Source organism: Mustela putorius, unplaced genomic scaffold (assembly GCF_011764305.1).
Source record: "Mustela putorius furo isolate JIRA1106 unplaced genomic scaffold, ASM1176430v1.1 tig00000580_pilon_pilon_pilon, whole genome shotgun sequence".
In the NCBI taxonomy this organism is placed as follows: Eukaryota; Metazoa; Chordata; class Mammalia; order Carnivora; family Mustelidae; genus Mustela; species Mustela putorius.
Window position 1 is genome coordinate 8828867 of NW_025421423.1, and position 60948 is coordinate 8889814.

The 60948-nt window shown below is 36.5% G+C and overlaps 2 protein-coding genes across 2 annotated transcripts; one reads left to right on the plus strand and one right to left on the minus strand.

Moving 5' to 3' along the window:
* The first annotated feature begins 37076 nt into the window (after positions 1-37076).
* Positions 37077-38075, plus strand: LOC101672582 (olfactory receptor 13F1-like). Its single transcript, XM_004747892.2, is given in 1 exon segment — positions 37077-38075. A coding segment is annotated over 1 exon segment (999 nt).
* Positions 38076-43373: 5298 nt separating this feature from the next.
* LOC101672869 (olfactory receptor 13C4) lies at positions 43374-60622 on the minus strand. Its single transcript, XM_013053693.2, has 4 exons — positions 59705-60622; positions 53105-53223; positions 51925-52008; positions 43374-43437 (listed from the first exon to the last, which is right to left on the minus strand). Exons 1-4 carry the CDS (start codon positions 60620-60622, stop codon positions 43374-43376), a joined length of 1185 nt encoding a protein of 394 aa, XP_012909147.2.
* Between the last annotated feature and the right edge of the window lie 326 nt (positions 60623-60948).

A 60948-nucleotide genomic window follows, 5' to 3' on the forward strand; every position in this document is an offset into this window, starting at 1 on the left:
TGGATGCTTAATAGATATTGTTAACCCCAGGTTAATCATCTTAATACAAGATTATTGAAACCATTAATTAATTTTTAACTTTTTGAGGAAACTCTACACTGTTTTCCAAAGTAGCTGCACCAACTTGTGTTCCCACCAAGCTTGTAAGAGGGTTCCCCTTCTTCACAATGTCTCCAACATTTGTTATTTCTTGTCTTGTCAATTTGTGCCATTCTAACTGGTGTCAGGTGGTATCTCAATGGGGTTTTGATTTGAATTTCCCTGATGGCTAATGATGGTGAACATTTTTTCATGTGTCTGTTAGCCATTTGTATATCTTCTTTGGAGAAGTGTCTGTTCCCATTTTTTGAATTGGTTATTTTTTTGGGGGGGTGTTAAGTTTGAGAAGTTCTTTATAGATCTTGGATATCAGGCCTTTATCTGTAGTGTCATTTGCAAAATGAACTACCCTTTGACCCAGCAATTCCACTACTAGGCATTTACCCCAAGGATACAGATGTACTGAAAAGAAGGGTCATATGTACTCCAATGTTCATAGAAGCAATATTCACAATAGCCAAACTGTGGAAGGAGCCAAGATGCCTTTCAATAAATGAATGTATAAAGAAGATGTTGTCCATATATACAATGGAATATTACTCAGTCATCAGAAAGGATGAATATCCAACTTTTGCATCAACATGGGTGGAACTGGAGATTATGCTAAGTGAAATAAGTCAAGTAGAGAAAATCAATTATCATATGGTGGAACAAATAAGTGAAACCATATTTGGAATAACATGGAGAACATTAGGAGAAGGAAAGGAAAAATGAAGGGGGAGAAATCAGAGGAAGAGATGAATCATGAGAGATTGTGGACTCTGGGAAACAAACTGAGGGTTTTAGAGAGGAGGGGTTTTGGGAGGATGGGTTAGGCCAGTGACAGGTATTAAGGAGGGCATGTACTGCATGGAGCACTGCATATTATACACAAACAATGAATCATGGAACATTACATCAAAAACTAATGATGTACTGTATGATGACTAACATAATAAAAACAATTTTTAAACATTAATTAAGAGACAGACATATATTTTTCTTCCCATTGATTCAAGTTTTGTGTTCTTAAAACACTTACCAGGTCATTTTTCAATTATAAAACACTAAGAAGACAATAATCAAGATCTGTGCCTATCAAATTCCCAAGACTCCTTCTCCATGGTTCTTGCTACTCTTGTGCCTCAGAGGTACAGGGGAGTATTTTTTTCCCTATTACAAGAACATCAGTCACACCTCCCTTAGTTTTATTTAGAAATCCTGCATGCTTACAGAGAATAGTTATTTTACGCAAACATTTGCAGTGAAGTATTTCTGCAGATCAAATACTGATTTTGTGTGCATTTATTTACTCACAGTCAACTCATATTAAGTCTGCAATTTAAAAATAGAGCTACCCCATAACCCAGCAATTGCAGTACCAGGTATGAGTTATTTACCCCAAAGACAGAGATATAGTGAAAAGAAGGGAAACATGCACCCCAATGTTCATAGCAGCAATGTCCACAATAGCCAAACTGTGGCAGGAGCCAAGATGCTCTTCAATAGATGAATAGATGAATAGATGAAGAAATGTGGTCCATACATACAATGGGATATTACTCAGCCATCAGGAAAGATATTGCATCAACATGGATGGAACTGGAGGGGATTGTGCTAAGTGAAATACATCAAGCAGAGAAAGACAATTATTGTATAGTTTCACTCATATGTGGAACATAAGGAATAGCACAACAAGACCATAGTGGAAGGGAGGGAAACTGAATAAGGGAAGAAATCAGAGAGGGAGATGAACCATGAGAGACTTTGGACTCTGGGCACCAAGCTAAGGGTTACAGAAGAGAGGCAGTGTGGGGAGATGAGGTAACCAGGTGATGGGTATTAAGGAGGGCAGATGTGGTGATGAGCACTGGGTATTATGCATAACTACAGAATCTTTGAACACTATATCAAAAAAAATTAAAAATAAAAACTTACATGTAAATATAAACAAAATCATCATTTAAAACTTTAAAAAAGCAGCTTATGTTTCAATCTTGGAAAAATAAAGATGCAATTTTCTCAATATATAAATAAATAAAGATTATGAGGCATACAAAGAAGAAGAAGAAGGAAGGAAGGAAGGAGAAAGGAGGAGAAGGAGAAGAAGGAGGAGGAGGAGGGGAGGGGGAGGAGGAAAGAAGCAAGAAGCAAGGAGAAAGGCAGAAGAAGAAGAAGAAGAAGAGGAGGAGGAGGAGGAGGGGTGGGGGAGGGGGAGGAGGAGGAGGAGGAAGAGGAGGAGAAGTAGTAGTTGCTACAGCCAAGGTCAAAGAGGTTGCTGCCTGTGTTCTTCTCTAGGCTTTTGATGGTTTCCTGTCTCACATTTAGGTCTTTGATCCATTTTGAATTTATTTTTGTGTATAATGTAATAAGAGGATCTAGTTTCATTCTTCTGCATGTTGCTGTCCAGTTTTCACAATAGAATTTGTTAAAAGAAACTGTCTTTTCTCCATTAGATAGTCTTTCATGCTTTGTCCAAGATTAGTTGACCATATAGTTGTGGGTTCATTTCTGGGTTTTCTATTTTGTTCCATTAATCTGTATCTATTTTTGTGCCAGTACCATACCGTCTTGATGACTACAGTTTTGTAATATAGCTTAAAGTCTGGAATTGGGATACTTCCTGCTTCACTTTTTCAGGATTGCTTTGGCTATTTGAGGTCTTTTGTGGTTATGTACAAATTTTAGGATTATTTGCTCTAGCTCTTGAACAACACTGGTGGTATTTTGATAGGGATTGCATTAAATGTGTAGATTTCTTTGGGAAGTATAGATATTTTAACAATATTTGTTCTTCCAATCCTTGAGCATGGAATGTTTTTCCATTTCTTTGTGTCTTCTTCAATTTCTTTCATAAATGTTCTATGATCAGGAACAAGATAGGAACATCTACTCTCACCACTACTATTTAACATAGCACTGGAGGTCTTACTCAGCCATCAGACAACAAAAAGAAATAAATGGCAGTCAAACAGGCAAGGAAGAAGTCAAACTTGCACTATGTGCAGATGACATGGTACTCTATGTTGAAAACCCGAAAACCCCAAAAATTGCTACAACCAATACATGAATTCAACAAAGTTGCAGGATATAAAATCAATGCATCTCTCGATCTGTTGCATCTCTCTATGCATCAATGAAGCAATAGAAGAATAAATCAAAGAACTAAACCTATTTACAACTTCATCCAAAACCATAAAGTACCTAGAATAAACTAACCAAAGAGATAAAAGATCTGTACTTTGGAAACTACAGACAAGACGTTTATACTTTGCCTCTTTCCATCTTTTGCACTTCTTTCATGACTATTACTCTAGGTATACTTAATTACTTTATATGGTATTAATTTAATATATCCAGAAATATTTAAAGTGATATATTTAAATACTTTTGGTTGTCCCAGCTGTTTCATGTCCTTGATCTTTTTTACCTGATCACTTCTGATTAAAATATGCTCTAACAGACATTCCCAAGTTAATGCAGCTATATAGTCATTTTTCACAATTTAGCTTAAGTATAATTTGTTGTGAGAAGTTCCTCACTTCAATTTGGGTTAGAGCTCCCAATCCCTACTGTCATCCTCTACCTGTGAATGTCTCTATCTTAAAGCCCTCTGTTGTATTTTTCCTCTTTGCTTGTGTGTCTCTACAATTCAAATGTGAGTAAATTAAAGACAGTTTCAATTGTTTGATTCATCCTTTTATTGCCAACAGTAACTACTTAGTGGATTATACTTAATGGGGTCTGCAAAAAGCATTTATCAAGTGAACACACACACACATAACCAACATTAAATCTTAAAAAAAAAAAAAACCTCATTGCTATGTAATGTGTTCTAATAAAACTTCCATTTCCCAAAATTCATCCAGTAGAAGGGAAAACCAGAGTGGTGCTTTACTCTTTTAAAACCAGAGTCTTTTCCCTATTCCCTGGTAAATAAGGTGACAAAAGCTATGGAGTACCTATTCTTAGATTTTGATCTGCATCAGAATCATCTAATTTCTCCCTCAGAAAATCTCAACATTAGGGTTAGCATTTGGTTTTGGGCATCTGCATTTTAACAGCTGATCCTGATTCATATAAAAATCTGAAAACCAACATGGGGGTTTAAGTGGGTAGGAGAAGAATAAATGAAACAAGATGGGATTGGGAGGGAGACAAACCATAAGTGACTCTTAATCTCACAAAACAAACTGAGGGTTGCTGGGGGGAGGGGGGTTGGGAGAAGGGGGTGGGATTATGGACATTGGGGAGGGTATGTGCTTTGGTGAGTGCTGTGAAGTGTGTAAACCTGGTGATTCACAGACCTGTACCCCTGGGGATAAAAATATATGTTTATAAAAAATAAAAAATAAAATAAATAAATAAAATAAAGATTCAAAAAAAAAATCTGAAAACCAGAAATGTGAAGGGTACCTTGAATATTTTCTATTTGTTTTACAATGTTTAAGAGGTCTTAAAGAAAAATAAAATCCTCCATTTTTTACTAGCACATTTATTCTATCCTTTGGGACTATCCTCTTTTCTACTCTCTTTGTCTTTGAAATCAATAAATTCTTACTTGCTGCTCTTAAAAATCTTCCCCCTTAATACCTCTCTCCATCCATTTTAATTAAACCCCAGATCCTATGTCTTTGAAGACTGCTCATGTCTTATATTAGACTGAGCCATTCCCGCAGTGACATCAACTATGGATCAAAACATCTCTCAGTTATCCTCTGGGACCCCAGTGCTTACTTTCAGAGGCAATAGCATATATGGCATTCCTCAAGAAGCTTTCAGAATAAGTTGAGAGTTTAAAGCATCTAAATGGAAAAGGATCTAGGGATTTGGAGCTTTTTTCTATCTAATATATAATATCTTAAATGGCATGTTTTCCCCCAAGCAAGATCTTCATTAAGTTATAAAATTCACACACAGTAATGTAAAGTTCTTGGTCTGATACGACAATATAATGCCCTAAGGGTAAGTACTTTCAGAAATAAAAGTCAGTCGTATTTTACTTTGACTGTCTGTGTAGACTTAAAAGATGATTAAAAGAAACTTCAATAAGTTTTTGTATTTTAACTTTTGTGGCAGTGAATGATTTGGGATTTTACTATCACTCTTCTTACAATACTTCAGAGCACTTATAAATCTATTATTCAGAAAAATAGTTCTCATATTTCTCTCAGAAGCACTGATACCTATTCTTTACCACAGGAGGGAAAAAATGGATAAAAAAAGGAATGAAAAGTTAACTACTCTTATTGTCAAAGTATATCTAGATGAGGTCTATGTTTTTGCTATGAATTTGCACAGTTTGTTAAAGTATAAATGCCAAGTACCAGTACCAACTATTTAAAATAGTGCAGATGATTCCTTAAAGCCAATAATAGTTCATATCTTGTTCATATTAACATGAACTTCGGATAGAAGTCCACATCATACTTTGTAAGAAAAGGGAAACCTGGGGCACTTGGGTGGCTCAGTGGGTTAAAGCCTCTGCCTTCGGCCCAGGTCATGATCCCAGGGTCCTAGGATCGAGCCCCGCATCAGGCTCTCTGCTCAGCGGGGAGCCTGCTTCCTCCTCTCTCTCTTCCTGCCTCTCTGCCTGCTTGTGATCTCTGTCTCTGTGTCAAATAAACAAATAAAATCTTAAAAAAAAAAAACACATCATTCCCTCCATAAGAACAGTGAATACTCTCCTCAGATAGCTACCCAGTATCATAAGGTAATCTATTGTTTTATTCAGATGAATCACTGAAGGAGAGCAATAGGAATTGTTGTGAAGATGTGATACAGTTGTGAAAATGTGATACAGTAATATGTGTAAAAGATAAATCATAGTGCCTGGGACACAGAAGGCATTCTGAAAATTCCACTGCACGCCAAACTAACGCTTCCTCATTGACTTCTCTGGAAAAAACTTAGGCTCTCCAACCATAAGGAATGTCTTGCCCGAGTTAATAGACATTGAGATTCTCCATGTCAATTTTATTGAGAAGTAGAGAAATATGCAATTAGTATATGCCAGAAAACCCAGGAACTGTTTTTTTTTTTTGACATTACCTAAATGATCATGGTACTCTTTTCTTTTTGTAGTCAGAGTTACTTTGCAATAAAAATATAAATAAAAAGATCTCAAAATCTTAATAATTTGGGCATTTTGTTATCTGATTTTCAAGTACAGGAAATAAGGTTACAACAGATGTTTTCTTTTTTAATTTTACTTACTTATTTGAGTGAGAGAGTGAGAGAGAGAGCATGAGCAGGGGTGGGGAGGGATAGAGGGAGAGGGAGAAGCAGACACCCCACTAGTAAGGAAGCCCAGTGTGGAACTCAGGACTCCAAGATCATGACCTGAGCCAAAGACAGATGCTTAATTGACTGAGCCACACAGGTGCCCTGGGTTAAAATAAATATTAAATAATGTTTAAGTTTGGAAGGAAATTTAGTTCTCTGGCAGTCCCTACTTAAAGCTCAATGTTCACAAAAATACAATTTTGTGGTTTTTGGTAGTCACTAATAAATAATTCTGTAGTTCTTTTTTGAGAAACCAATGTATCTAGTTCATTCGGAATAAGATCCAAATTGCCAAAGAATTCCATGAGATACACATAATTCCTATTTTAAGATATGTAAGCTGCAACCTTGAGAAGTTAATTTTCAAAGGGTACAAAGCGAGTACTACCAATGATGTGCTGCTTGTGCCTGGGTTTCCCGGAAAACAAACAGGCTGAAAAACTGATAATAAGGTCCCAATAAAAGGAGCTCATGCAGGGTCAGCATCTCAGGTGTCAGGCTTCCTCCCCCAAAGAACTACAATATTGCATAGGTCCCAAGGTCTTCAGATATTGGAGTGTGAACATCCCAGACAACTACAAATAGCTAGCACCCAAAATCCAATTGGCCAGTTTATTCCTCTCTTGATAAGACAACTTTCTCGTGTTTACCCTTTAAGTAAAAAGACCCACAATCTCATCAATGGAAGCCATACTACATAATGGTGATAGGCTGACAGACCATGCAATTTTGTCTCGTGAGATTTTCTTTTCTCCAACAAATCCTTTTCCTTATATCCTACCATAAACTGAGGTGGAATTCATCCTGACCCTTTGCCTGACAAGGAGCCACCCTAAACAAACCCACTCAGTACCATACTGCCTTGTTACCTTAAATGGTGAAGTTGTTAGGAGAAGTTGTTTTAAACTTTTTTTCAGTAGAAGAAAGAACTCCTAGGTTGATTATGAGCAAAAAAAAAAAAAAAAAAAAAATGCCCCATTTTCTCAGAAGCATGGCCATAATAACTGTGCTTGGTGTAACACCATTAAAATATTCCACTCTTCTTTCCTCTACCTCCTCTATTCTCTCCTGCAAAATAAAACTTCTGTACACACACACTAATATTGATTACTTCTTCGTCTATCTTAATCCATTACCAATAAATTATTTTAAGTTTTAAAGCAATTTTAAAGATGATCCCATTGACTCTAAAGAATCAAAAGAATTTTCTGTTGTTCAATCTCTCATCTTGTTGCTTCTTTGTACTTAAAATTACCTAAAATCACGATTCTGTGCCTGCCTACGCTGCTCAGATCTTTATGGCTTATATACTTCCAGAACTTGGAAACGAACTAATATCTCAGTCTTTATTATTTTTTTAAAGATTATTTATTTATTTATTTGACAGAGAGAGACACAATGAGAGAGGGAACAGAAGCAGAGGGAGTAGGAGAGGGAGAAGCAGGCTTCCGGCTGAGCAGGGAGCCTGTTGCCAGGCTCGATCCCAGGACCCTGGAATCATGACCTGAGCTGAACGCAGATGCTTAATGACTGGGCCACCCAGGTGCTCCTCAGCCTTTATTTTATTTTACTGAACAAATATTTATTGATAATGTACAATATACACCATGGCAATATTTTTCTAGATTGGTCTCCTGAGGCAAGGGAAATAAAAGCAAAACATAAACATTTGGGACTACATAAAAATAAAAATCTTCTGCACAGCAAAGGAAACCATCAACAAAACTAAAAGACAACCTACTGAATGGGAGAAGGTATTTGCAAATGACATAGTTAAGAAAGGGTTAATAACTAAAATATACAAAGAACTGATACAACTCAATACCCCAAAAACAAAGAATCCAATTGAAACATGGGCAGAATATATGAATAGACATTTCTCCAAAGAAGACATACAGATGGCCAACAGACATACGGAAAGATGCTCAATACCACTCATCATGAAAGACATACAAATCAAAAATATACCACCTCACATTGATCAGAATGGCTACAATCAACAACACAAGAAACAGGTATTTATGGGGATGTGGAGAAAGAGGAACCCTCTTACACTGTTGGTGGGAATGTAAACTAGTGCAACCATTGTGGAAAACAGTATGGAGGTTCCTCAAGAAAGGTTCCTCAAGGTTCTTAAAAGTAGAACCATCCTATGACCCAGGAATCACACTACTGTGTATTTATACCAAAAATACAAAAAACACTAATCAAAGAGATATAGGCACCTTATGTTTATTGCAGTATTATTTACTATAGTCAAACTTGGAAGCAGCCCAATTGTCCATCAATAGATTCATGGATAAAGAAGGGTATAGGGGCACCTGAGTGGCTCAGTGGTTTAAGCCTCTACATTAGGCTCAGGTCATGTTCTCAGGGTCCTGGGATCGAGCCCTGCATCTGGCTCTCTGCTCAGTTGGGACCCTGCTTCCCCCGCCCCCGTCTGCCTGCCTCTTTGCCTGCTTGTGATCTCTGTCAAATAAATAAACAAAATCTTAAAAAAAAAAAAAAGAAGTGGTATATATACACAATGGAATATTACTCAGCCAAAAAAAGAATGAAATCTTGTCATTTACAAAAACATGGATAGAGTTAGAGTATAATGCTGAGTGAAATAAGTCAGTCAGAAAAAGACAAATACCATATGATTTCACTCATATCTGGAATTTAAGAAACAAAACAAATGAACAAAGAAAAAACAAGAGGGAGAGAGAGAGAGAAACCAAGAGACCGGCTTGACTATAGACAACAAACTTATGGTTACCAGAGGGGAGGTGGGTGGGGGATGACGGAAATAGGGGATGCGGATTAAAGGGTACATTTACCATAATGAAAAAAATAAAATAAAATGGAAAAAAATTACCAGGAAAAAAAAAGGACAGTGTACAATATACACCAACCCTGTGATAGACGCTGGGCATGTATTTAAAAATAAAACTAACACAGTCCTTTCCCTTTTGGAGGTTACATTCTACTGGAAGAGAAATAATAAGCAATGAAATATTTATAAAATATTGAAATGAAAAATTTTCTATTAAAAAATAGAGAGAGATAATAGAGAATAATAAAAGTGAAACAAAACATTCCAGCCTCTTGGTATCCCCATCTCTCTTAGTTTTAGAGAACTCTAATTAGCCCTTTCCCCAATCTGTCACTTTATACCGTACCTTTACCTCTAGCTCTGCTCCTTCTCCTCAAGCTGTCTCACTCCCTCTCCTAAAAGATTCCAAAATGTGCTTTATATTAATTCACCCAGTTAATTTTAATATAATTAAAGTTATTTTCAAGAAATTAAATACTATCGGATACTGCCAACAATTCACAAAAGACAGGAATTTGATCTGTGAAACATCATGGTACAATCACTGGACCTCCAAGCTTGTAGTGCTCTAAAAATTCACATGCACCATTCCATCTGGATGGAGAACTATCAGCCAAACAGGGCCAGATTTACACATTCTTTTTAGAACTGATACTGAAAAAAGTCATTTCAAACATTTAAACTCAGCATTACTTTTTAAAGTTGAAGTAGGAAATGGGCAAGTATAATTGAAGTGCACTAATGACTTTCAGTGTAGCTTTAACCTACATTAATCAGAAGTGTTCTCATTGTTTGCAGATGGACTTTATAGAAATGGCTTTGCAAGGTTTTGCTTACCCATTCTGGCAGTTGGAAGCACTGTAATTTATTTGCAAAGCATCCTTTATGCAAACTATATCCATTCCCCAAATGTTCCCTTGAATTAAATAAGGCAAGAGTATAGACAGAATAAATTAAAGAAAATCATAGCATGCAAATATTACAGAAGGAATTAATTAAACTCACATGGCGTTTGGCCAGAGAAAGAGAAGGAGAAACTAATAAGTATATTCAAGTACAGGAAAAATAACTTCGGATCTTATTTGGAGGAAATGGAATTTTGAAAGTGATAGTGAAAAGCTGACACAGGCATTATTATTAAGAGGTCAACAGACCATTTTACCAAAACAGGAATAAAAAGAATTTCAAATTATATGTAACTTCAATAATAGATAAGTCTACACTTAGATATAGAAGAGGACCTCCTTCTAAGAAATTATCACAAATTGCCTTCAACTAAGATGTAATTGGAGTATATCTTATAAGAAGAATTTTAATAAAGTAAGTTTTAGGTATCTAAGATATATTCAATTTCACTTCAGAAGTGTAACCACAACAATGAAGTAAAATTTAAAGAAATAGTTCATTGTACCTACATGAACTTCCTGGGTAAAAAAAAAATGATTATGCATTCCTCTAAAACAATGTCACAATTTCTACTATGAGGATAATTAAGGAATTGGGTCTGTGGGATTATTATATCTTCTGGTTGACCGGGTTTGAGATGATCCTTTATACATCAAGCCTATGTCAAAATTTCTTTTAAATGTAATTACTAAATAAATTCATGATCTAGTGGAGGAGATGTTCAAGTAAATAGCTATTTATACTACAATGTGATAAGAGGTAGAAGAGAGTTGGGCAAGTTGTTTGAGAGCAGAGGAGGAATTCCTAACTTAGGCTGGGGGATTCAGAGAAGATTGTGTAACCCATATCACACTTGAAATGGATCTTAAAAGGTGACCAATAATATAAAGTTGACAAGGACATTTAAGACTTAAGAGAGAGCATGTCCAGAGACACAGAGGTGCGAAGTACTCCCCCAACTGTTTCCCAATATTTGGCAATGTTTGAGCATGAGGAGAAATGAGGAAAGAGCAGAATGAAACTGGAAGATATGTAGTGGCCAGATGTGGAGTGGCCTTGCTTCAGGGAGACAGGACAAGCTCTTTGGGCTAGACGAGAGCCCGGGATGGAGCAGGCTGGGTCGGGTCTGTGGTAAACTAGACAGCAGGGATTCTTTCCCAAAGGAGGCATCCCCTAACTAGTTCCGGACGTACACTGCTTTGTGTGACTGTATTATCTTGCATAAAATATTGGTGTGTTAAATTGAGGAAGCTAATTTGAATTTATAGAAATGAGAGTAGAGGCCAAAACAAACACTCCCATGGAAAAATTCCAGCTGAGTGAGCTTCCACTTTCTGGCTTCTGCTATAATGTATATAAGAATAATATATAAATTGAATTGATCTAAGCCAGATTGTATATAATCTTCTAAATCTAGAAGCTGAATTATAATTCTATATGAATGTTATCAATATATTATCTTACAGTTTCTTTTCTCTTAAGGAATATGTTTGGGTTATATGAGAGTTCCAATGAAATCTGTATAACTGTATTTTTAAAAAATTGTATCCTACAGCACAAGTCTTCCCACATGTAATATCTTGCAGACTGTAATACAATGTGATCACAAAGTAATGTGATTACAAACTAATCAGAATCTCACATACTATTAAAAATTTAGATTCCTAGCACTAACTCAAACCAATAATATCAGAATCCCATAACTCCGGAATCTGCCTTTCAGCAAGCTCTCCAGATTTTTCTGATGCGATGGCCTCATAACCACAGGTGGACACTCCCTATCTAAAGAATGCTCAGCACAAGTGAAAAGCTCCATCCTTTTTCCACTGCATGTACTGAACATGACCTGAAGTAGATGTTAATCAAAGTCTACGAAGCTGAGATCATCAGACTTTAAAATTAGAACCTACTTGATGATGGAGGACCTAATTCTGTCTCATTGAGTTTCCTCTTTTAGACTAGAAGTAACTTACTGACAAAAACCAGTAAGTAACAGAGTCAAGCACTTCAGCCTGTCGAGCATCAGCATGTAAGCATCTGGCTTACAGGTTACCTACTTTAACCTCTAGGCAATGTGCTTCTAATTACAAGAACAAAAACCTAGCACATTGCATTTCTCACCGCTCTCTGCATTTTTTAGAAAGATTTTATTTATTCATTCATTCATTCATTCATTTAATTTAGAAAGAGTGCACTAGCTGGGGGGCATGAGGGAGGAGCCTTGGAGAAAAAAATCTCAAGCAGACCCTATGCTGAGCACAGAGCCTGATATGAGGCTCAATCTCATGATCCTGAGATCATGACCTGAGCTAAAACCAAGAGTCAGTAGCTCAACCAGCTGTGCCACCCAGGTGCCCCACTCATTCTATGCTCTTACAGAACACTTTCACAAGTTCATGCCCTCATAAAACCTGAGTCCACTGCCTAAAAAAGCCTTTTCCCTTATGCAATTCTTCAAATGTCCATCTTTCCTTTAAGACTTGGCCCAAATGGTACTCCTCACTGGTAAAGTTCTCGGGTGATTCATTGCTCCTACCTCTGGTTCCCACAGTAATTTGTTCAGATGGTTATAACAACACATTTTATTACAATTACATTTATTTTACTATCTCTTTTATTCGACCTTGGGCTACTGAGAACAATCAGCCTAAACAGGAATTTTTTAAGGTTTTTTAAATTCAAATTCCAGTTAGGTAACATACAGTGTAATTTAGTTTCAGGTGTACAATATAGTGACTCAATACTTGTATACAACACCCAGTGCTCATCACAACAAGTACCCTCCTTAATCCCCATCCCCTATTTCACTCATCCCACCACTCACCTCCCCTCTGGAGTTAAGAATCTGTTTCTTGGTTCAGCTCCCTCTTTTTCTTTTCCCTTTGCTCATTTGTTTTGTTTCTTAAATTCCACAAATGAGTGAAATCATACAGTATTTGTCTTTCTCTGACTGACTTATTTCACTTAGCGTTATACTTCTAGCTCCATCCATGTTGCAAATGACAATGTTTCATTTTTTATGGCTGAGTAATATTCCAGTAAATAGTAAATGTACTATTCATAGACATCAGGTAAATGGACTCAACTTTCAATGTATTTGTGAAAAGACTGCCAGTGTAGAGGACACCAGACATATTAAGCCACAGACGATCAACCTAGCCTAACCTAGACTAACCAACATAGCCTAACTAAAAGATTATTTAGTTAAATGGAGGTCTATTAAGAAATTCTAAATCAATTCAATTACTCAATATTAAATTTTGTATACCATTGTCTTAATTGGTGAAATCTATTCCACTGCAATGTCTAGGTTATTTGCTATGTAGTTTCCTTTACCAGAAAGTTGTTGTACTAGTAAAGGACAGGATCTCTATGAGAACTCATCTAATAAACCAGAGAAAGACAGTAGGCAATACCATAAACTGCACAAATCTTGGAGTCAGATTAAGTCTACATTCAAACCATAAATATACTATTGTGTGACTTTTAGTAAATTACTTTATTTTCCTGAGGCTCAAATACTTCACCTGTCAAATGGAAATTGTTTCACAGGACAAAGAGCTAGTTTGATAATTAAGTGTATGAGAAAGTAGACATCTTATTGGCTAACTCAAAATAATCACTACAAATTTTTTACTGCTGTTGTTGTTTTGACAGTTGCACCAGGAAGTCCTCCCACTATGAAGCCTGGAAGAGCTGAGGCATGAAAACAGGAGGTTAGCTAAATGAGCCCAGCTTTGCACAGACAATCTTAGCAGAAGAATTAACTGGCATGCTAGGATGTGTAGTATCAAAACATTTCTCATAAACTAAAAACATTCATAAGGAGACCTTACCTCGTCCACACATTTTCAAGTTGGCAGGTCTGCTTTCAAGATAAAAAAAAAAATCTATTTCTGAGGAGATCTGGATGTTTAAAGTCATACACTAATCAATGGATGCTCGTGATTAGAACATGGTGACTTTGAAAGAGCACAGACTGGAGAAAAGGAGAAGCAGTGGGCCCAAGCAGGGTCTCTCTCAGAGCCTGTCAGCTTATAGAACCCGGAGGCCAGCCCTTGATTTTTCCCCCTTTTAAAAAAAAAAAAAAAAAACAGCTTTAATGAGATAATAATTGATATACAAGAAACTGCACATATTTAAAGTATACAACTTGATGAGTTCTGACATACATATATACCTGTGAAACTATCATCACAATCCAGGCCATAACTATATCCGTCACCTCCAAAAATTTCATGCCTTACAGTCCCAGAAATTTAAATGTGTGTGTCAAGAGTTAACTGGTCTCTTAGGGACGGTTCATAACCACCAAATTCTCAAGAGATAGATGATAAAGCAGACACTAGCAGATTTGTTAATTTACTACAGAATTAATTTACTACAGAAATGCTTCCAACAAACTCAGAGTGCACTTTCCCCAGTATTAGAAACAAGATACCTAGTAGATATTTAGTAGTTCGGAAATCGATGGGTCATCAGAAGGTTGCTCAGGAACAAAGAATCAAAGCAAATGAATTAGATGCTTTTGAGGACTATTTCAACAAAGATATAAAAAAGCTAATAGTCTCTCTTCGTCCCCCAATCCTCTTCACTTTTCTAGTGGTCAGACTCTGCCTTTTAGGTTAAAGGGTTTTTATTTTGACAAAATTTCTCCTTTTCTAGACTGGGGTAGATAAGACTCCTCTTTTGTCTCTAGGGATGTATATACTACAGATGATTCAGTGACAACTTTCTTCTGTTATAGCTTTGTCACTTTAGTAAGGCTTGGGCGATGTCCAAAATTCATTTATCTTTGCACTTGTTTGTAAACTCAATGGTTTTGTCTGTATATGATTAAAGTTTTGGATCTTGTGTGCTGAGTACCATGAGATACCCTCACAGAGGATGATTTTATCCACCTAGAGGCACTGAGGTCACCTTGCCATGGCTCCTACAGAAATGGCAACACCAATACTTACTGGTCCCACTAAGACACTAAAACATTTACATTTTATATTGCAAAAGAACTAGCAACTTTGACTCTGTAATATGACTTCATATTGAATGCTGTAGTCATTTCTCAAGGATATGTGATGCTATGGGTAGTCCTTGCTTCACCTTTGGTAGATGATTTACAGAAATATTTCAATGTGTTTTCAGCAAGTTAAACATGTCAGCACATGTCAAAACACTTAAATTATAATGAGAATCTATGACCCTACCACAAACATGATGTCAATATCAAAAGACTTCTTGCTGTAATTAACGTCCTCCACGAATTGAGTCTCTTTGAAATGACTTTTTACCAAGCTCTCAAACAAGTTAACTACTGCACATATTTCCTAATTGAAATATTCCTGGTATGAATTTTTATGGGAATAAAGAATTAAAAGGCTAGTAATTATTTGATCTTTTTCACAGTGGAAGAATTTTGTTTCTAATAAGAGCTTAATAAAAAAGTCTCTTTGTCTCTTTTATCAGATAATTAGAGAATTTAATTTTGTATCAACATGGTAAGAAAAAATATACTATTTTTGAATACTGAATAAAGTTCAGGAAAAAAGTTGTATCATAAGTCTGGATATTTAGTACATAGTAGGAACTCAAGTAATGCTGAGAGCTGTAACTCTGCCATCATGAGTAAAGTTTTGAAAAATTATAAAATAATTTTCATGGATTTTGATTTGGGATTGCTTTTTGGACATTTACACTTCAGTGTGAAATGAAATGGTTACTAAGCACTGGTTATGCAGGGAAACACCATGCATGAGTCAGGAGCACTGTGTTAGGCATCATGGTGAATTAATAAGAAGTGAGAGTTGCACTTTTTCACTCGGCATCAGGGAAATACAAATCAAAACCACAATGAGATATCACCTCACACCAGTCAGAATGGCTAAAAATAACAAGTCAAGAAATGACAGATGCTGGCAAGGATGCAGAGAAAAGGGAACCCTCCTACACTGTTGGTGGGAATGCAAGCTGGTGCAACCATTCTAGAAAACAGCATGGAGTTTCCTCAAAATGTTGAAAATAGAACTACCCTATGACCTAGCAATTGCACTACTGGGTATCTACCCTAAAGATACAAACGTAGTGATCCGAAGGGTATAAACCCGAATGTTTATAGCAGCCATGTCCACAATAGCCAAACTATGGAAGAACCTAGATGTCCATCAAGAGATGAATGGATCAAGAAGATGTGGTATATATACACAATGGAATACTATGCAGCCATCAAAAGAAATGAAATCTTGCCATTTGTGACGATGTGGATGGAACTAGAGGGTATCATGCTTAGCGAAATAAGTCAAGCAGAGAAAGACAACTATCATATGATCTCCCTGATATGAGGAAGTGGAGATGCAACATGGGGGGGTTAAGGGGGTAAGAGAAGAATAAATGAAACAAGATGGGATTGGGAGGGAAACAAACCATAAGCAACTCTTAATCTAACAAAACAAACTGAGGGTTGCTGGGGGGAGGTGTGTTGGGAGAAGGGGGATGGGGTTATGGACATTGGGGAGGATATGTGCTATGGTGAGTGCTGTGAAGTGTGTAAACCTGGCGATTCACAGACCTGTACCCCTGGGTATAAAAATATATGTTTATAAAAAATAAAGAATTAAAAAAGAAAAGAAGTGAGAGTTGCAGAGCATTTAAATTTATTCCAGGATATACAATCTTCCAGGATTGTTGATTTATAAATTTGAAATTTTAATTTGATTTTATTTGATTTTGTAGACCACACTTTAATTATGTTTGTCAATTTTTAATTATTTATTCTTGAAAGTAATAAAATCTATAATAATATCTGGACTTGTTGTCTTCTTTGACTTGCCAAAAAATAATTTGTCAGATAAACTGTTGATCTTTTAAACAGTTTTTAATAGGGCCTCCAATTCCAAAACTACTGGATTAACTGTTTTTAGTCAGTTTGGTCATATAGTCAATGCACGTGTATTTATGTTGTACTCAAAGCTGGAAACACTATAAGCACAACCAATGACCTGCCATCTTGATTCAGTGTGACTCCCTGAAGGCTTAGACTAGGTCTTAGATTAGTATGTGAACCTCCATGTTTGGCTGGGTCCTACTAAAAGGGCTCCTATTGCTATTTTTAGGAATACAAGTTGCCTAGCATTTCTCCACCCAGCTCTTCATTGAGTTATCTTAGGACTGTGGGTGTCACATGGACTATACTGACAGAGTGCCTAAAAAAAAAAAACAGTTTTCTCTACAGAAGAATAATTGATCTGGCATACAAACTAAAAAGATTTTCTTCTGGAGAAATACGACTCTAATGCATGAATAAATTATATAATCATAATCAGGAATACATTGTTTTATATATTAAAAGGCTATTGGATAAAGCAAAATTGAGAGCTTCAAAAATAAACTTAAGCCAGTGAAAGAAGAGTTAAGTATTTAAGTAACGTTATTTGAGAATGCTGATGAATTGGAGAATTAATGAGCATATTAAGGTTAATAGAGGACATTTAAGAGTTGTCCTTTATTTGGGAAGAGGACACTAATCATGATGATAATCATACTCAGCAGATAGGAGGTGTTCTCCAGGTGTTCTGGCCACCCTTACTTGCCTGACCAGAAAATGTGGCCAACAGAATGGTCAAAAAGGATTAAAAGAAGAGACCATGGTAAGAGTACAATTTCCCACAAGCTGGCATGACATCCCCATCAACCACATGCAGAGTTTCTGACACTTGTTCTGGATTTTGGTGCTGGTCTAACAGTGGACACTCAGATTGTTTTTAATGCTGCTATAATGCACATATGTGTATTTGGGTTGTTTAGGGAGTTCAAATGTATGGGGTGATTCTTTTGAGGACAGAGATCATGCCTCATCCAGCTCAAAGTTCTGTTTGCTGAAAGCTGAGCCTTCATATAGAAAGTATTCTTCAAAAGTGTTTTTGGATGTATGAATGAACAAAATGTTTTTCTAACTATACATAATGTAAATAAAGCATCTTGCAAAGACAAATCTGAATCAGCACCGAAGTACACTTACAATACAACCATGGTTGACTCAGGCACTCACTAAAGAAAAGTTTCTCATTAACATCCTGTTTATGAGCATTCTTCCTCATGGTCAGTTTGGCTGCTGTGGGCCACATTATTCCCCAGTGGGCTTCACCTTGGATAGCAAATAGAATAACATTATAAGGAGCACATTGCCTTGCCTAAGAGGTAAGCAAAGGGCCTTAGAATATCTGCTATAGGAACATAGCTATTCATAACTTAATAAGGCATTATGTCATTTTTTGTTTAAAACATGAAATATAAGTCCTAATTTTTGATGAATTATAAACTTTTCCTATCCTTTCCTACTTTGGTGCCCCTCCTTTTTCCCACTGATTCAGTATTTGGCAGCCAGCTCTGAGATCAAAGCTCAACATCATTGTGTGAAAAAATAGTAATGAAGAAGAGAAGACAGAAGGAAGGAAGGAAGAGGAAAAGAAAGATAACTTTCTTTCATTGCTTTGTAGCATGCTTTTTTGATCCTATGATACATTTTATGCATTTCTATACAGGGGCCATGTTGGCCATCTCTTGGCATTTAAGAGCCCTCTCCTTCAAAGGGAATCAATGAGAAAATACTTATATCCTCACGGGAAATAGTTTTAAACTCTTCTGTTATGAATGCAACTGTGTTCCCTAAATATTCAAATGCTGAAGTTCCTGTTCCTCAGAACATGACCTTATTTGGAAATAGGGTCATGGCGGATGTAATTAATTAAGATGAGGTCATATTGGAGTAAGGTGTGCCCCAATCCAGAGTGTCTGGTGTCCTTATAAAGAGGGGAAATCTGCTGGGATTCAGCTGTAGCAGAACTGGATTGGAATGTCCAGAATGGCTTTGCTCAAATGCCTGGTTCTTCCCATCTGGCAGCTCCAGCAGAGGAGTCAGACTTCTTCCAAAGGGGCTTAGGGCTCCAATAGCAAGTGTTCCAAGAGCAGAGAAGTGGAAGCAGATATGCTTTTTAGAGGCCTGGGCTCAAAAACTGGCATAGCACCACATCTTTAATATTTTATCAGTCAGAACAAGCATATAACCTGCTCAGAACTCAAAGGGAGGCAACGTTTTGACAGGAGAAGTGTCAAAGAATCTTCAGCCTTCTTAATGTGCTACATGCATCTTATCAAAAATCATTTCCATATATACTTTTGAAAGTCATTATGTTAATTACAATTAACTGAAAGTTTTGATTTTTCCAAATCTTTTTTTCCAGGCAAGGATTCATTAATTAAGAGATCCAACATCTTTCAAGGCCCCTGCTTGTCCCCTTCAGTCAGCATTTATGTGTCTCATTATATCCAATGTGTGCATTTATTTTTTATAATTATATTCATAAATGAATTCATGATGCTTCAATAATCCTTAAAGCACCTTGTCTTCTACATCTTTTATAGTTTCTCTCAGAGGGGGAAAAAGGGGGAAATTTGGATACAGAAATGAACACATGAAGAATGCCATGCTAAGATAAGGCAAGGTGATATTTCTCAAGCCAAGGAATACCAAAAATAGATAGCCAGCTAACTATCTGGCTAATTGTCAGAAACATCATAGCCCTCAGAAGGAATCAAGTCAGCTAACACTTCAATCTTAAACTTGTAGCCTCCAGACCTGTGAGACAGTACATATCTGTTGTTTAAGCCACCCCATTTGTGATACTTTGTTACAGCAGCCCTAGCAAACACCTTCTTTGAAGTTATTGATTAGAAAGGATGGTGTTTGTATCTTTAGGGTAAATACCCAGTAGTGCAATTGCTGGGTCATAGGGCAGTGATCCAAAGGGGCACGTGCACCCGAATGTTTATAGCAGCAATGTCCACAATAGCCAAACTATGGAAAGAACCTAGATGTCCATCACAGATGAATGGATCAAGAAGATGTGGTATATATACACAATGGAATACTATGCAGCCATCAAAAGAAATGAAATCTTGCCATTTGCGACAACATGGATGGAACTAGAGCGTATCATGCTTAGCGAAATAAGTCAAGCAGAGAAAGACAACTATCATATGATCTCCCTGATATGAGGAAGTGGTGATGCAACATGGGGGCTTAAGTGGGTAGAAGAAGAATCAATGAAACAAGATGGGATTGGGAGGAAGACAAACCATAAGTGACTCTTAATCTCACAAAACAAACTGAGGGTTGCTGGGGGGAGGGGGTTTGGGAGAAGGGGGTGGGATTATGGACATTGGGGAGGGTATGTGCTTTGGTGAGTGCTGTGAAGTGTGTAAACCTGGTGATTCACAGACCTGTACCCCTGAGGATAAAAATATATGTTTATAAAAAATAAAAAATTAAAAAAAAAAAAGAGAACGGATGGTGTTTGTTTTGTCAAGACAGGCCATGACCACACTCCCCCGGCCCCTCACTGAAATCATACTATGGAACCTCAGAACCTTGCGTTCTGCTTTGGCTGAAGCTTGAGAAGTCTCTTACCATTGAAGCCGACACTATCTTATCTTGCTCTCTTGTGATTACAGAATCCAGAAGCAGGAGTGGCAGTAGAACACAGGTGCTCCTCATAGAGCTTTCCTATTGTTTAAGCAAAGGTGAGGCAAGACAGCTGTTGACTGATACATTACAGAGATTAATGTAAAGAGATATTGATGAGTTCAAGGGCAGGAAAGAATCATTTTCCTTATATCTAGTCCCTGTAGCCTCTAGCTCAATGCTGAGCACAGAACTATTATTTAGTACTTAATCTTTGATAAATGATACCATCAGCTCTCTTCAACAGTTTATTTTTGTTTTGGAATCTTATGAATAAGAAAATAGAATTAAAACAACTTGTTTTCACTACATGTAGATATCAATAAAAATAGGTACAAAAAACCGTGAATTTTTCTTTCTGAGAGCTAGTGGGGGGGGGGGGGGCTCAAAGACAGACAAGCTAGTCTCTGTCGCCATCTAGGGAAAATAGAGGATTATAACAGTGTAAGAGCTGAAATTCAAACTCCGTCCTTCTGAAGGAATAAGTGTGGTGCATAAACAATGAATTTTGGAACACTGAAAAAATAAAATAAAAATTTTAAAAAACTATACTTAGAAAAATGCAAGAATATAAGGTTCACACCTAGAGCTGCTTCGTGTATGCCAGGTATGGCCAGTGTGTACTTTCACTGTTTGTTACCTTGTGCCAGTTTGCAGGAGCATGACCGCTGTGATTAACTATTTATTCACTTAACAAGTCTCTACGCACCCATTACTATATTCCAGGCACTTTAATCGTAATAAAAGGTGGTATAAAACACCTTATCTACAAAATAGTCAATCATGTGATTAAGGAAGTCTGACTTAAGTGTGTTTCAATTAATTTATTTTGCTCTTGCTATGCTATCAAAAATAATGAAAATCCCACCCATTTGTGGTGATGCTGTTCACTAATAGTTCTCCCTCTGACCTTCTGGATCTATTATTGCTTGCTTTCATCTCCCTGGACTTTCTAACCTCTTGGCTTTGCCCCCATGTTCCTGGTTAGGCTGAAAGCTACCTTTTGTTTGATGATTTGTTTGGCCACACTGCTTTGATTTTACTCCTCAGAAATTTTTCTTTTTAAAAGATTTTATTTATTTATTTGACAGACAGAGAACACAAGTAGGCAGAGAGGCAGGCAGAGAGAGGAAGGAAAGCAGGCTCCCTGATGAGCAGAAAGCCCAACGTGGGGCTCCATCCCTGGGATCATGACCTGAGCTGAAGGCAGCGGCTTAACCCACTGAGCCACCCAGGTGCTCCCCTTTTCTTTCTTTTTTTTTTTTTAAAGATTTTATTTGATTTAGACAGAAACAGAGACAGAGAGAGAGTGTGCAGGAGCCAGGGGAGGGGCAGAGGGAGACAGAGAGAGAATCATAAGCAGACTCCATGCTGAGCATGGAGACTGATGTGTGGCTCAATCTTCTGACCCTGAGATCATGACCTGAGCTGAAATTAAGAGTCAGATACTTCACTGACTGAGACACCCAGGCACTCCTCAGAAATTTTTCTTAAACGTGATTTTTTTTTAACTCTAGCTTCTATGCCAGCCTTAGAGAATCCTGACAAACCAAAAATTATACTGGGATGCAAACATGACACCCATCAAAACCCTGGGCCTTGAGGTACCTGACCACTGGGGATGAGACAATGTAATGCCTTCTTTACTCTCTGTTTAGGAAATGCAGTGCAAACCAGTGTACATCCGACTGTCAACAATGACCTCTACACCTGCCTAAAGCATCTGCTTTGCCTGTGACCCACCTGAAGAAAGGAGCTGGAAAGCTATCAGGCAGGCATGCTCCTTGCCACCAAGAAAGAAAACTCATTAGTCCTTGGGGAGCAGATCAGTATGGATTTTGGTGGACAATTTACTTCACAGGACCCCCATATTTTCCCTACATCCAAGTGCAAGCCTTAATAAGACACTGAGTATGTTCTTGAAAAATTGTAAAACTACCAGGTGCCAAGTGACCATACCTTCTGTTATGGGCTGAATTATGCCTCCCCATACTTTTAAGTTGATGTCCTAACTTCCAGGACCTCAGAATGTAACCATATTTGGAGGTAGGTTTTTAAAGAGATAATCAAATTAAAATGAGTTTATTATGGTGGGGCCCTAATCCAATATAACTGGTGTCCTTATAAGGAGAATAATTTTGGACACACAGAGAAGCAGCAGACAGGTGCATTCAGAGAGACAACCACACGAACACACAAAAACACCATCTTCAAACCAAGGAGAGATACCTCAGGGGAAGTCTCCTCAGTGGAGAAACCAATTCTACCAGCATCTTGATCTTGGACTTCCAGTCTCTGGCACTGGGAAAAAATAAATTTCTGTTGATTAAGCCACTTGGTCTTTGATATTTTGTTATGGTGGGCTGACAAATTAATTCCTTCTCTTATGCAATAGCCCCAAACTTAGTTCAATGCTCTTTCCTCTCCAGAAAGTTTTACTCCATAGAGTCTTTAAATTGAATAGCTGTTCTACTTAGAAGATGAGGTTGTCTTTACCTGGATGTTAACTCTTCTTTGAGAAGGCATAAGGATATTTCAGGCAGACTTGGGCCCAGTAAGCAATAAATGATTGCCTTCTTTAGGAGAGATTAGTAAAGTGTCAAAGAAATTCTCTCAGCCCCAAATATTTGTCACATCACTTCCCTCATAATTTAACCATGCACATGGATTCTCCTTAGATCTCTGAAAGGGGCTGTCCAGTACCCCCTCCAGTGCTCTTTATCATTTTATTATGAACTCAGCTGAGAGCTCATTTTACCCTTCTCCCAATTTTCTAAGGTTATGTTCAACAGGATGTTCTAACTCCCTGAACCAAGTTATACTGTAAAGTGAACACTGGATGTTTTATCTCAGGATTCAAATTTGTCCCCTTAACTTCATTGTCAGAGTTTTTGTTTTTGTTTTTGTTTTAATTTTTTATAAACATCTATTTTTATCCCCAGGGGTACAGATCTGTGGATCACCAGGTTTACACACTTCACAGCACTCACCAAAGCACATTTTCAGAGTTTTAACTTCAGCCTTGTTTCAAATTCCTTCTCCCCAATATCACCAAAGTGATTTTTCTTAAAAAATTAGAAATATATTCATATTGCTTCTCTACCAGTAAAAAAAATCCTTCTACAGTACCTAAAACATGGGTTATGAAGCTTCTACATTAGCATAGATTACTTTGTGTGACAATTTCAGTTTTATCACCTGCAACTCCCTCTTTTGCACTTAATGATCAGATCACACCAAATCTACTTACCTTTTCCTGAATGCAAATGACATTTTACAACTCCAGGTTTAAATATATGTCATTCTCCTCGCCTGGAAGGCTTTTCTCTCACATGTGCATCTGGCCACCCTTAATAACTTCCCAAATTCAGCTCTAGTATGAACTCTCCAGAAAGTCCCTTGTAACCCATCCCCAGACCATAGCAAATGTTACTCACTCACTCCCATGTCTCACAAATTACTCTATCTTTATACCCCATTTCCCTAATTAGACTGAAAAGATGCTAAGAGAAGGGCTTATACCTTTATCATCTTCTGTTCACTAGCACCCAGCACAGTAATTGACAATTGGTAAGTGTTAATGACATGACTTATTCAAGATCAGCACAGAGCAGGATAAGCATGCTCTATAGGTGTTTGCATGTTTGCTTGTTTGTTTGTTTTCACGGGGGGAGGGTAGTTAGGGATGAGAGTATTAAAAATGTTGTATTTGCAATACCTGGAACATCTAGGTAGGAGGTACTCCTCAGTCCAAAAGCTTTTGTGCCCACATGTTGGTGAGGATGCGAGAAAGTTGGAACCCTTGTACAGTATTGGTGAGAATATAAAATGGTACAGTCATTTAGGAAAATATTAATAAGTATTCTCAGAAAATTAAAATAGAACTATGATGTGATCTAGCAATCCCACTTCTGAGTATATATCTGAAAGAATTTAAAAAGATCTTGAAGCAATATCTGTACACTTCTGTTTAATGCAGCATTATTACCACAGCCAAGAGGAGGAAACTACCCAAATGCTCACCAACAACTGAAAGTATAAAAGAAATATGGTCAATACATACAAGGGAATACTATGCAGCATTAAAAGAGAGGGAAATCCTGTCACATATCACAACAGTAATGAACCTCAGGATATTATGCTTAATAAAATAAGCCAGTCACAAAAAGACAACTATTGAATGGTTTTCATTTATATGAAGAAATCAAAATCATAAAAACAGGACATAATTTGTTGCCAGGGGGATGGGGTGGTGGTAAGGGGGAGATTAGTGAAGAGTGAGTACAGAGTTCCAGTTTTGCAAGATGAAAAGTTCTAGAGATCTATAGTGCAATAATGTGACTATGCATAACATAACTGAACTGTACACTTGAAATGGTTAAGATGATAAATTTAACCAATTTTGCCATGATTAAAAATAAAAAGATGATCTATATCAATCTTCTCCATTTAGAGACACACACAAAAAGAGGCTGAATGTGGGGATATAGCCAAGGCAAAACAGCAGGATAAAGTCAGTTAAAAGGCAGAATGTTCTTCTCCTGAGATCAAGAACAAGGCAAGAATGTCCACTACCAGCACTTCCATATAACATTGTACTAGGTGTCCTGGGCAGTGGAATAAGGCAAGAAAAATAAATAAAAGATGTTACAATTGGAAAGAAGGAAACCGTCTTTATTCACAGCGTATGTATGTACACAACTGCAGAAAATTCCAAGGAATCCACAAAATAACTAATAAGATTACTATGAGAATTTTCCTAAGCTATCAGGATGTGTCAAATCATACAAACCAGCTGCACTCCTATTTACCAATAAAAAATCGGAAAATATATTTTTAAACATCATTTGAAGTAGCTTAAAAATTAAAATAATGGAAAATTAATAGAAGATGTGTAAGACTTTTATACTAAAAGTTACAAAGCACTGTGGAAACAAATTAAGGAAGACCTATTACAGAGATACCTGTGTCATGAATTGAAAGAATCAATATTACTCTTCCCAAACTGATTTACAGATTAATGCCATTCCATTCAAAATGTAGGCAGAGATTTTAGAGAAACTGCCAAGATGATTCTAAAACTGATATGAACCTAGAATAATAAAGGCCTAGAATAGCCCAAATAATTTTTTAAAAGAATGAAGTTGGAAGATTATACTACTTTCTTGTTAAACTTATTATGAATCTATAATAATCAAGCCACTTGGTATTGACATAAAGTAAAACAAATCAATGGAACAGGACAGAGATGTACAGAAAGAAAGCCACACATACATGACCAATGGAATTTCAAAAAAGATGCTAAGGTAATTCAATGGGGAAAGGATAGTTTTTTTTTTCCATAAATAGTTCTCTATATATCACAGCATACACAACAATGGATTTGAAATAGATCATAGACCTAAACATGTGCCCATGAGACACAATATCATTTTTACCATTGAGAAGGCAAAGATTAAATAGAATCCAAAAATATCACCATCTAAAAGAAACATTCAAACTCTTGTTTCCTTATATTTTGATGTTAGCTTCCACGGATGTCCTTTACAATGTGTTGGAAGTATCCTATTGTTCTTTTTAGGTGCTATTTTTAATTTTTTCCCCAGCTATATTATATAGGTACAATTGACAAGTAAAATGTATGTATTTATGGTATACAAGGTAATGTTTTGAAATGCATATACATTGTGAAATGATGACTACAATCATGCTTATTAACATGTACATCACCTGATACAGTTATCATTTTTGTGTGTGCATACACGGAGTGCACATTGAAGATTGACTCTCTTAGCCAATTTCAAGTATAAAACATGGCATTATTAACTATACTCACCATGCTTTATATTAGATCTCTAGAACTTATTCATCCTGCATAACTGAAGCTTTGTGTCATTTCCTCATTTCCTCATATCCTCTAACCTAGAAATCCTGCTTGGCACCATCCCACTCTATGATTCCATGAGTTCAACTTTTTGATTCCACACAAGTGAGACAATGTAGTATTTAATCTTGTCTGGTTTATTTCACCTAGATAATATCCTTGAGATTCATCCTAATTGTAGCATGTGACAAGACATCTTTTTCTTTTACGGCTGAATAATATTCAGTTGTATGAATATACCATAATTTCTTTATCTATTCATCTGTTGATAGAAACTTAGGTGGATTCCATCCTTTCCCACTGTGAATAATGCTATAATAAACATGGGAGTGAAAATATCTCTTTGAGATATGGACTTCATTTCTGGGATTGCTGGATCATATGGTAGTACTATTTTAAGTTTTTTGAGGAACCCCCCCATACTATTTCCCATAATGGCTGTACTAATTTGCATTCCCACTAACAGTGCAAAAGCATTCCTTTTCCTCCACATCTTCACCATACTTGTCTTTTGTTATGTTTTTTTATAATAACCATTCTAACAGATTAAGGTGATAGCTCAATATGGCTTTTTAAAGTTCTTAATTTAAATTCCAGCTATTTGACATATAGTGTAATAGTAGCTTCAGGTGTACAATATAGCGATCAACACTTCCATATAATACCCAGTGCTCATCACTACAAGTGATAACCTATTTAAAGATCACCTATTTAGTGATCACCATCACCTACTTAATCCACCCCTACCACCCACCTCCCCTCTGGTAACCACCAGTTTGTTCTCTTTAGCAATGATACACATTTCTCTGATGATTAATGATGTTGAACATTTTTTTCATATGCCTGTTGGCTATTTGTATGTCTTTATTGAAAAAAATGCCTATCAGGTCCTTTGCCCAATTTTTAAAATTATTATTATTATTATTTTATTTTATTGTTTTGCTTTAAACACTTACAATGGCTTAAACTTAAAATAGTGGTAAAAATGTAAGGTAATATATGTTTTTCTCCTTTTTATAGGTTCTTTTTTTTTCTTTTGCCTTTTTATTTCAGTGTAACAGTATTCATTGTTTTTTGCACCACACCCAGTGCTCCGTGCAATACGTGCCCTCCTTAATACCCACCACCTGGCTCCTACCCCTGCACCCCTTCAAAACACTTAGGTTGTTTTTCAGAGTCCATAGTCTCTCATGGTTCACCTCCCCTTCCAATTTCCCTCAACTCCCTTCTCCTCTCCATCTCCCCATCCTCCATGTTATTTGTCATGCTCCACAAATAAGTGAAACCATATGATACTTGACTCTCTCTGCTTGACTTATTTCACTCAGCATAATCTCTTCCAGTCTTGCCCATGTTGCTACAAAAGTTGGATATTCATCCTTTCTGATGGAGGCATAATACTCCATAATGTATATGGACCACATCTTCCTTATCCATTTGTCCATTGCAGGGCATCTTTGTTCTTTCCACAGTGTGGCGACCATGGCCATTGTTTCCTTTGCCCATTTTTTTTTAATTTTTTATTTTTTATAAACATATATTTTTATCCCCAGGGGTACAGGTCTGTGAATCACCAGGTTTACACACTTCACAGCACTCACCAAAGCACATACTCTCCCCAATGTCCATAATCCCACCCCCATCTCCCAAACCCCCTCCCCCCAGCAACCCTCAGTTTGTTTTGTGAGATTAAGAGTCACTTATGGTTTGTCTCCCTCCCAATCCCATCTTGTTTCATTGATTCTTCTCCTACCCACTTAAGCCCCCATGTTGCATCACCACTTCCTCATATCAGGGAGATCATATGATAGTTGTCTTTCTCTGCTTGACTTATTTCGCTAAGCATGATACGCTCTAGTTCCATCCACATTGTCGCAAATGGCAAGATTTCATTTCTTTTGATGGCTGCATAGTATTCCATTGTGTATATATATACCACATCTTCTTGATCCATTCATCTGCTGATGGACATCTAGGTTCTTTCCATAGTTTGGCTATTGTGGACATTGCTGCTATAAACATTCGGGTGCACGTGCCCCTTCGGATCACTACATTTATATCTTTAGGGTAAATACCCAATAGTGCAATTGCTGGGTCATAGGGCAGTTCTATTTTCAACATTTTGAGGAACCTCCATGCTGTTTTCCAGAGTGGCTGCACCAGCTTGTATTCCCACCAACAGTGTAGGAGGGTTCCCCTTTCTCCGCATCCTCGCCAGCATCTGTCATTTCCTGACTTGTTGATTTTAGCCATTCTGACTGGTGTGAGGTGATATCTCATTGTGGTTTTGATTTGTATTTCCCTGATGCCGAGTGATATGGAGCACTTTTTCATGTGTCTGTTGGCCATCTGGATGTCTTCTTTGCAGAAATGTCTGTTCATGTCCTCTGCCCATTTCTTGATTGGATTATTTGTTCTTTGGGTGTTGAGTTTGCTAAGTTCTTTATAGATTCTGGACACTAGTCCTTTATCTGATTTGTCGTTTGCAAATATCTTCTCCCATTCTGTCAGTTGTCTTTTGATTTTAGTAACTGTTTCCTTTGCTGTGCAAAAGCTTTTGATCTTGATAAAATCCCAATAGTTCATTTTTGCCCTTGCTTTTCTTGCCTTCGGAGATGTTCCTGGGAAAATGTTGCTGTGGCTGAGGTCGAAGAGGTTGCTGCCTGTGTTCTCCTCAAGGATTTTGATGGATTCCTTTCTCACATTGAGGTCCTTCATCCATTTTGAGTCTATTTTCGTGTGTGGTGTAAGGAAATGGTCCAATTTCATTTTTCTGCATGTGGCTGTCCAATTTTCCCAGCACCATTTATTGAAGAGGCTGTCTTTTTTCCATTGGACATTCTTTCCTGCTTTGTCGAAGATTAGTTGACTGTAGAGTTGAGGGTCTATTTCTGGGCTCTCTATTCTGTTCCATTGATCTATGTGTCTGTTTTTGTGCCAGTACCATGCTGTCTTGATGATGACAGCTTTGTAATAGAGCTTGTAGTCCGGAATTGTGATGCCACCAACGTTGGCTTTCTTTTTCAATATCCCTTTGGCTATTTGAGGTCTTTTCTGGTTCCATATATATTTTAGACTTATTTGTTCCATTTCTTTGAAAAAGATGGATGGTACTTTGATAGGAATTGCATTAAATGTGTAGATTGCTTTAGGTAGCATAGACATTTTCACAGTATTTATTCTTCCAATCCAGGAGCATGGAACATTTTTCCATTTCTTTGTGTCTTCCTCAATTTCTTTCATGAGTACTTTATAGTTTTCTGAGTATAGATTCTGTGCCTCTTTGGTTAGGTTTATTCCTAGGTATCTTATGGTTTGGGGTGCAATTGTAAATGGGATTGACTCCTTAATTTCTCTTTCTTCTGTCTTGTTGTTGGTGTAGAGAAATGCATGATTTCTGTGCATTGATTTTATATCCTGACACTTTACTGAATTCCTGTATAAGTTCTAGCAGTTATGGAGTGGAGTCTTTTGGGTTTTCCACATATAGTATCATATCATCTGCGAAGAGTGATAATTTGACTTCTTCTTTGCCGATTTGGATGCCTTTAATTTCCTTTTGTTGTCTGATTGCTGAGGCTAGGACCTCTAGTACGATGTTGAATAGCAGTGGTGATAATGGACATCCCTGCCGTGTTCCTGACCTTAGTGGAAAAGCTTTCAGTTTTTCTCCATTGAGAATGATATTTGCGGTGGGTTTTTCATAGTTGGCTTTGATGATATTGAGGTATGTGCCCTCTATCCATACACTTTGAAGAGTTTTGATCAGGAAGGGATGCTGTACTTTGTCAAATGCTTTTTCAGCATCTATTGAGAGTATCATATGGTCCTTGTTCTTTTTTTTATTGATGTGTTGTATCACATTGACTGATTTGCGGATGTTGAACCAACCTTGCAGCCCTGGAATAAATCCCACTTGGTCGTGGTGAATAATCCTTTTAATGTACTGTTGAATCCTATTGGCTAGTATTTTGTTGAGTATTTTCGCATCTGTGTTCATCAAGGATATTGGTCTATAGCTCTCTTTTTTGATGGGATCCTTGTCTGGTTTTGGGATCAAGGTGATGCTGGCCTCATAAAATGAGTTTGGAAGTTTTCCTTCCATTGCTATTTTTTGGAACAGTTTCAGGAGAATAGGAATTAGTTCTTCTTTAAATGTTTGGTAGAATTCCCCCGGGAAACCGTCTGGCCCTGGGCTTTTGTTTGTTTGGAGATTTTTAATGACTGTTTCAATCTCCTTACTGGTTATGGGTCTGTGCAGGCTTTCTATTTCTTCCTGGTTCAGTTGTGGTAGTTTATATGTTTCTAGGAATGCAGCCATTTCTTCCAGATTGTCAAATTTATTGGCGTAGAGTTGCTCATAGTATGTTCTTATAATAGTTTGTATTTCTTTGGTGTTAGTTGAGATCTCTCCTCTTTCATTCATGATTTTATTTATTTGGGTCCTTTCTCTTTTCTTTTTGATAAGTCGGGCCAGGGGGTTATCAATTTTATTAATTCTTTCAAAGAACCAGCTCCTAGTTTCTTTGATTTGTTCTATTGTTTTTTTGGTTTCTATTTCATTGATTTCTGCTCTGATCCTTATGATTTCTCTTCTCCTGCTGGGCTTAGGGTTTCTTTCTTGTTCTTTCTCCAGCTCCTTTAGGTGTCGGGTTTCCTTTGCCCATTTTTAAATTGGGTATTTTTTTCCTGAGTTGTTTGAGTTCCTAATATATTTTGGATATTAACTCCATATTATGTGTACAGTTCACAAGTATCTTCTCCCATTCCATAGGTTTAAATCTCCCTCAGTTGATTGTGTTTGCTCTGCAGAAACTTTTTAGTTTGATGTAATCCCATTTTTCCATTTTTGCTTTTGTTGCTTGTGCTTTTGGAGTCACAATAAAAAATCATTGTCAAGACCCAACATTTTTTTTAAATTTTTTATTTTTTATAAACATATATTTTTATCCCCAGGGGTACAGGTCTGTGAATCGCCAGGTTTACACACTTCACAGCACTCACCAGAGCACATACCCTCCCCAATGTCCATAACCCCACCCCCCTTCTCCCAACCCCCCTGCCCCCAGCAACCCTCAGTTTGTTTTGTGAGATTAAGAGTCACTTATGGTTTTTCTCCCTCCCAATCCCATCTTGTTTCATTTATTCTTCTCCTACCCACTTAAGCCCCCCTGTTGCATCACCACTTCCTCAAGACCCAACATTTTTTAAGTCGTATATTTAATACATCTTTAAGCCATCTTTAATCCCTTTTAGGTGATTTAGGTATATGGTCTGAGGTAAGGGTCCAATTTCATTCTTCTGCATGTGGATATACAATTTTATGAACACAATTTATTTTTTTATGTTCAATTAGCTGAGAACTTCCCTAATCTGTGAGAGAAAGAAAACAAGCATTCATGTCCAAGAGGCAGAGAGGACCTGTCCCCAAATCAATAAAAATAGATTGATGCCCCAATATATAATAGTGAAATTTGCAAATATTATAGTCAAAGAAACTATCCTGAGAGTAGATAGGGAGAGGAGGTTCCTTAGATATGGAGGGAGGAACTTCAGAATAACATCAGATCTATGCACAGAAACCTGGCAAGCCAGAAAGGGCTGGCAAGCCATATTCAGGGTACTAAATGAGAAGAACATGCAGCCAAGAATATTTTATCCAGTGAATACCATTTATTAAAAAGACTATCCTTTCTCCATTTTATCATCTTGGCACCTTTGTTAAAGATCAATTAACTGTACTTGCATGAATTTATTTCTGGTTTCGCTTCTGCTCCCATTGGTCTATAGGTCTGCTTTTATGCCAACACCATGGTGGTTTTTTTTTTTTTTCTAAAATTTTATTTATTTGACAGACAAAGATCACAAGTAGGCAGAGTGCCAGGACAGAGAGAGAGAAGGAAGCAGGCTCCCTGGCTGAGCGGAGAGCCCCATGTGGGGCTCCATCCCAGGAGCCCGGGATCATGACCTGAGCCGAAGGCAGAGGCCTTAACCCAGTGAGCCACCCAGGCGCCCCAAAACCATGATGTTTTAATTGCTACAGCTTTGTAGTATATTTTTAATTTATGGAATATAATGTTTCTAGCTTTGCTCTTTCTCAAGATTGGTTTGGCTATTTGAGATCTTTTGTGGTTCCATCGAAATTTTAGGATTTTTTTTTCTATTTCTATGAAAAATGCCATTGGGATTTTAATAGGGATTTCACTGAACCTATAGATTGCTTTGGGTGGTATGGACACTTGAACAATACTAATTCTTCCAATCCATGAGTGTGGATATCTTTTCATTTATCTGCATCTTCTTCAATTTCTCTAATCAATCTCTTTAATTTTTAGTGTACATATATTTCACCTCCTTGGTTAAATTTATTCCTATTTTATTATTTTTAAAGCTATTATAAGTGGGATTGTTTTATTCATATCACTTTCTGGTAGTTCATTATTATGTATAGAAATGCAACAGACTTTTGTACATTGATTTTGTATCCTGCTTTACTGATTGTGTTTATCAGTTCTAACAGTCTTTTGGAGTCTTAAGGGTTTTCTATATATAAGAAAATGTCATCTGCAAACACAGACAATTTTCATTCTTCCTTTATGGTTTGGGTGTCTTATACTTCTTTTTTCTTATCTAACTGCTCTTGCTATGACCTCCAGTACTATATTGAATAGAAATGGCAAGAGTGGGCACCCTTGTCTTGTTCCTGGTCATTGAGGAAAAGCTTTCAGGCTTTCACTATTGAATATGAAGTTAGCTGTGGACTTGTCACATGTGGCCTTTGTTATATTGAAGTACACACTTTATAGTTTCTTGAGAATTTTTATCATGAAATGGTATTCAATTTTTATCACTTTTTTTTTTTCTGCATCTGTTGTGATAATCATTGGGAGCTGGCCTATAGATTGGGACTACAGCTGCCTGCCCGACACTGAGGTAGACATGGAAGCTAGGTTCACAAGAGCAGGCATTCAGCCTGGGGCCTCAGGGCCTGACCTAGTACTGTGGTGGCCAGGAGTATTGTTCTGGGGACTGAGCTTGGAGCCCTAGGACATAAGTGCCAGCCTGGGTGGGCTGTGCTGGGGTTCACAGTAAAGTTGGATACTACTTCATTCTTTCTCCCCCTAGAGTGTCTTCATGCATTGCACTGTTCAGGCTTGAGGAAAGGATGACATGGGTGATGTGAACATGTTGTTCTTACCCTCTTCAATGTGTCTTTCCTTATTTCCGGGCTGGGTTTCAGTGGAGATCTGGAAATATTTTCCAGTCCATAATCTCTAATCTGAAATCCTTAGCTCTTGTAAAGTTATTTTCATTTGTGGATAGTTGTTCAAGCTTATGTTTCTGTGAGAGAACAAGCTCTTAAAACTACTATTCCACCATCTTGCTGATGTTCTTGTAGAAGTATCTTTTTATTGCTAGCTTGCTGAGGGTATTTTATTTTATCATAAATAGGGTTTGAATTTTTCCATGGAGGTTCAGATTTTTTTTTTCTTCTCAGTGTGCTTTGAGGTATCTCCAAAGCCGAAGTGTGGTTTGGTGTTTTATACATAGCGGGGCAGTCAGATCAGCAACCTTCCTCAGTCTTAGTCACTGCTTCCCTCTAAATCTTTGTGGGGAAGCCCTAAAATGCAGTTCTCTTCTAGGCATGATGAGGCCAGCCTAAATTATTTATTTACAGCCTCATAAGCGTTGGCCTACAGAAATCGAACAAGTAAGCTGGGAATTGTATTGGATAAAGGAATTCAGAGGGAAATGGGACTCTGGGGCCAGATGTCAGCCTCTTCTTTCTTTTGCTTCAGCCACTTGTATTATGGCTGCAGTGAATCCTGTCTAAATGAGAGGAGAAAGGCAAGAACATTGCTGTAGTCAAACAAGGAAGGAGACAGTGAGGAGGGTAAGTAAATACAAGAAAGGAAGAGGATTCAAGAAACAAACAGAAAACTGTAAAAGAGAGAAAATCTAAAATTTTTAAGTACCTACTATATATTAGATACTATGTAAGTTGCTTTACATAAAATATCTCTACTCCTCATAACAACCCTGATAAAGAAATACTATCATTGCTCTTTTACAAATAAGCTGAATCTCAATAAGGACCACCAACTTGCCCTAGATGACAAAAAGGAAATGGTGAAGTGGGATGTATTTGTAGCACAAAAACCTTACTTCACCTTTCCTGTGTACCAAGTTGTCCTGCAGTTAAAGATCAGAGTCATCCAGAGCCTTCAAGGTTACATCCCTGTGGGGGCAGAGTAAAGAGAAAACCTCAAGGCTACATTCTGTTTGTAATAAACCAAACAGTGAGGGGGGATTTCTGTTGTGGTGTTTTTTTTTTTTTTCCAATCTTGGAAATAGTTCAAATTTATAAACTTCTCTGAGAATGAAAACATATGCGATGTGATATAAGTAGTTTAGTAAGAGTCATGATTACAATCTGTTACTAAAAAATAAGGCATCCAATCATAATTGCACAGTGATGAAACTGGCAGCAAGTCTTCTCCACACCACCATGCACTATTCACCATTTGTCTCTCACTCAGAAAACAGAAAACTGTGAACAGAGATTAGAAAAGCTGTTCAAATAAATAGAGTAGTCACTGGATTTCTGAAGGATCTTGATGCCTTTATATAGTGAAGCTATCTTCTCAAAATGGTTCTACCTTGAAAGGAGTGTTCTTTAAACAAGTTGGCCCTTCATGTTGCATGAAGAACATTTAATCTCATCTTTGGCTTTTTTTATTATGTAAAATTATTAATTTTATGTTAGTCATCATACAGTACATCATTAGTTTTATATGTAGTGTTCCATGATTCATTGTTTGTATATAACACCCAGTGCCCCATGCAATCTGTGCGCTCCTTAATACCCACTACAGGGTAGCCCATTCCCCCACCTCCCAAACCTTCAGTTTGTTTGCTTATGGCTCAGAAGAATAAACATTGTAAAATGTCTCTGCTGCCCAGAGAAATCTATATGTTCAACACCATCCCTATCAAAATACTAACAGCATATTTCAAAATACTGGAACAAACAGCCCTAAAATATGTATAGAACCAGAAAAGGCCCTAATTGCCAAGGAAATGTTGAAAAAGATAAACAAAGCTGGGGGCATCATGTTGCCGGATTTCAAGCTACATTACAAAACTGTGATCACCAAAACAGTATGGTACTGGCACAAAAACAGACACATAGGTCAATGGAACAGAATAGAGACCCCAAATATGGACCTTCAACTCTACAGTCAACTAATCTTCGACAAATCAGGAAAAAATACTCAATGAAAAAAGGAGAGTCTCTTCAATAAATGGTGCTGGGAAAATTGGATAGCTCCATACAAAAGAATGAAACTCGACCATCCTCTTGCGCTATACACAAAGATAAACTCTAAATGGATAAAAGATCCCATCTTATCTTTGAGCTATGATGAGCAATGGAAGAATTATTTAAGCATTCCTTCTTCCATCTTCGGTGGACTCCACATCAAGTGTAACTTCATATTATCCATATTATGAAATCCTACTTCAGTCTAAAGGAGAAACCGCCAACAATATTTATTCCCATTAACTTTATTTAAATTAGCCAGCTTGATTGATTCTACAAGACAATCAGAAATAGAGCAAAGTTCACCTTCCCAAAGAGAGTGTAGACAGGAACACATTCATTTCTTGTTTGAATAACACTGCAATTAGAACAGACAAGCTACTGACTATAATTGGATCTATGGGACATTATCCCTGGGGTTTCAGAATTTTAATACTGCACAAATAGATTTCTAATTTTAATTTGTTGTATGAATTGGAAACTTCTCACAAACAACAAAAAACTTAAATTGCCTTACAGTGCCAATAGCTGGTTCTTTGGCGGATGGTTCTGGAACACAAACACCAGGGCAACTCCAGCTTTATAAAAGAAATTTCCATATATGTCTACCACCCTGTGACTATCTGTCATCATTATCCTGGCTCTGAGATGGAAACTGCAGACCTGTGTTGAAAGTCCAAGGCTTTCAGTTAATTAATCTGTGACTGCAGAAATCTATAATTTTTTTTTTCTCATTGAATCTCCCAGATTATTTTGGACAGAGCTCTAGGTGTGACAGAAGAAATGATGAGCTTGGAAAGCAGAACAGCTCCTAAGTTAAGAAGGCTGTTACCAAACTAGGGGAAGAAAATCATTCCAATGGTTCAGGTAAATGGATGACTTACCCATAGATCAGTTAAAAATGTGGTTTCAGAAAAAAAAAAAAAAAGAATGCATAGGATTCTTTCCTTAACCTCTCATGATGTTTATGAAATAAACCCCTCCCTTCCCAACACTGCCAAAAAAAATACTGAATCAAAAGTAACAGCTTGAAGATTTATCAGTTGACTTCACGCTTGAAATTTTCCTAATTAATGATAAATTCCTTCAAACATATATTACTAACACTATCACCAAGCTAGAGAAGGATTTAACTATATAGATTACAAATCTATAGCATAGACCACAAGTTCATATGAAGAGAAAATATATCAGAAAATATGAAGGGAGATGATCCTATGTTTTATATATAATATGTGATGTTAATTCTTCTATGCATATACACAAATGAATGTGACATAATAAAATGTTCCAGGCAAATTCGACACCTGTAACATATTTTTTCTTCCTGGGATTTTCCCACTACCCCAAAGTTGAGGTCATTGTATTTGTGCTGTGCTTGCTGATGTACCTGATCACCCTGCTGGGTAATGTAATTCTGATCTCCATCTCTGTCCTGAATTCCCACCTACACAAACCCATGTACTTTTTCCTCAGCAACCTCTCCCTTTTAGACATCTGGTACACCTCTTCTGCTTTCATTCCAATGCTGGAAAACTTTGTTTCAGGGGAAAACACCATCTCATTCTTAGGGTGTGCTGCTCAGATGTACTTTTCTCTTGCCATGGGCTCCACTGAGTGTGTGCTCCTGTCCATGATGGCATATGACCGGTATGTGGCCATCTGCAACCCCCTGAGGTACCCCATCATCATGAACAAGAGTGTCTGTGTGTGGATTGCAGCTGGCTCCTGGGTGACTGGCTGCCTCACCACCCTGGTGGAAACAGTATCTGTGCTGGGGCTCCCTCTGTGTGGTCATAACACAATCAATCATTTTGCTTGTGAAATTCTGGCTGTCTTGAAACTGGTATGTGTGGACACCTCCGTGGTGGAATTAATGATGCTGGTGATCACCATACTTATCCTTCCTATGACAATGCTTCTCATTTGTATATCTTATGCATTCATTCTCTCCAACATCCTAAGAATCAGCTCAGTGGATGGTCGAAGCAAAGCCTTTTCAACATGTGCAGCCCACCTGACTGTGGTGGTTTTATTCTATGGGACAACTCTCTCCATGTACCTGAAGCCCTCAGCTGTAGATTCACAGGAAATAGATAAATTTATAGCTTTGGTATATGGTGCATTAACCCCCATGTTGAATCCTATCATCTATAGTTTACGGAACAAAGAGGTAAAAGCAGCTGTGAAAAAACTGCTAATTAGAAATCCTTTTGGTACTGTGTTAATTTCTGCCCTCAATAATATTGGAGCAAGCACACTCATCTGAATAATCTCCAAGATTTTCCAGAAAGCTGCAACATAGTTAGTATAAACCAAACCTTGGAAATACTCAATTTTGATAGTTCAACATTAAGTTCAAAATCTTGATATATCTTGTAAATAAAACTGCTGAAATTAATGAATCATTTAAGCAGAATGAATTGTTTCCAGTAAGCATTTAACATTTATTGAATATTAATATAACATTGAAGTGATACAATTTCTTATTGTTTCCTATTTGACTTGCTATACATCTAAGAGTCAACTCCAGCATCTCTATGGCAATAATAATACACCAAGAGTGTAAAATTTTAAGCGGTAAATTTTGAAATAATTTCTCCTTACATGATCTGCAATTACATCTGAATTTATGAAGAAACGTTTTTTTTTTCCTGTGTCCTTACAATTCAAGGAATAATATATCATAATTCATAAAACCAAAACACTATCAATTTTAGAACTTTTCCTAGTTTCTGAATGTTCAAATGTGAAAAATATGGTTTTAGATTTGATGAAATATAGCATGAGTGATCTTGTTTATTTGGGATGAATGTGTATGTGGGGGAAGAATAAATGTCTATTTACATACAAAGATAACATAACAAGGATATGTACAATTGTAATCCTGCATTTGAAGTGGAGTAAAGAAATAACTTTTGGGACATCTTGAAATATCTATGGTAATAAGGTCAGAATATTCTCATATTAAACTTTGAATCTCTCAGTGAATTCATCAATACATACACGTACATGTTACTATTTGGAGTATACGAAATTGACCCCTTAAGGCTGATAAAGAAGATTCCTACCTTGTAGAGATTACACTGCAAAATAAATTATTTATGAATGTATACACATACTGTGGGAAAACATTCTTGGATATATTTATTATATGAGAGCAAAATTACATAAATTATAATTTTACTAATATTGCATATTGATGAGTTTTTCTGTCTTTTCCACCTTCACTGGAGCCAATGTGTACACATAACTTCCTTTCCTCTTCATAAAGGAGGTATTTTATGGACATATGTGGCTGATGACTTTATTATATGGAATAACTGACTCTTACTAGCCCAGATATAATCTCCTTGAGTTTTAGATTTAGAGAAGGTGGAACAATTATAGGTAATTATTGCAGAAGGTCCTTACCTGAGCAAGTCAGAGTTTGTAAGGAACTATTCAGTTTAGAGTGAATGGGTCGAAGATGGAAACTTGGGGGAAAAAATTCAGAGCAGGAACTGTGTTGGTTCTTTATACAAGCACTGTTAGTATATAGAGTAAATATAACTTTTTTCTTTCTCAGATAATAGATGCCCAATGCTATTAATTCAGAATCTCTCCAAAGGTGGGAATTGGGAATCTGTATCATAAATAAAAGCAGCATAGTTATTCTGATTTTCATCCTTATTTATACATTTTACTACCAGACAACAACTACATTGTGATGCTGTTATTTGGTTGAAGAGGAGGAAGGAATGTTAACCCTATTACCTACCCAATCTCTGTAATTGTTTACAACAAACACTGATTTCAAATCATCAGAACATTGAGCCTATTTATAGTAATCTTATCTGTTTATATGGGTGAAAAGAAAATCTATAAATGAGGTATTAACATTAAAGTCTTATATCTCATTAGTTCCAGCAGGCATATGATGTTGTCATTAACTTTTGTCTATCACTGTTTCTGAGGAATATGGATTACCTAATTGTTGCCTGTGAAGTAAGCCAACCAGCTGTCCACAGGCAAAACCCAATAAAATGGCCTCATCCCACCTGGTTGGATCACCATAGGCCTAGAGAAGGTCCTCAGATTTTAGGGCCTTTTGCAAGAGTCATCTTGTCTCAACAACTAGAATCAGGACTGAGTAAACTTCAGCATGGCTCAAGTACGTTTTGTGTGTGGTCTTCTTAAACTGGAACTGTGTGTAATCTAGAAGTGTATTTTGATTACTCCTACATTGTTCTATATTCCATGATGAGCAGCCTCCACTGCTAAAACATTGGAATGAAGCTTACAAAACTGCATCATATTCCAGTCCTACTTCTCTGAGGTAACATGAAGTTTATATTTTGTGGTATTCATATTCAGTGTCCTTGGATGTTTCACTCACACAGGTACTTAATTTCAACAGATGAGTAACTTCAGCTCTTTGCAGAAACCTTACTATTTTAACTTTCAGAGAGCAATCCTGATTCCAAGTTCTGAAGGAACATCTCACTGGGACCCACACCCGTGTACTCTTTTAAATATATTCATGTGAGCTCAAAGGAAACACTTTTCTTTGCAATTACCCAGTAAATGGAAACTTAACCTGTACCACTAGATTTCTAGATGTCTGTCTGATTAAAGGCTTTTTTTTCTTTCTTTTTTTTTTTAAAAGATTTTATTTATTTATTTGACAGAGAACACAAGTAGGCAGAGAGGCAGGCAGAGAGAGAGGAGGAAGCAGGCTCCCTGCTGAGCAGAGAACCCGATGCGGGACTCAATCCCAGGACCCTGAGATCATGACCCAGGCGCCCTCTTTTTTTTTTTTTTTTAGATCAATAAGATTATATATGATTTCTAATGTGGCCTTTTATTTTCATTTCAGTTATTTCCCATAACTGAAGAATATACTAATACCTGTGTTACTTTACTTGTTTTAAGTCATCGTGAACCTTTACTGAACAATTCTAAAAATGAAGGTCTAAAATACCATCTTCATGCTCAATCTAAATCCATCAAGTCAGAATTTCCAGGGGAAGAGATCTCTCCATAATGGACTCTTAATTATAGCAAACAAACTGAGGGTAGCTAGAGGGGAGGTGGGTGGAGGGATGGGTTAAGTGGGTGATGGGCATTAAGGAGGACCCTGGTAATGAGCGTGGGGTGTTACATGCGAGTGATGAATTACTAAATTCTATCCCTGAAATTAACTCTACATGTTAACTTACACGAATTTAAATAAAATCTGGAAAGAAAAAAAAAAGCATTTCCAGAGAAGATATCTGTTCATCTGTATGTTTTATAAGACCCAGTCATTGTTATCATATGAGAATGATGAGAATTCTGATTCAGAGCATTAAATAGAAGAGACTGAACCCTATTACTCAATGCCTTTAGAATTGGGGCAGAGAGGGGAGAGATGTGTTAAATGCCAAAGGCATAGAATACCCCATATCAGAATTGATCAGAATTTAGGGAAAATATGTGTTGTCTGCCAGAGCTTTGTTACGAAGTACCAGGAAAGAATCTGTTTAATGATGTGAAAAGTTTGAGTGCAAAACCCCTGAGACTCTGTTGAAACAAAAGCTGTTTAAATGCAAGGTTTCATTCTGTTTTGTTTACTGCAGCTTTCATTCGTATAGAGAAAAAGTAAAAAACAAATTCATCAATTTAATTTGAAAAATATATTCTTTTTTAAAAGATTTTATTTTATTTTTTTTAAAGATTTTATTTATTTGACAGAGAGAGAGAGATCACAAGTAGGCAGAGAGGCAGGCAGAGAGAGAGGAAGGGAAGCAGGCTCCCTGCTGAGCAGGGTGCCCAATGCAGGACTCGATCCCAGAACCCCAAGATCATGACCTGAGCCGAAGGCAGCAGCTTAACCCACTGAGCCACCCAGGCACCCCTAAAGATTTTATTTTTAAGTAATCTCTACACCCAACATAGACTCAAACTTACAACCCCAAGAGAAGAGTCGCATGCTCTACCAACTTAACCCGCCAGGCATGCCTGAAAAGCATATTCTAAATATGTTTATTTAGAGGGATGAGATATTTTAAAGGTGATTTAAATATGCTTAGGTGTTTAAAAAAAAAAAAAAAACCTTATCACTTTAGCAAGACCTCTTATCAGTAAAGGACAATCACAGCAGAATGTTCCTAGAATCTAAAGTCAGAAAAGCTCAATTTGAGACCCTAATTTGGCATCCACAGCTCTCTCCTTTAAGATGTGAATTGCATTTGAATACAACAGTATTATTAAAAATTTTCTTAAAATGTCATAATGTCATCTGCATGTTGTGTTAAGATCAGTCTACAGGGGATAATTTTAGAGTCAGGAAGACTTTGGAAATCCATTGTAGTAATTTTAGCCCCAGGCCAGAGTAATAGGTATAGAGAAAGGTGAGCAACAGTCTAATTCTGGATACACTGACAAGGCAGAGTCAACAAGATTTCCTGAAGGACTGGATGTGGGCGACAGAAGAAAAGAAGCCCCAAAGATTACTTCAAGATTTTCACACATTAAAGTGGAAAAAGGATAGAACTCACTAAAAGAAGAAATATATAGTTGGAGTAGATCTGTAGCAGTATCCCAGGCATTCATTGTAGACACTAGGTGCAAAATGTCTATTAAATATGACAACAGTGCTGAAGAATGAGTGTGCAAGTCTTGCGTTTATAGTGGAAATCTGGGATAGGAATATCAATTTGGGAGTCATCAGCATACGAATAATATTCAAAACTAAGAGACTGGATAAAAATCATCAAGGTAGTAAGTATAGATATTAAGACAAGAGGTTGAACCCTGGGACATCACATCAGCAATAGTCAATATTGAAGACCTTAGCTGTCATCATGCAGAAGTGACAGATGATAGTGCAGCCTCTCCATTCTCTGTGTCTAATTATAGATCTGGGACCACAACGGTCCACCCTATCATGCAGTTGTCATTCTGTATCTAATTATCATTTTAGTAGCTATATATTTATTCATATGAATCAAAAATACATATCCTAGTCCTTTCTCTATTCAAGAGTATTTCTAATCAGTGTCTATTATCAATAATGCTGAAGTAAATGCCTTTCTATGTTTGATTTTCCCTTCTTTTTGATTATATCTTAGAGTAAATTCCCAGGAGTGGCTTTACTTCATCAAAGGCAATGAATAGTTTTATGGCTCTCAGTAGAAAAGTTTTATAGTTCTTGATATATATCCCCAAATTACTTTCAAAAGGGGTTATACCATTTACTTTACATGCCACAGCTCTATTAAAATAGGTAATATAACTAAATGAAACTGCAATACTAATTCAACCAAAATCAAATTGCCTGAAACCACTTTTTCACAATGTATTCTATCTACAACCGTTTTGTTTTTTATTTCACTTCTCCCATTTAATATATGTCCTTATTTTTCTTATTAAATGATATCTTGTGTAATGGTATTAGTGGACATTCAGATAGAGTGAATTTGAGAATTCAAATGCAGGGGAATTTAAGAAAAATTGGGCCTACCTTCAGAGCTTGAAAATATGTGTATATAGGACATGGAATAATAGCTAGAGCTGTAGAGACTCAAATGTCTGGACTTAAAAGTCACCCTTTGGCTACCTCACAGAGCTCTATGTTGGCATCTGTCCATGAAAGTAGAAGCTGAAGCCTTGAAAGTAGAAAAATTATGGTTAATGATGAAATATGAGGATTGGCCATGAAAGTCAATTTCTAATATGGAGTCAAAGGAAAGTTCATTGAAGGTGACAAGATAAAGGTGTAAAAACCAGATGACAACAAAGGATTTTTTTCAGCTAGATCCAAAACAGGGTATCTCTTAGCATTCTATGATTAGATATTGCTACTCCCCTATTTAGGAAGAATTATTAGTGTGCAATACACAGAAAATAATCTCTTATGGGTTTTTTAAAAATTTCATCTTTTTTATTCTCAATTTAAAGTTAAAATCCTACAAGGACAAAATTCCTTTTGACCTTAGTGAAAACAACTTTATGGGGTTTGAAAACCTTATGTTTGATCTTGTCTCCATCTCTTAATTTACATGTAGGCTACTCCAGAAGAGATTGTGACAAATTTTCTAAAAATGTGAAAGAATTTATTATACATGTTTGTTTTCAAACTTTACACTACTAATTTACTTTCAACTCCATTTTTAAATATACATTTATCCTATTATACAGTCTGCATGTATGTTAGGCATCATTGCTTTTATGCATAATGCATTTGAATACATTTAAAAATAAAATTAAAAGTGCTGTTAGTCTCAGGGCTACCTGAGTGGCTTAGTTGGTTAAGTATCTGACTCCTGATTTCAGCTCAGGTTATGATCTCAAAGTCCTGGGATAGACCCTGCATTGAGCTCCCTCCTCAGCGGGGAGTCTGTTTGAGGATTCTTTCCCTCCCCTGCATCTGCTTGTAATCCTTTTCTCTCTAAAATAAATAAATAAATAAATTTATATTTTTTAAGAAGTGTTATTTGTTTCTCTTTTGTTGGTGTTGTTTTTATTGTTAAGGAGTGCTTGGACTCAAGTGAGTGCATTACACTTGTGTTTTCGTCACGTTGTTTTCCATTGTAGGTGGCCCACTAGATGGTCTGCTGGTCATGAGGGAACAGCTTTTCTGGACAATGTCTAAAGTAAGATCTTCATATTGGGTGAAAAGTTAAGGATGGAGATTTTAGATTTGCTGAAAGCAGATGCAATACTGAAGGAAGGACACCCGCATGTCCACTGGTGTAGACAATGTTTCCATCTTCTTTTTCTAAATACTTATTTATTTATCTATTTATTTATTTATCTGAGGGGAGTAGGGGCAGAAGGAGAGAGAAACTAAAGCAGACTCTAGGCTGAGCATGGAGCCTGATGTGGGGTTCAATCTCAACACCCTGAGATCATGACCTGAGCTAAAACCAAGAGTCAGATGTCCAACTGACTGAGCCACCCAGGCATCCCATGTTTCTATCTTCCAAGATGGTCTTTCTGGGTGTTTCATAATTTCCCTATTCTGCCTAACACTAAGGAGGAAAGGCACAAAAATTAGTACATCTGAGTCTAATAATTGGAATGTGTGTACACTGTTCTACTCTTGTAGTTTCTGTGTAATTGATGACCAAAATGAGTCCTACTAAGTAAATCTATTGGGGTACAAGCTGTGTAAGATTGTCATAAGCGGGTTTCCCAGGAAAGAACTCTGAGACAGAGATTTGCCACTGGAGGTTTTCTATGGCATGTCTTCAGAAACAACACCTGTAAGAGAGTACAAGAAGAGGACTGTGCAGAAGGGAGGTTAACTGCAACCCAGGATCATCAGCAGCCTCAGACAATGCCAGCAGACAATGCCACGGTGATCTCTAAAACTGAGATGGTCCTTTACAGAAATCCCAAATCAAGGTTAAGGTCTAGGGCATTTGTACCCCTACATGGAACAGTCATTAGATAAAGTCTGCCCCTAGGAAGGAGTAAAAACCATGGGGAAAGCAGTTCTCTCTGGCTGAAAGAAATCACCAAAGAGGGACACCTTGGCCCATTAGCTACCCAAAATTCCAGTCAGTGGTATACCAAGAAAAACAACTGCCATAGTGAAAATGAACACTTTAATTTGTCAAATGATAGGATACAAAAGAGGTGAAAAGGAGAGAGAAAAGAAAAATCAGAAGAAAGATTTGGTGACAGCAAGCTCAATTTACAGGCAAATCTGATAAAAATAAACAAACAAAAAACTAGGCAGCCTCTGGACCTAATGTCTCCATACCCTTTTAAGAGAACCCCAAAACCAGTGTTGATAGGAAAATCTCCCAAATTAAACAACGAGAACCAACCATAAAATTAAGGTATAGTCTCTGGCACAATGAGGGAAGCTAAGAGGTAGAGAGAAAATTAAAGAAAAAGTTAAGGGCAGACAAAACTAATAATACTGTGCAGTATTTTCACCACATTTTGCCAGGTACTATACTTGATATTTAATAGCTATTATTTCAATGAACTCTATCAATAAATCTAAGAAGTAGGTATTATTTCCATTTTATGGACAGGATGCTAAAGTTCATAGATTAAATGCCAAGTTCATACAGCTTAAGGAGTTGTAAGTCATCATGTCTAGATTAAGAAAAAGTCTTACATAGCACAACCTTCTTCAGAGACACAATCAAAACTACGGAGCATTTGAACCCATGTAATAGTATGTCATATTAAATTGTTATTTATAGAGTACAAATTATATAATTTTTTATTCATCATTTTAATTTAATGATAAGTTATTTTATACCAGTAAAGAACCTGAAGTCCAAAGAAATGAAACAACTTGACCTAGAATCCCCAGTAAGGTGGTGGCACAATGACTCCTATGAAACTCACACCTGATGTGACTTTAACATCATCACTCTTCTCATCATTCCACAGTATCAGCTGCTTGGAGAATTAAGGCCAAAACCTTTCTATCTATCTCTTTCAAAACATAGAAAGCTAAAGAGCCACCAAGTGATCTCTAACCCTGTAAAATCTGTACGTTCCAAAGGGGGCCAAATAACATAGCATCAACCTAAATGAAGAGGTAAACTGAGGCAAGCCTGAATTGAACAGAAAGAGTTTAATCAAGAATAGAAGATAAACTGCAATTTAGGAAACTCAAATTGCAGCAAACCACAGGTCAGTCCTTTGAAGGTTTGGGTTAGGCTGTATTTATGGGCAAGGAATGCAAGGAGTTGGGAAAGTCCAGCTGAAGTCCTGGTAGTAATTTCACTTGCTTGAGGATGGGGAAAGATTCTTGGCAAATGTTCATTATCAGTAGAAAATTCTAGTTTTCTGTAAGTCAGGCATTCACAGGGAATTAGTCTCTCAGTTCTTAAGGTTTTTATTCCTGGAGGCACATGAGTGAGATTCTCTATCTCATAGCCTCTGGTTTCATTTTAGATTGAAATCCTTTCACACTAGGAAACTGTTTACTTTCTTTGATAGTACATATATTGGTATAGGTAAACCACTTCCCGTGGAAATGTAGGCCATATTTTAATACTTAATGTTTCACTGGAAACCATATCTTGTTCATTTCTAAGCTCCTTTAACAGTGTGGACCTGGGCAAGAGTTGTTTCATGAGTCTATAATAAATTAGGAGGCTACCTCAATCTGGCTCAACTCGTTTCTATCTAAAAACCATTACTTTATTTTCAAAGATCAGAGCCTGCACAAGGAAGATGGAAGGGATTGATGATTCTTATTGTTCTTTCAGGACTGAAGTAGACCTGATTACCTAGCCAGCTCCAACATGCTCTCAACTAACACAGAAGCATATCAGTACAGAGTGGCTTCAACATCATCACAGAAAGATGGCCTCTCCATAAGTAATGGTAATGAGAAAGAGAACTATTTGGTGAGAAAAAATAACTAAACAGGGAAGAAAGGCAATACTCTGAATCCCAGAGAAATGAGGGTTAGCAAGAGTTTCTAAGAGAGAATGACTTACTTACAATGTGTTACAGTAACAACATCATATATAATGAACAAAGATTCTCATGAAACAAGATTCCTGGCTGCAGTAGTAATACTAAAAGTAAGTAATAAATAATAATAATCCAGAACATTTATTGAGTTATTACTATGATCTAGACACTCTCCTAAGTTCCTTACATGTAGCAATTTCATACAAACAATAACATTATGAGTTGGTATTCCTAGCAATTTATTCTAGTTCATCAACCCCTACTTTCCAAACAAGCAACCTCAGCAAAGAGATTAAGTGACTTATGTTGTTTACAAATCAGGTACATGTGAGTTAGGATCAAAGCAATTTGACTCCAGAACCAGTCACTTAATGATTATGCTCTTCTTCTTCTCAGAATAAACCTAACATCCTTGAACTCATGTCTCCTTCTCATTGTCACTAACAGACAGTTATGCGGAAAAACTTTGAAGTCCAAGTTCTTCCAAAAGTTTTAGACTAGGTTAAATTCCTGAATCCTCATATTTATCCTCTTTTGAGAGTACAGGAACACCGTAGCACTTAAGAGTGCAAGATTTAGGGTAAACTCAAAGTGAAACACAAATCATAATGAACACTTCCATGCTCACCCCAGCCCTTGAAGATCATCAGTCACCCCATAAAGATCATCATAAATTATCTACTATATATTCTCTTAGTAGAGATGGAGAAAAGCTAAGGGATGAATCCAGGGGACATATTATATACCTGCCCCTCCTTAGCATCTTCATAAATAATATCCCAGACACAATGGAATTGAACTTGAGGGTATCTCCTTCATGAACCAGTAGTTGGTTTTTTTTAAGATTTTATTTATTTATTTGACAGATAGAGATCACAAGTAGGCAGAGAGGCAGGCAGAGAGAGAGGAGGAAGCAGGCTCCCCGCTGAGCAGAGAGCCCCATGTGGGGCTCAATTCCAGAACCCTGGGATCATGACCTGAGCTGAAGGCAGAGGCTTTAACCCACTGAGCCACCCAGGTGCCCCTGAACCAGTAGTTTTAAATAGGTCAATTACTAAAAGGTATAAAAACACAGAAGCAAATTCTTTTTTAAATGTACAGAAACAAAAACAGGGAAACAGAAGAAACTGATTAAAGAAAAGGTTTCTATCTAAAATGACATTGATGTAAGACACTTTTAGCACTTGATTCAGTTTTATTTTTTCGTGGGACTAACGTATATATAAAATGATATTAGTTATTAATTGTTTAGGTAATTGTTTATTTCTACTTGTAAAGTGTAAGTCGCATGAGAACTTTTCAGTCTTATACTATACTATATCCCCATTTCCTTCAACAATGTTGAAAATATATAAGAACTTAAAATAAATATTTGTCAAGTGAACCAAAGCAGATATTAAGAAAATAGAAAAATTAATCCAATAGAATACATGGAAAATTAGCAGTTAGTAAATAAATAGTTGGTTAGCCCATTTAAAATAAAGATAATAATAGAAATACATTAAGTTGTGAACAACTCAAGAAGTAAAATCACATATAGAGTTATTTTTGAAGGAGAAAAGTTTATGAAAATATTAATTCAAAAATTATCTTGAGGGGCACCTGGGTGGCTCAGTGGGTTAAACCTCTGCCTTCAGTTCAGGTCATGATGTCAGGGTCCTGGGAATGAGCCCACATCAGGCTCTCTGTTCAGGGAGCCTGTTTTCCCTCTCTCTCTGTTTGCTTCTCTGTTTGCTTGTGATCTCTCTCTCTCTGTGTCAAATAAATTAATAAAATCTTCTAAAAAAATTCCTTGCAATGATTTTTGAATGAAACCAAAAACCCAGAATAGCAAAACTTGTATTAAACTAATAGACTTTAAAACAAAGACTTTGAAGAAGGACACCATATAATAATAAAGGGGACAATCCAACTAGAAGATTTAACAATTATAATATTTATGTACCAACATAGGAACACCCAAATACATAAAACACTTAATAACAAACATAAAAGAACTCGTCATAGTAATACAATAATAGTAGGGAACTTTAATACCCCACTTACAGCAATCAACAGATCATCTAAACAGAAAATCAGTAAGAAACAATGACTTTGAATGACACACTGGGATAGATGGATTTAACAGATATATTTATACATGCCATCCTAAAACAAAAGAATAAACATTCCATTCAAGTGCACATGGAACATTCCCCAGAATAGATCACATGTTAGGACACCAAAAAAGCTTCAACAAATTCAAGAAGACCAAAGTCATACCAAGCATCTTTTGTGAACACAATGCTATGAAACTAGATGTCAACCACAAGAAAAAACCTAGAAAGGCAACAGATACACAGAGGTTGAATAACATGCTACTAAACAGTGAATGGGTTAACCAGGAAATAAAGAAAAAAATAAAAAACTATATGGAAGCAAATGAAAATGAAAACACAACAGTTCAAAGCCTTTGCAGTTCTAAGAGGAAAGTTTAGCCAATGCAGGCCTACATCAAGAAACAAGAAAAAAAAATCTCAAATAAACAACCTAATCTTACACTTAAAGGAGCTAGAAAAAGAACAAGAAGCAAAGCCTAAGAGCAGCAGGGGGAAGCAAATAATAAAGATTAAGGCAGAAATAAATGATATAGAAACTTAAAAACAAAACAAAACAACAACAACAAAAAAAAAAACAGACCAATGAAACCAGGAGCTGGTTCCTGGGGAAAAAAATCAATAAAATTGGTAAATCTCTAGACAGACTTATGGAGAAAACGTGAGAAAGGACTCAAAGAAATAAAATCACAAATGAGAAGAGACATAACCAACACCACAGAAATATAAACAATTTTAAGAGAATATTGTGAAAAATTATGTCAATAAATTGGACAATCTGGAAAAAATGGATAATTTCTAGATATAAATACCAAAACATAAATTTTATATAAATATATAAATATAAATTACCAAAATTAAAAAGAGAAAAAAAACAGAAAATGTGAACAGAAAGATAACCAGCAAAGAAATTGAATCAATAATCAAAACACTCCCAAAAAACAAAAGTCCAGGACCAGATGGCTTCACAGGCAAATTCTACCAAACATTTAAATAAGAGTTAATACTTATTCTTCTCAAACTAGACAAAAATAAAAAAATAAAAAAATTTAAAAAGGAAAGAAAGAAAGAAAAGAAAAGAGTGGAAAGCTTCCAAATTCATTCTAAGCCAGCATTACCATGACACCAAAACAAGGCAAAGACAGCACTAAAAAGACTGAACTACACATCAATATCCCTGATGAACACAGATGCAAAAAAAACTCAACAAAATATTAGCAAAGCAAATCCAGCAATGCATTAAAAAATCATTCACCATGATCAAGTGTGACTTATTCTTGGGTTGCAAGGATACTTGACTATTCACAAATCAATCAGTGTGACACATTACATCAATAAGAAAAAGGATACAAAACATATGTTTATTTAAATAGAATGAATTTAAATGGAAAAAAAATCATTTAAATAGAAAAAGAATCTGAGAAAGCACAACATCCAGTCATGATAAAAACCTTCAACAAAGTAGGTTTAAAGGGAACATAGCCCAACATAATAAAGGCCACTATGAAAAACCCACAGCTAACATCATCTTCAATGGGAAAAAAAAGAGAGCTTTTCCCCTAAGTTAACAAAGAAGACAGTGATGTCTACTCTTATCACTGTTATTTAACATGGTACTGGAGGTCCTAGACACAACAATCAGACAACAAAAAGAAATAAAAAGAAAATAAAACAAAAAGAAATAAAAGGCCTCCAAATCAGTAAGGAAGAAGTAAAACTTTTATTATTTACAGAGGGCATGATATAGAAAAATGGAAAGGTTCCACCAAAAAACTGCCAGAACTCTCTCTCCCTCTCTCTGTTAAATAAATAAATAAATTTTAAAACAAACAAACAAACAAACAAACCCACAACTGCTAGAACTGATAAATGAATTCACTAAAGGCACAGGATACAAAATCAACATACAGAAGTCTTGCGTTTCTATACATCAATAATGAGGCAGCAGAAAGAAAAATTAAGGAATCAATCCCATTTACAACTAGACCAAAAGTAATAAGCTATCTAGGAATAAACTTGAACAAAGAGATGAAAGATCTGTACTCTGAAAACTATAAAGCACTAATGAAAGAAATTGAAGGTGACACAAAGAAATGGAAAGATATTCCCTGCTCATGAGTTGGAAGAACAAATACCGTTAAAATGTCTATATTACCCAAAGCAATCTTCACATTTAATGCAATCCCTATCAAAATACCAAAAGGACTGTTCACAGAACTAGAACAAACAATCCTAAAATTGTATGGAAACACAAAAGACCACAAAAAGGCATAGCAACCTTGAAAAAGAAAAGCAAAGCTGGAGGCATCATAGTTTTGGACTTCAAGTTATATTGCAAAGCTGTAGTCATCAAAACAGTATGGTACTGAAACAAAAATAGCCACCTAGATCAATGGAACACAATAGAAAACCCAGAAATAACCCCACAATGATATGGTCAATTAATCTTCAAAAGAGGAGGAAAGAACATCCAATGGAAAAAAGAGTCTCTTCAACAAATGATATGGGAAAACTGGACAGAACATGTGAAAGAGAGAAACTGAACCTCTTTCTTACACTGTACAAAAAATAAATTCAAAATGGATAATGGACCTAAACGTGAACCTGAAACCATCAAAATCCTTGAGGAGAACACAGGTAGTAACTTCTTTGAACCTGGCTGAAGCAACTTCTTTGTAGACATGTCTCCTAAGACAAGAGAAACAGAAGCAAAAATAAACTATTGGGACTACATAAAAATAAAATGCTTCTGCACAGCAAAGGAAATAATCAACAAAACTCAAAGGCAACGAATGGAATGGGAGAAGATACTACAAATGACATATCTGATAAAGATTTAGTATCCAAAATATATAAGGAAATGATACAACTCATCACCCAAAAAACAAATAATCCAATCAAAAAATTGACATGAACAAATATCTCTCCAAAGAAGACATCCAGATGGCCAGCAAACACATGAAACATGTTCATTTTCACTTATTACCAGGGAAATACAAATCAAAACTACAATGAGATAGAGGCACCTGGGTGGCTCAGTCAGTTAAGTGTCTACCTTCAGCTCAGGTCATGATCTCAAGGTTCTGAGATTGAGCCCCGTGTTGGCCTCCCTGCTCACAAGGAACCTGCTTCTTCCTCTCTGCCCTGCTCATGCTCTCTCTCAGCCTCTCTCTCTCAAATGAATAATAAATTTTTTTAAAAAATACAATGAGGTATCACCTCATATCTGTCAGTATGGCTACAATCAGAAACACACACACACACACACACACAAAAAAAAACAAGAGGAAGGTGTGGAGAAAAAGGAACCCTGCACACTGTTGGTGGGAATGCAAGCTGGTACAACCACTGTGGAAAACAGTATGGAGGTTGCTCAGAGTCAAAATAGAACTACCCTATGATCTAGCAATGCAATACTTGTTATTTATCCAAAGAATACAAAAACACTAATTCAAAGGGATAAATGCACCCTTTTGTTTATAGCAGCATTATTTATAATAGCCAAATATGGAAATTGCCCAAGTGCCCACTGATTGATGAATAGATGAAGACGATATGGTAATGGAATATCACTCAGCCATAAAAAAGAATGAAAGCTTGCCATTTGCAATGACATGGATGGAGCTGGAGAGTATAATGCTAAGTGAATAAGTCAGTCAGAGAAAGAAAAATACTGTATGATTCACTCATATGTGGAATTTAAGAACCAAAGCAAATGAGCAAAGGAAAAAATGAGATAGAGAAAAAAACCCAAGAAACAGACTCTTAATTATAGAGAACAAACTGATGGTTACCAGAGGGGAAGAAGATGGTGTGAAGGGTTGAAAAAGTGATGGGGATTAAGAAGGCACTTGTGATGAGCACTGGATATTGTATGAAGTGCTGAATTACTAGAGTGTACACCTGAAACTTAATATAACATATTAACTAATTGGAATCAAAATAAACTTATAAAACAGCTTCTTTATAAATAATTATTGCCAGAAGTTATCATGGGAAAATTCAAATAACATAATAAATACAAAATATTAAAAGTACACTGGATATTGAAATATCGAAAAACCGCAATATATATGGAGTAGTGATAATAATCTTGATATATAAAGAATTCTTACAAAATAAAAAGAAATTTCCAGTTCATTTATTTTGCTCAACTTTCAACTGAAACCCAAGTAGAAAATGGATAATCAAATAATAAAGAAAAATCACAAAGACATAGAATAGAAAGTGAATATATTAAAATATGTTCAATTTCACTGTTATCAAATAAACACTAATATATTCAGAAATTTAATGTTCTTTTTAAGTGATTAAAAAATGTAGGCAGACTTGTGGGTTAGTGATGATAAGGGCAGATACTTAAATCCACATCTCCCTACATATCCTCTGAAAACAATACAGAAAAATAGAAGAACAAATAAAACAATCCAAACCCACAGTCTAGATATTATAACTAGAAGACAGAAAACACTCAAACTTCAAGTTACCTATAAGCATGAAACTTAATGTCCAAATCCTAGGGTCTCTCACGCTCCCACTGAATGTTTTCACAGAGCAAAGACTTGCATGGAAAAGATAAGTAGAAAACCAGTAGCAAATTTAAGATGGACCTATAACCAAGACAGGGCCCTGAGTAAAGGTGGGACACCTAGCTGTGTATGAGTTGAGGTGACTGTCTTTTAAAGCTTCACAATTGTGGGGGGAAAGAAAATAGGTACCTTTGGAGATTTAGAAGTGAAAGAACAAAGAAGCAAAAAAAGAAATTTGGGATCATGCTAATAAAAAAATATCTAAAATATTAGAGGGCATACAATGCCTCCCTACTTAGTCAAACAAGATAAAGGAGAAAGATAAGAGGAAGGTCAGAGAGGTCTCAGGACAAAATGTTGAAGTGGCTTTCACAAGTTAATGGTGGTATAAATTTCGCTCTATTTCTGCAGCAGCAGAAGGGGAGGGGAGGAGGAAACCAGAGCAATCATTTAAGGAAATTCTACTTCACGATACAGACAGATGAGGGCACTCTTGACCTACAAATCTTATAAACTAGTCCACCTCAAGAAATGAATGATGAAAACCAACTATATTCAAAGTAACTATAAAATGAAATAGAAAATGAGAATCAAAATCTCTCTGCCCCTCATTCACCAAAAAAAAGCAAATTAAAATTGTAAAAAAAACTCTAGAAATTGATGTCAATTTCCTCAATCATTTGAAGAGTCAGAAACTACTTTGAATTAGAAATTCAAAAATTAAAAAGAAATTGACCTTTTTTTTTTTTTAAGTATATGTGCTACCGAAGCAAGCACACGAAGTGAAATAAGTCAGTTAGAGAAAGACAAATACCATGTGATTTCACTCATATGTGGAATTTAAGAAACAAAACAAATGAGCAAAGGGGAAAAAGAGAGAGAGGGGCAAACCAAGAAACAGACTCTTCACTATAGACAAGAAGCTGAGGATTACCTGAGGGAGGATGGTGGGGCGATGCGTAAACTAGGTGATGGGGAAGGCACTGCAAAATTCAAGCCGAATTGAGCACTGAAATTAATAATAGTAATAATGGATTGTAACCCAATGAGTAAAATAGGAAGTGAGTTGAAATGGATTTACATAAATCAATGGATAAATAAATATACGAGTTATTTTGTTTATAAAGTTATTCCTTTGAGTAGAATGCCAATGGATAAATTAGAAGAAATGATGGTGTTAGAAACTGGGTATGGTGCAAAAACAATGAATACTGTTACACTGAAAAGAAATTAAAAAAAAAAAGAAAGAAAATCACCAGTGACAACCATAATAATAAGAATGATTTATGGGTGCACCTCGGTGGTGCAGTTGGTTAAGCAACTATCTCTTGGTTTCAGTTCAGTTCCTGATCTCAGAGTGGTAAGACACACAGCCCCATGTCAGGCTCCGTGCTCAGTGCAGAGACTGCTTAAGTTTCTCTCTCCCTCTTCTGTCCCTCCTCCAGCTCCCTCCCTATAACCTTCCCTGAAAAATAAATTAATAAATCTTAAAAAACAAAGACTTGGTTTAAGGAAGAATTATCAATTGATGCTAAACCTGGTGGTACAAGTTTGTCAAGGAATAGGATATCCATGTAATATCAGTGTACCTTTTTATAAAAATTTAACAATGACAAAATAGAAAACAGTGATTTTACACAGGAGAAATCCAACACACACCACCTTAACCGGTAATCAATGTTCATACTTCCCATAATGAATTAAATCAATATCAAGTGTCTCCTGATAACAGATACTGAGAAGAAAAAAAAAAATGTGTTATTCCTGCCTGCCAAAAAATTGCATTACTTGAATTTTATCCTGAAGAAACCAAGTGAAATTTAAAGGGAATCCTAAAACACCTGGCCTCCAATTACATTTAGGTCATGGAAAACAAAGATAGTTTAGGAATCATTACTGAATTGAATCTCTAACTTGAAAAAATTTTTTTCTTTTTTTTTTTAAATTTTATTTGTTTATTTGACAGACAGAGGTCATAAGTAGGCAGAGAGGCAGGCAGAGAGAGAGAGGGAAGCAGGCTCCCTGCTGAGCAGAGAGCCCGATGCAGGGCTCAATCCCAGGACCCTGAGATCATGACCTGAGCCGAAGGCAGAGGCTTTAACCCACTGAGCCACCCAGGCACCCCGAAAAAAAATTTTTCTATAGAGAAGCTGTTTTGGAAATTGTTGAGACTTGAATAAGTTTATCAACTAGAACAGCGGTCAATGAACTTTTTTTGTTTTGTTTTGATTGTGGTAGTTTTTACAAGAATCTGTATATAGGATAAAATTGCACAGAAATATACACACACATAATAAATGGAAAAATAGTGAAAATTGAGTAAGTTCTGTTGTGTAGTTAATAGTATTGAACCAATGTCATTTTTGTGGTTTTGCTATTGTACTACCATAATAGCACCATTGAGGGAAATGGGATGAATGGTACATGATACTCTATATACTATTTTTGCAATTTTCTACATGTTTATAATTATCTCCACGTAAAGTTTTTTTTAGAACTTTATGGACACGCAAGTTTGGTATTCATATAATTTTCATGTACCACAGAGTATTAATAATTATTGTCATTTTTTTCAGGAGCTTAAAAAGACAAATATCATTTAGCTCATGGACCACACAAAAACAGCTGGCAGGTTAGATTTGGCCCAGGATCATTGTTTGCGGACAGGTAAATGAAATAGTATTATTTCCCTATGTCAATAATTATATTCTGGCTATGATAAAACAATGTCATTGAGTGATTTTAAAAATGGCAAAATGGCAAGCCTCTGCCTTCAGCTCAGGTCGTGATCCCAGGCTCCTGGGATTGAGCCCCACATCGGGCTCTCTGCTCAGTGGGGAGCCTGCTTCCCTTCCTCTCTCTTTTTGCCTCTCTACCTATCTGTGATCTCTGTCTGTCAAATAAATAAATAAAATCTTTAAAAAAAAAAAAAAGAATGACAAAATGAAATGTTTAGGGGTAAGGAGACAGTATTTGCAGCTTCCTCTCAAACAGTTCTCTCTCTTTCTATACACATATATAAAATACATATTCTATTTCTGAGAAAGAGAGATTACAAAGCAAATATGGTAGGATGTTACTATCTGAAGATTTGGGGTGAAGGCTTAGAGAAAATTCCTTGTATGCTTCCTACAACTTTTCTATAGATTTGAAATGGTTCCAAAATAAAAATTATTTGCACACACATCTATATCCAATATTTGCTTAAAACCCCAGAGAAAGGGGTAAGTGGGTATAGATAGTGAAACAACGAACTGGTAATCATTTCAGCTGAGTGATTGGTGCATGAGGTTTCATTGAATATTATCTTTCAGTTTAGGAATATTTGAGGATTTCCAAAATGAGAAATTTATATATCTAAAAACAGAAACCAGAGCTACACAAGTTTGTAGAAACTCTGACAGTATCACCCACAGCTACACAAGTTTGTAGAAACTCTGACAGTATCACTAACAGCAGGTAATACAATATTGGGGGGGTAGGAGAAAAACGGGAAATGTTTTCCCTTTATTCACAATCAGCAAGAGAAATTTTTTTAAACAATCATATCACCTGACCCAGTAATTTTATTTTCTAGAATTTATTCTGTGAAACCTAGAGATATGTACACACATTTTTTAAAACTTATAAAATAGCAACTTCAAGTGTACATGGTGCATCAAAAGATATCAGCATAAAAATGATGAATTTCATGACTCCAAATTAGTAAAACAAATAATAAAAATGTTAACAGTGGTCACCTGTAGGAGGTAGGAACAGGGAAAACAATTTTTTCTGCTTACACTTTTCCCTAGTTTTTGGAATTTTCTAAAATATTTACTGTCACAAAATAACACATTTAACAATCTTTTTAAGATTTCTCAATTTCCTGGGAAAGCAGGTTAGTTTTAAAACTGTCCATTTTCTGATCATTCATGAATATAAGCAGAACTTCCAAACTAAGGCAACACTGCACCTGCTTTATACATACCAATGAAAATTAGAATCAATTTTTGTAAGTAAAGTATTCAATCTAATATAAACTTGCATATGAGACAGTAGCACCCTTCCTACTGTGGAAAAAAATTAAGGTGCTAAGGAGTTGCCTGGGACATCTAGAAGCAGGACTTTGTTGTATATACAGATGTGCGCCTAAAACCTTGATGGCAGAGGTCGAAATCAGAAAAGAATTAAACTTGAATCAGGCTGAACTACAGGGCTCATCCCAGCAGGAGAGGGCAGAAGTTAAAAAGCCTCACAAAAATTAAAAAAAAAAAAAAAAAAAAAAAAAAAAAAAAAAAAAAAAAAAAAAAAAGCCTCACCCACGGAGTTTGGACACACCTGTCTGAATAGAACTAAAAGCAGCACCCACTGTGAGCCAAACCAGAGAAGGACCAGCAGCTAGAGGTTTACTGCAGCGACAACACTCCAACCAGGAAACAGGCAGCAAGATTTTAGTAACAAGATTACTATTTACCCCTAGGATGTAGATTGGCAGGGAATACAGCCCTCAGCTAAGAGGCCTCAGGCTGCATTATGGCTCTGAAACCAACAGGAACAAGAACATTTAGATAGGAAAATAAGGCTGAAAGAAGCCTTACAGTCTGTATCTCGTGATACAGACCAATGAAATGCTGCGCTCAAGCCAGGCAGGAAAAACCTACAAAAAGGAGGAAAAAACCTGTAATAGGTTTACCAAGGAGTTTCAACTCACTGGAGTATAAATGAACTGGTTTTCTCTTCCCAGATACTAATTTCAGTCCTCTTTCAGAGCCTGAAAAACATGTCAGGCGAACAAAAAATCTGGTTATTTTTAGCCCTAAGATACTCATCATCCTTCAAGCCTCTTCTAGACTAGTTTATTGGTTGAGTCTTTGGCCTAGAGAAGAAAAGGTCAGCAACCCTTCATTGATCCAGCCAGGCGTCAGCTCTCCTTTGCAAGCACCCAAAACCTCAAGAAGCTCTTTTGCAGCATCCCCTTTACTTGGCCTGGATGGGAACAGCTTTCCTACTCTTTCACAGGGACAGTAGTGAAATCCCTCTCATGATTCACTGAGCATGATGTAAAAGTCTCCCTTGATTCTATCGTTCCCTTTCTCGATGTTTTCTTTTATATAGATACATGGAGAGAAGGTGCAAGGAAGAGTGGTGATTGATATTATTAAGAAGACTTAAGGGAGGGGTGGCTATAATTCATAGTTGTTTGTTTGTTTGTTTGTTTGTTTTTAAAGAGGTGCTAGCTAGTTTCTTTTATCTTCAATTTGGAATCTTCACTTCAATTCCTACATTCAGAATCAATAGGAAAAGTCAAGCTCAACATCATCTACAAGAGAACCACTATGAACTTGGCACTATGCCAGGGGCTTTGCGCAACTTACTGAATCTTGACAATAACACTGAGAGCAGTGTTTAATCACTCCCTTTTTGCAAATCAGGAAACTGCAGTTTAGAAAGAATAAATAACTTTCCCAATATTAATTTAAGTAGTTTATGATAGAGCAGAATTTATACTCCTGCTTCTCTATTCCCAAAACTTATATGTGATGTTTTCCACTCTATTGCCACATAGGACACCAGAAACACTCATTTCAGATATCACCATGGATGAGATTTTAATGGAATCCATTGTCTTTGTGAGATATGAATCAGAACCTATTACAATATGAGTTTATGGCAGACTATTATTCTTAGTAATTATAGCTAAGCTGGGCCAATGAAAGCAAAGAATAAAAACCTCCATTTATAAACTTTGCTTTCCCCAAAGAAGGTCCTCAATGGTGGCCCAATGATGCCATTTGTATTCTTTATACACTAAAGACTCATATTTCCCTTTGGTCTTATGGCTTAACAGATTTCCAATTCAGCAAATATTTCACAGCAGCTTTAACATCCCTATTTCTCAAGCTATAGATTATGGGATTTAGCATGGGGGTCACTACCCCATAAAACATGGAAATAAGCCCTTCTGTAGCTTGCAAATTGTCGTTCCCAAGGCGGTCTTGAGACTTGGGCTTAGCATACATGAAGAAGATGGTACCATAAAATATGATCACTACAGTCAGATGTGCTGAGCAAGTAGAAAAGGCTTTGCGTCTCCCTGTGGCTGAGTTCATTCTCAAGATGGTATAGAGGATGAACATATAGGAGAAAAAAATGACCAGCAGTGGAAGAACCAGGAATGCCATATTTGATACTGCTAGGGTAACAATATTGAGGGATATGTCAGCACAAGCTAGCTTAAGGACAGCTAATATCTCGCATAAGAAATGATTGATAATATTATTTCCACAGAATGGCAATCCCATGGCAAGAGATGTTTGTACAATTGAGTTGATACCACCAGAGAGCCATGATACAGAAGCCATTAGTACATACACCACCTTGCTCATGATGATAGGGTATCTCAGAGGGTTACAGATGGCTACATAGCGATCAAAAGCCATCATGCCCAGGAGGAAACACTCTGTGGACCCCATTGCAAATCCAACGAACATCTGTACTGTGCATCCGGAGAAGGAAATGTTCCTTTTCTTTGAAATTAAGCTCACCAAAGTTGAGGGAACAGAGGAGGATGTATAGCAGATGTCCAGGAAAGAGAGGTTGCCCAGGAAGAAGTACATGGGAGTGTGAAGACGGGAATCAAAGATGCTTGCTATGATCAGAACACCGTTGCCAATCAGAATCACTAGATACATTATTAGAATTAGAGAAAAAAAAATGATCTCAAGTTTTGGGTAACCAGAGAGTCCCAGAAGAATGAATTCTTTCACAAATGTCTTGTTTATCCTATCCATATCCCAGCTTCCAGGATATCAAAGGAAGACCTAACAAAATATTTTCACTGCCAAGCAACAAATTTAACAAATGCTTTGCATAAACATTATTCTGGGGTAAAATAGAGTGTTTTCTTTGAAGCTCTGTCATCTGCTTGTGACATATGTTGTTATCCTCAATGATGTTTATGCCTAGAATACAATACTGAGATATTGAGAGTTTCTAGGCCCTGTGTCTAAGGCATGAATATCTACCCAGGATTAAAAGCAAGTTCAGAAGCAACTTCCCTACTGCTAAAGACACTCTAAGTAGAGTTTTCTAAAAGCCCCAGAATATTACAGACTTC

Excerpts from the sequence above, each read along its gene's own strand:
- LOC101672869 (XM_013053693.2), bottom strand. The coding sequence starts at position 60,622 with ATGGATAGGATAAACAAGACATTTGTGAAAGAATTCATTCTTCTGGGA. Across the intron at positions 53,224-59,704 it reads ATAGGGATGTTAAAGCTGCT|GTGTACACTCTAGTAATTCA; the intron begins GTGAAATATTTG and ends ATTAAGTTTCAG. Across the intron at positions 43,438-51,924 it reads AAGGATTTTGATGGTTTCAG|GCTTCAGCTTCTACTTTCAT; the intron begins GTTCACGTTTAG and ends TCTACTTTCAAG.